The 72,089-nt window shown below is 38.1% G+C and overlaps 4 protein-coding genes across 4 annotated transcripts; all 4 read left to right on the top strand.

Moving 5' to 3' along the window:
- The first annotated feature begins 20,111 nt into the window (after window positions 1-20,111).
- Window positions 20,112-27,581, top strand: LOC105465625 (trace amine-associated receptor 2). The gene is made up of 2 exons (XM_011714155.2): window positions 20,112-20,171; window positions 26,586-27,581. The coding sequence occupies exons 1-2, from the start codon at window positions 20,112-20,114 to the stop codon at window positions 27,579-27,581; spliced, it is 1,056 nt and encodes a 351-aa protein (XP_011712457.2).
- A 403-nt stretch (window positions 27,582-27,984) lies between these two features.
- LOC105465622 (trace amine associated receptor 5) lies at window positions 27,985-56,883 on the top strand. The gene is made up of 4 exons (XM_011714151.2): window positions 27,985-28,032; window positions 35,399-35,576; window positions 36,162-36,258; window positions 55,742-56,883. Exon 4 carries the CDS (start codon window positions 55,789-55,791, stop codon window positions 56,800-56,802), a length of 1,014 nt encoding a protein of 337 aa, XP_011712453.2. The 5' UTR covers window positions 27,985-28,032; window positions 35,399-35,576; window positions 36,162-36,258; window positions 55,742-55,788; the 3' UTR covers window positions 56,803-56,883.
- Window positions 35,484-36,537, top strand: LOC105465624 (trace amine-associated receptor 3). Its single transcript, XM_011714153.3, has one exon. The coding sequence runs from the start codon at window positions 35,484-35,486 to the stop codon at window positions 36,513-36,515; it is 1,032 nt and encodes a 343-aa protein (XP_011712455.2). The 3' UTR covers window positions 36,516-36,537.
- On the top strand, window positions 45,560-46,603 carry LOC105465623 (trace amine-associated receptor 4-like). The gene has a single exon (XM_011714152.1). It carries the CDS (start codon window positions 45,560-45,562, stop codon window positions 46,601-46,603), a length of 1,044 nt encoding a protein of 347 aa, XP_011712454.1.
- Window positions 56,884-72,089: the final 15,206 nt, after the last annotated feature.

Below are 72,089 nucleotides of genomic sequence, written 5' to 3'. Positions count from 1 at the left end.
ATCTGGGAGGATAGGATTGAGACCTAGAAATCTGCAATTTTAATAAGTGACTTGATTTCCTTGAAATGAATGCAGTTCTAAGAACCATTGATTTAGATCTTTAATAAAAAGGAATTCTAAGCTTTTAAGTGTATATAGTAGGTTGAAATCTTAGAGGAATTATGAAGACTACAATATTTAAAACTTCACTCGGAAGCCTCGGCTATGAGCTCCTGTAGGCAGCCTCATTCATCCCCCATCCCTGCCACAGAGCCTGGTACAGGGTTGCTGCTCGATGAACATTTGTTCAAGGAAGGGAGAGAAAAAAGATATATTGACTAGAATGCAACAATTTTAAACCAGCAAGGAAAAAATTTATTTCTAAAGTTAGTTCTTGAGATTTCAGTGTTTTAATATTTTCTCAAACTAATGGTACCTTGATCGTCTAAGTCAGGGATTCCCAAATCCTCTCAGTATGAAGATTGTTGTGGGTTTTGACAAACTTTATACAGGTAATTGTAAAGTGAGAAAATCAAAACAATGTGGTGAGCTTTCCATATCAGAAAACTTACTCAATTTAATAGACTGTTTGTTGTCTAAGATTATGTCCTTGCTAAATTTCCGGGAATAATATGCTCTTTTCATTTATGAAAATATAGTGATAATAGAAGGTATTGAATAAACCTACATTTGTCCCCCTAAGTTTAAAAAAAGTTTATTAATGAAATATCAGAATGCACTATTCCAGCTTTTCAGTTGCCCTAGTGGCAAGAAAGTTGTTTGGGGCAACAAGGTCTTATAGTGGGCTTGAGAAGGACCAGGGAGACTATGGTTAGTGCCAATTATCAAGGAAAGTAAAGGCCCAGGGACCCTAACAACCCACAGTCACAATTCACTAGAGACTGGTGACAAAGACAACAGCCAAACACAAGTAAATTTTTGCCACTAAGAAAAAAGTTGACCTTATTCTGTATTATTCCCTCTTTTAGTGGAGGAGCTTACCTTATTCAATGTGTGCAGTATACTTATAATTTTAATATTTGAAATTACTTATTAAGGGACAAACCAAATGAGTATTTAATTAAGGATTTTCTGTATCAGCCAACCAGGGCTGAGGCATGATGTTAGCTGAATGGTTTTCCTGCAACTTCTGTTATCTTCCAGATAAGAAATTCCTTGCTCTTTGCTCATGTGCCAAATCTATAAACATTTACATAAAATAAGTAGATAGACTAAGGCACGGGTCACTGTCTTGCTTATCTTGCATCAGCTAAAGTTTTCTTTCTCAGGGTTACATTTGACCTTTGCTTAATAGTCTGAGAATTCCCCAGTTGTTTGGTTCCTCAAATAAAGTTTGGTGATAAATGTTTTCCTATCTCCACTAAGTACACCTACTTCCCCACTGACTTCTAGTGTGAAATTATTTCCCATCATGATCAAAGCCAAAGAGCAGACGTGTTAATGATGCCCTCTGGTCTCTATTTACTCTGAAGTTTGACAAATAAGAATAATGTGAGAGAGATGCTGTTTATAGGAGTCTCTTTGGACTGGGGACTCAAGTTTACCAAATCACAGCTTCAAAGTGTCAAACTGTAAATGAATTGAGGTAGGCATTGGTAAACAGCCAATCAACACCTTTAATTACTTCTATAAGCAATCCTCTCAAGGCTACTTTTAACAACCAGAGAGTTTGTAAACAGTGATCTCAGTCTCATATGCTTGAAATGTGTTGATAGCTCTAAGCCCAAATGGCTTAAAGGTTTCATCTTGTCTGTGTCTTCTCCTAAGTGTGGGACATTACAGAAAGTTTTGGGATTAAGGAAGAACATACAGATCATCAACTGGTCTTTCTTCCGTGGTTTATATTACTAGGAACAATAAAATAAAACAACAAAACACAATGAAACACCACAGTACAATGTGTTTTACAACCATATTAGACTAGAGGTGGAGTTACCACAATGCTCTATTAGAACATGTGCAGCCAGATCACAGATTAGCTCTATGTTAAAAAAAAAAAAGGAAAGAAAAGAAATGAAAAATGGCAATCATTACCTGGGTAATTAAATCATTTGAATTGTCTTCTTCATCACTCCTATTACCACCAACAAACAAAGGAAGCCAGAATCATTACTTATGATATACCTGGAAATATACTGGCCTGAGTTTGTTTTCAAACACTTGTGATGACTGGCTGCCTAGCAATGTTTCACAAGAGAAAGTGTTTTACTAAACCTCTTTAACTATCAGTTTTCTCATTTCTAGAGAAATATAAGTAATATTTATATTCATATTTAATACATAGCTTTCAAGGTTCAAATAATACATAATTTTCAGGGTTCTTGTGAAGAGGTATTCATTAATTAAATTATTTATTTATTCCTATAGCTAGTATTTATTGTGCATGTATTATATGCCTATAAGTGTGTTAGCTAGATGCTAAGGATTCAGATGTGAACAAGACCAGTATGTTCTCCAACCCTCTGGAATTTCCATGGGAATTAAATGAAGTTCTCATTCCCACAAAATGGAAATTATTTGTATCACTTATTTTTTTCAGTCACTTATGATAAGCTTTGCTAAATGAAGTAAGATATTTGTCATGTGCTTGAATAATGTACAGCATATAGTTCATAGCACATTGTCAATAAATTCGATTTATAATTATTGTTTACAATTCACTTCGTCATTGTACCTGGTTCATAGGTGCAGAGATAGAATTAAAACCTATATCCCTAACTGCCAATTCTGAGCCCAGATCACAGCATTCTACATCATCCTATATCATTATATGATGTATTATAGGAAACTCTGAAGCTTACTGTTGTGATCACATTATTACTGACATCTAGTTTCCTTCTTTGACTGTCCAACCCACATAAAATATACTGGTGTTTTCTCATCAATTGGTCTTCTCCTTTGCACATGTGCTGAACTAAACCAAATCATCTCACTACTCACCCTTCTCTTCCCATGTTCTCTGTTGAATCACTCTCCTTGCAATCGCTCAGGCTGAAAACCTGGGGGTAATCCTTCACTTCTCCTCACCTTTACTCCCCATCCACCAGTCAAGGATGGGCAATGCATCTTCATGCAAGTCTTAACTTTCCCTTCTATGGCCTCTGGATTAATCCCTAAACTGGTTTTCATTCCTCAAGTCTTCACCCTTCTAGTTCATTCTCCCCACAGTAGCCACTGACTCATCTAAAACCTGAATTTGACCTTGTCTTTTTGCTGTTGAACCTCCTTAAATGGTTATATATTAGTTTCTGAGTTACACTGTAATGTCCACATTTCTCAGCTGGCATGAAAGATTTTCTGTCATCTGTCTGACCTAGCTTTGTCTCTGTATCTCCTGCCCCTTTCTTAGCAATGTATTATATTTCAGCCGTATCAAGTCACCTAAATTTCCTGAAAACCCCAATGCCTTTTCAGAACTCCTAGGCTAGGCCATTCTGTTCCAACTGTTCAGAATACTCTTCACCAAATAATTTACTTACTTGTTCCTGAGGCTTTACCTCAAGTGCAACTGTTTTCTAAAGCTTTCCTGATGTCATCCCATTCAGGCTGGGGAGGGTGTATCCTTCGCTGTTACCTAAAAGCAATTTAGGCATAGTTTTATTATTGTACATAACATATTGCATGGTGATGATTTCTCCTTGCAAAAAAAACAGGTTTTTGTTGTTGTTATTGTTTTTGTTTTTAAGACAGAGTCTTGATCTGTTGTCAGGCTGGAGTGCGGTGGTGCCATCTCGGCCTACTGCAATCTCCGCCTCCCGGGTTCAACCGATTCCCCTGTCTCAGCCTCCCAAGTAGCTGGGCCTGCAGGCACACACCACACGCCCGGCTAATTTTTTGTGTTTTAGTAGAGACGGAGTTTCACCGTGTTGACCAGGATGATCTCGATCTGCTGACCTCGTGATCTGCCCAGCTCGGCCTTCCAAAGTGCTGGGATTATAAGCATGAGCCACCGCGCCCGGCCAAAAAAAAAAAAAAGTAGTTTTTAATAAATAGATTCAAATAAGTTACAGACTAAATGTAAAGTATGAATATTAGATATGAAACTCACAATGAGCATCCTTGCAGCCTACACTCAGTTTAGGAAAAATCATGTTTTTTAAATAAATTTTTTTATTGATTTTTAGGTCTGCATATTCTCGATGTTAACTTGTTGTCAATTATATTTGGTACAAATGTCTTTCCCAATGAGTAGCTTATTTTTTCAGTCATTTATTATGACCTTTGCTAAATGTAATTTTTTCATCCTAAGGAGGTCAAATTTATCAATCTTTTCCTTCAAGTTTCATGCTTTTTGTGACTTAGGTAATCTTTCCTACCATGAGATCATAAGGAAATTTCCCTATATTGTCTTCTAAGAGTTTTATAGTTATACCTTTCACATTTAGGTTTTTAACTTACCTTAATTCTGGAATTGATTCTTGTGTATGGTGTGAGATAGGGCCTAATTTCCCTTATTATTTCTGTATAACTAATTGTCCTAGCACCTTTTATTGAAAAGTCTAACTTTTCCCCTTTAACCTGTTGTTGGTACTATAATAAATTAGATTTATGTACACATACACATACGTGTGTGTAGATTTTTATATTGCCAACATGTGTGTTGGCAATATAATTTATTAGAGTTTATAATTAATATAAGTTATTATACACACCTGGTGGGAGAGTGTTTAGGTTCCTTAAAGGATCCATTTATCAATTTATTTATTGCTTTACAAATACCTCTAACTTAAGCTTTGAAATAAGGCTAAGAAAAATTCCTGCCAGGCGCAGTGGCTCACGCCTGCATTCCCAGCACTTTGGGAGGCCGAGGCGGGCCAATCACGAGACCAGGAGTTCGAGACCGTCCTGGCTAACACAGTGAAACCCTGTCTCTACTAAAAATAAATAATAATAATAATAATAATAATAATAATAATTAGCTGGGCCTGGTGGCGGGCACCTGTAGTCCCAGCTATTTGGGAGGCTGAGGCAGGAGAATAGTGTGAACCCAGGAAGAGGAGCTTGAAGTGAGCCGAGATCACACCACTGCACTCCAGCCTGGGTGACAGAGGGAGACTCCGTCTCAAAAAAAATGAAAAATTCCTTCACTCTATTTTCTCTTCTTTTCCTCTTCTTTGTTTATTTCTTCATCTGAAGAATTTAGCTTTGTGTAACTTTTTGTAACTCCTTATAAATTTGGGGGACAACTCGTCAAATAACATACATACACACATATACCCTCTGAGATTTTGATAGAGAGTGCATTAAATCTATAGATGACTTTGGAGAAAATTCACATCTTTACCACAGTGATTCTTTTAATCCTTCTTTAGGTGTTTGTTTATGTCTTTTGATAAAATTTTAAAATTTTTCCATAAACAACTGGCACATGTGTCTTTAAAGGTACTTTTTCTATTTTTTGATTATGTTGTAAAGATAATTTGTATTTTACAAATTACGATTTTGAGTCCTTTCTTGTCACTAGACAGAAAAGCAATATATTTCTGTATTTTAATTTTTTAAAAACTTTTATTTTAGGTTGGGGGGTACACATGAAGGTTTGTTACATGTATTTTAATATTCCTAACTGGCAACCTTGCTAATCTCTCATATTAACTCTAAAAATGCATACGCATACTTGGATATTTTATATAGACAGTCATATCATTTGTCAATCATAACAATTTTTGTTTCATTTTTCTAATCTTTGTAAATTTTCTTCCAGCTTTACTACACTGGCTAGGGTCTCCAGCAAAAGCAAGAAATTGAAATGGCTTTAGAGCAAGCTTGTTCAACTTGCAGCCCAGGATGGCTTTGAATGTGGCCCAATACAAACGTAAACTTTCTTAAAACACGATGAGATTTTTTTTTATTGCGTTCTTGTTTTTTTCAGCTCATCGGTATCATTAGTGTTAGTGTATTTTACGTGTTGCCCAAAACAATTATTCTTCCAATGTGGCCCAGAAAAGCCAAAAGATTTGGAAACCCCTGCTTTAGAGGGTTCTCGAGACTTATTTCTCATCTTCAAGGAAATACTTTTAATGCTTCATCATTACATAACATATTTGCTAAAATGCTTTTTATTTGTTTTTATAGATAACCTTCATCAGGTAAATTGCCATGTTTTCCTAGTTTGCCAAGAGGGTTTTTTAAAATCATAAATAGGTTTGAATTTTGCCATGTGTCTGTTGAGATAAGTAAATGATTGTTCTCTCTTAATTTGATATTGTGATAGATTAAGTAATGTCTTTATGTCAAAAAATCAAACTATGCTTATGTCCCTGGGGTAGACCAATGTAGGTATAATTTATCTTTTTTTTTTTCAAGTAACTTGGAACTCTATTACTGTTGCATGTATAGGTAAGATTATGAGTAAGATTAAACTTTAATTTTTCTGTCTTGTACATTCTTGTCAGGATTTGTACCTAGTTAATGCTATCTTCATAAAATCAATTGGCAAGTTAACCATTCTCAGTGTCCTGAATAGTTGGTGTAAGATGGGAATTATTTGTTCCTTGAATATTCAGTAGAGCTTGCCATTGAAACCATCTGGACATGACATGGAGTTTTCTTCATAGGAATACTTAAAACGACTAATTCCTTTGTAATGGTCAAGGACTACTTACTTTGACATAATGTGCAGGTACCTGAAAAACTAATGTCCTTAATATTGTGCACAAAGAATAATAGAGTTGATGGAAAATAGGATTAATGGCAGATCGCCCAAGTACTGTGTAGCACTGTAGCACTGGAACCAGGGACCTAATAAAAGCAATGAGAAGCCTTACAAAAACACTAGCAGACTGAATATCTGTGGGCATTTGCACTCAGCTTCATAGTCAATATCTTGGAGCCTAGAGCTCACACTTGTTCCTTTAAATTGTGGGTCCGCGTGTGCACTTAATTTCAATAGAGATCAATTTAGTTAAAAACATTAAAACTGAAAACTTAGCCTAGGGAGTGCCATTCATTATCAATCAAAAAAATTTTTCGTCGCTGGGGGAAATGACTTCACAGCTTTTCCATCTCAATTCTCAGCTTCACCAGACAGCTTAATGCTGTAGAAACTCTGGCAATTTTCATGGCCACCAAAGCAGCAACTGCTTGAACTTCAGGAAGACTCATAAGGTCTCCATATACTGTCAAGGCATTTTTTTCAATTGTGAGGTTTAGCATAATCACTTGAAAACATGAATGTGTTGGGGAAAATCATATAAGAACCAACAAATCATTCTGAATTATATTGAGATCATCCTCCTACATATCAATTAGATATGAACACGTTTTTCTTATAGAAATACATGCTGTTGAACCACAGACTGTCTTCCATTTCTTCTTGAGTCAGTTTGCGCAAAATTCATTTTCCCCCAGGATTTGTCAGTTTCACATAGGTTATCAAGTGTATCAGCAAAAGTTATTCAACACATTTTCTTATTGCTTTTTAAATATTTGCTAAGTATGTAGATATGCCATCTTTTTAACTTCTGAGATTGTTTATCTTCCCTCACCACAACCTAGCTTTCTTAATCTTCTAAGTTCCAGGCTTTGTTGATCCTTTCTATTGTGTTGTTTTTCTGTGTCAGTCATTGCTCCAACTCTTCTTTCCTCTTGTTTCTTTGGGTTCTACACTGTTCTTTTTCTAACTTCTTAATTTGAATGGTTATTGAGCTAATTTTAAGTCTTTTTTTCTTTTCTAACATGAGCAATTTGAGGGAAAAATTATCCCTCTAAGTTCTGCTTTGGCTGCCTTTTTCAAGCCTTAATAAATTATTCATTTTCCAGTTCAAACTAAAATCTAATTTAATGTTTGGTTCTTTCTTTAGTTAATGAATTGTTTAGAAGTATATGTTTTTTAATATCCACAGATAGGGAATATTTCTAGTTACCTTTTTGTTGACCTATTTTTACCTTCTTGCTTCATGCTCAGAGAATGTGATATAAATGATTTTAGTTGAGACTTTAGTTTATATTTCAACATTTTTATCAATTTTGTGAATGTTTTGTTTACACCCGAAATGTGTGTTTCCTACAGTTGCTTCATACAATGTTTTACAGATTTTGCTCAGGTGTAGCTTATTTAAAATCTTACTAGGCCAGGCGCTGTGGCTCATGCCTGTAATCTCAGGACTTTGGGAGGCAGAGGTGGGCAGATCACGAGGTCAGGAGATCGAGACCATCCTGGCTAACACGGTGAAACCCCGTCTCTACTAAAAATGCAAAAAAAAAAAATTAGCCGGACGTGGTGGCAGGCGCCTGTAGTCCCAGTTACTCAGGAGGCTGAGGCAGGAGAATGGCGTAAACCCAGAAGCGGAGATTGCAGTGAGCCAAAATCATGCCACTGCACTCCAGCCTGGGTGACAGAGCGAGATTCTGTCTCAAAAAAAAAAAAAAAAATTAAGGCCGGGAGCAGTGGCTCATGCCTGTAATCCCAGCACTTTAGGAGGCTGAGATGGGCGGATTACAAGGTCAGGAGATCGAGACCATCCTGGCTAATACGGTGAAACCCTATCTCTACTAAAAATACAAAAAATTAGCCGGGTATGGTGGTGGGTGCCTGTGGTCCCAGCTGCTCTGGAGACTGAGGCAGGAGAATGACGTGAACCCGGGAGGCGGAGCTTGCAGTGAGCCGAGATCCCGCCACTGCACACTCCAGCCTGGGCGACGAGGGAGACTCCGTCTCAAAAAAAAAAAAAAAATCCTACTAATGTTTGCCAGTTCCAGGCAATATTGATGAATAGGAACAGTTCAGGTCTGTGGCTCCCAGAGAGACCAATGCAGAAGGCGGGTGATTTCTGCATTTTCAACTGAGGTACCTGGTTCATCTCATTGGGACTGGTTAGACAGCAGGTGCAACCCCCAGAGGGTGAACTGAAGCAGGGTGGGGTGTCGCCTTACTCAGGAAGCACAAGGGGTGGGGGAACTCCTCCCCCCAGCCAAGGGAAGCTGTGAGGGAGGGTGCCATGAGGGACAGTGCTATCTGGCCCAGATCCTATGCTTTTCCCATGGTTTTTGCAACCTGCAGACCAGGAGATTTCCTCGGGTGCCTACATCACAAGGGCCCTGGGTTTCAAGTACAAACTGGGCGGCCGATGGGGCAGACACCAAGCTAGTTGCAGGAGGGTTTTTTTTGTTTTGTTTTGTTTTTGGATCCCAGTGGCACCTGGAACACCAGCTAGACAGAACTGTGCACTCCCATGAATGGGGGGCTGAAGCCAGAAGCCAGGGAGTCAAGTGGTCTTGCTCAGAGGGTCCCACCCCCATGGAGGCCAGAAAGCTAAGATCCACTGGCTTGAAATTCTTGCTGGCAGCACAGCAGTCTGAAGTCAACCTGGGACACTCGAACTTGGTGTGGGGAGGGGCTTCTGCCATTACTGAGGCTTAAGTAGGCAGTTTTCCCCTCACAGTGTAAACAAAGCCACTGGAAAGTTTGCACTGGGCTGAGCCCACCACAGCACTGCAAAACCGCTGCAGCCAGCCTACCTCTCTAGATTGTTCCTCTCTGGGCAGGATATCTCTGACAGAAAGGCAGCAACCCCAGTCACAGGCTTACAGATAAAACTCTGATCTCCCTGGGACAGAGCACCTGGGGGAAGGGGCAGCTGTGGGAACAGCTTCAGCAGACTTAAACGTTCCTACCTGCCAGTTCTGAAGAATCTCCCAGCACAGCACTTGAGCTTTGCTAAGGGACAGACTGCTTCCTCAAGTGGGTCCCAGAACCCGGTGCTTCCTGACTGAGATACAGAAGAGCTCTGGCTGGCATCTGGTGAGTGCCCCTCTGGGACAAAGCTTCCAGAGAAAGGAGCAGGCAGCAATGTTTGCTGTTCTGCAGCAGCTGCTGGTGATACCCAGGCAAAAGGGTCTGGAGTGGACTTCCAGCAAGCTCAAGCAGACTTGCAGAAAAGAGGCCTGACTATTACAAGAAAAACTAACAAACAGAAAGCAATAACATCAACATCAGCAGAAAGGATGCCCAGGCAAAAACCCCATCCAAAGGTGCTCAGCATCAAAAAGATCAAAGGTAGATAAATCCACGAACATGAGGAAAAACCAGCACAAAAAGGCTGAAAATTCAAAAAACTGGAATGCCTCCTCTCCTTCAAAGGATCGCAGCTCCTTACCAGCAAGGGAAAAAAACTAGATGGGGAATGAGTTTGATGAATTGACAGAAGTAGGTTTAGATGGTGGGTAATAACAAACTCCTCCGAGCTAAAGGAGCATGTTCTAACCCAAAGGAAGGAAGCTAAGAACCTTGATAAAAGGTTACAAGAACTGCTAACTAGAATAACCAATTTTGAGAAGAACATAAATGACCTGATGGAGCTATAAAATACAGCATGAGAACTTCATGAAGCATAAACAAGTATTGATAGCTGAATCAATCAAGCAGAAGAAAGGATATCAGAGATTGAAGATCAACTTAATGAAATAAAGCATGAAGACAAGATTAAAGAAAAAAGAAGGAAAAGGAATGAACAAAGTCTCCAAGAAATATGGGACTTTGTGAAAAGACCAAACCTGTGTTGGATTGGTGTACCTGAAAGTGACAGGGAGAATGGAACCAAGTTGGAAAACACACTTCAGGATATTATGCAGGAGAACTTCCCTAACCTAGCAAGACAGGCCTACATTCAAATTCAGGAAATACAGAGAACACCACTAGGACACTCCTTGAGAAGAGCAACCCTGAGACACATAATCGTCAGATTCACCAAGGTTGAAACAAATGAAAAAAATGTTAAGTGCATCAAGAGAGAAAGATTAGGTTACCAACAAAGGGAAGCCCATCAGCAGATTTCTCTGCAGGAACCTTATAAGCCAGAAGAGAGTGGGGGCCAATATTCAACTTTCTTAAAGAAAAGAATGTTCAACCCACAGTTTCATATCCAGTCAAAATAAGCTTCATAAGCAAAGGAGAAATAAAATCCTTTACAGACAAGCAAATGCTGAGGGATTTTGTCACCACCAGGACTGCCGTATGAGAGCTCCTGAAGGAAGCATTAAACATGGAGAGAAAAAGCTGGTACCAGCTACTGCAAAAACATACCAAAATATAAAGACCAACAACACTGTGAAGAAACTGTTTCAACTAATGGGCAAAATAACCAGCTAGCATCATGATAACAGGATCAAATTCAAACATAACAATATTAACCTTAAATGTAAATGGGCTAAATGCCCCCAGTTAAAAGACACAGACTGACAAATTGGATAAAGAGTCAAGAACCATCAATGTGCTGTTTTCAGGAGACACAACTCACATGCAAAGACACACATAGGCTCAGAATAAAAAGATGGAGGAATATTTACCTAGCAAATGGAAAGCAAGCAAAAAAAAAAAAAAAAAAAAAAAAAAAGCAGTGGTTGCAACCCTAATCTCTGATAAAACAGATTTTAAACCAACAAAGAACAAAAAAAGACAATGAAGGGTATAACCTTTTGGAAAAGGGAGCAGTGAAACAAGAAGAGCTAACTATCCTAAATATATATGCACCCAATACAGGAGTACCAGATCCATAAAATAAGTTCTTAGGGACCTACAAAGAGACTTAGACTCCCACACAATAATAGTGGGAGACTCTAACACCCCACCATCAATATTAAACAGATCAACAAGACAGAAAACAAACAAGGATATTCAGGACTTGAACTCAGCTCTGGACCCAGCAGACCTAATACAGAACTCTGCACCACAAATCAACAGAATATACATTCTTCTCAGCACCACATAGCACTTGTTCTAAAATTGACCATGTAACATGAAGTAAAACACTCCTCGGCAAATGTAAAGCAACATAAATCAGAACAGTCTCTCAGACCACAGTGCAATGAAATTAGAACTCAGGATTAAGAGACTCACTCAAAACCATACAACTATGTGAAAACTGAACAACCTGCTCCTGAATGAGTAATGGGTAAATAATGAAATTAAGGCAGAAATAAATAAGTTCTTTAAAACCAATGAGAACAAAGACACAATGCACCAGAATCTCTGGGACACAGCTAAAGCAGTGTTTAGAGGGAAATTTATAGCACTAAATGCCCACAGGAGAAAGTGACAAAGATCTGAAATCGACACCCTAACATCACAATTAAAATAACTAGAGAAGCAAGAGCAAACAAATTCAAAAGCTAGCAGAAGACAAGAAATAACTAAGATCAGAGAAGAACTGAAGGAGATAGAGACACAAAAACCCTTCAAAAAATCAAAGAATCCAGGAGGTGGTTTTTTGAAAAGATTGATAAAATAGATAGACCTCTAGCCAGACTAATAAAAAAGAAAAGAGAGAGGAATCAAATAGACACAATAAAAAATGATAAAGGAGGTATCACCAGTGATCCCAGAGAAATACAAACTACCATCAGAGAATACTATAAACACCTCTATGCAAATAAACTAGAAAATATAGAAGAATTGAATAGATTCCTGGACACACACACCCTACCAAAACTAAATCAGGAAGAAATAGAATCCCAGAGTAGACCAATAACAAGTTCTGAAATTGAGGCAGTAATTAATAGCCTACCAACCGAAAAAAGCCCAAGTCCAGACAGATTCACAGTGAATTCTAACAGAGGTAGAAAGAGGAGCTGGTACGATTCTTTCTGAATCAATTAAAAAAGAAGGACTCCTCCCTAACACATTTTATGAGGCCAGCATCATCCTGATATTGAAACATGGCAGAGACACAACAAAAAAAGAAAATTTCAGGCCAATATCTCTGATGAACATCCATATGAAAATCCTTTAAAAAATATTGGCAAACCGAATCCGGCAGCCCATCAAAAAGCTTATCCATTACAATCAGGTAGGCTTCATCCCTGGGATAAAAGGATGAATCAACATATGCAAATCAATAAACTTAATCCATCACATAAACAGAACCTATGACAAAAATCACATGATTATCTCAATAGATGTAAAGGACTTTGATAAAGTTCAACACCCCTTCATGCTAAGAACACTCAAGAAACTAGGTATTGATGGAACATATCTCAAAATACTAAGAGCTATGTATGACAAACCCATAGCTGATATCATATTGAGTGGGCAAAAATTGGAAGTATTTACTTTGAAAACTGGCACAAGACAAGGATGCCCTCTGTCACCACTCCTAGTCAACATAGTACTGGAAGTTTGGGCTAGGGCAATCAGGCAAGAGAAAGAAATAAAGGGTATTCAAATAGGAAAAGAGGAAGTCACATTGTCTCTACTTGCAGATGACATGATTGTACATTTAGAAAACTCCATAGTCTCAGTCCAAAACTCCTGAAGCTGATAAGCAACTTTAGCAAAGTCTCAAGATACAAAATCAATGTGCAAAAATCATAAGCATTCCTGTACACCAATAACAGACAAACAGAGAACCAAATCATGTCTGAACTCCCATTCACAATTGCTACCAAGGGAATAAAGTACCTAGGAATCCAACTTACAAGGGATGTGAAGGACCTCTTCAAGGAGAACTACAAACTACTGCTCCAGGAAATAAGAGAGGACGTAAGCAAATGGAAAAACATTCCATGCTCCTGGATAGGAAGAATCAATATCGTCAAATTGGCCATATTCCCAAAATAATTTGTAAATTCAATGCTATTCCCATCAAGCTAACACTGACTTTCTTTACACAATTAGAAAAAAACTACTTTAAATTTCGTATGGAACCAAAAAAGAGCCCACAGAGCCATGACAATCCTAAGCAAAAAGAACAAAGCTGGAGACATCATGCTACCTAACTTCAAACTATACTCCAAGGCTACAGTAACCAAAACAGCATGGTACTGGTACCAAAACAGATATATAGACTAATGGAACAGAACCGAGTCCTCAGAAATAACAACACATCTACAAATAATCTGATATTTGACAAACCTAACAAAAACAAGCAATCGGGTAAGGATTTCCTATTTAGTAAGTGGTGTTGGGATAACAGGCTAGCCATATGCAGAAAACTGAAACTGGACACCTTCCTTACACCTTATTCAAGAAGTAACTCAAGATGGATTAAATATTTAAACATAAAATGTAAAACCATAAAACCCTTGAAGAAAACTTGGGCAATACCATTCAGGACATAGGCACAAGGAAAGACTTCATGACTAAAGCATCAAAAGCAATGGTAACAAAAGCCAAAATTGATGAATGGGATCTAGTTAAACTAAAGAGCTTCTGTACAGCAAAAGAGACTATCATCAGAGTGAACAGGCAACCTACAGAATGGGAGAAAAATTTTGCAATCTATCCATCTGACAAAGGACTAATATCCAAAGTCTACAAGGAACTTAAACAAATTTACAAAAAAAAAATCATCAAAAAGTGGGAAAGACTATGAACAGACACTTCTCGAAAGCAGAAATTTATGTGGTCAACAGATATATGAAATAAAGCTCATCATCACTGGTCATTAGAGAAGTGCAAATCCAAACCACAATGAGATACCATCTCTCGCCAGCTAGAATGCTGATCATTAAAAAGTCAGGAAGCATCAGATGCTGGAGAGGATGTGGAGAAATAGGAACACTTTTATACTGTTTTTGGGAGTATAAATTAGTTCAACCATTGTGGAGGACAGTGTGGCGATTCCTCAAGGATCTAGAACTAGAAATACCATTTGACCCAGCAATCCCATTACTGGTTATATACACAAAGGATTATAAATCATTCTACTATAAAGACACATGCACCCATATGTTTATTGCAGCACTATTCACAATAGCAAAAACCTGGAACCAACCCAAATGCCCATCAGTGATAGACAGGATAAAGAAAATGTGACATATATACACCATGGAATACTATGTAGCCATAAAAAAGAATGAGTTCATGTCTTTGCAGGGACATGGATGAAGCTGGAAGCTATCATTCTCAGCAAACTAATACAGGAACAGAAAACCAAACACCACATGTTTTCACTCAGAAGTGGGAGTTGAATAATGAGAACACATGGATACATGGAGGGGAACGTCACACACCAGGGCCTGTCAGGGGGTGAGGTCAAGGGGAGGGATAGCATTAGGAGAAATACCTAATGTAGATGATGTGTTGATGGGTGCAGCAAACCACCATGGCACATGTATATTCATGTAACAAACCTGCTCATTCTGCACATGTATCCCAGAACTTAAAGTATGATAATAAAAAAATCTTACTAATATCTAATCCACTTATTCTATTAATTTTGCTAGATGTATATCAAAACATCTCCCACAAATATAGATTTTGTCTGTTTTCTCTTGTAGATGTCACTTTTACCTAATATTTGGAAACTTTGTTATTAAATCTAGAAATATATCTTCTTGGTAAATGAAACTCTTTTTTACTATTTATCCTTTTAATTTGTAATGTTCTTGGCCTTAACATATTTGTTATCTGATATTAATATGAGTATAGATGCTTTCTTTGGTTTACATTTTTCTGGTATATGCTCTTTAAATCTTTTACTTCCAAATTTTCTTTATTCTTATGTTTTAGATCTATGCTTAAGACAACTTACAGTGAGATATTTCTTCTTCTATCAAATCTGATTTTTTTGTATCGATGAGAGGAGTTGTAGGAATTGAGGTCAGATAGATATCTGAGGGCCAGATCATTCAGGATTTTATGCCAAAGTAAGAGCCTTATCTCCATTTTTAAGAAGGGAAGCCATTGGTGAGTTTTGAGGGTAATCATGTCATGCATATCTTTCTTCCTCCAGGTCTTCCTTATTTCTTTTCTTGCATCTTTCCCCCCTTTCCTCTTTCCTTCCTTCTTTTTCTTCTTTGATTCCTTTCTTCCCTTTTCCCATATATTTTCCTCATTTTTGTGGTATAATTTTTTTTAATTTAAAATCTACTTTATTAGTGTATATTTGGAGTAGGGGAGGACACAGACAAAAATGAAGTGGGAACAGCGTATAGTAATGCAGCATAAACTGTGTTACTGAAGTCTCAAGGAGCGTACCCAAAAAACCTCAATGAGGAGCATCTGAGTGGCTACAAAAGCTTTCACAATGACTGCTTTAATAATTCAGAGAAGTTAACAAGTCTTTATCAGACCTAGGTAATACTAACTCCACTTATTTCAGACTTAAATGGTTAATACACATTTTAAAATATCTTTAATGTGGATTGGATTTCAGAAACAGTAGGAAACATTTCAAGCCAAGTATCAGTGATTTGACTGGAGGATAAACTGTGATGTTTGTTTTCTATATATCGTCATAAGATACAATGAGAAAAGTTAATTTTTTTTTTGACTGAAATAAAGACTGGCAGAAAGGAAATCCCCAAAGGTTCTGAACTAAGATATCATCTCTGAAAGACTTTTTAAATGTCATAAGAGGTATGAATTTTTTTAAAAGCAGTTTCATCATTTTATAATTATTCCTCAATCAACATCATTCTAGAGGTCTTAAACAGTGCGATATATTAAGAACAAAGAATTGAAGACTTAAAGTATTGGAAAGGGAGAAATAAAATAATCATGATTTGCAGATGATATGATTGACCACATGGAAACCAAAAGAAGCTACAGATAAAATTTTTTTAATGATGGAAGAACTCTGCAAGTTGCCTGGATACAGTGTGGACCAACATACAAAAATCCTATTGAATGTCTGCAAATAGAACATGCCTTTTTAAAAAGTCATAAATAAAAATTATGAGGTATCTAGAAATAAAGCTGTCAAGAGATGTACATGTACAAGACCTACTTGTAGACTATTAAGAAAGTTTACTGAAGAGTATTCCATAAGACCAAATAAATGTGAAGCTAGTTCAAGTTTATGGAGAGGAAGACTTAATACTGAAGAGATGTTAATGCTATCCACTCAAGATTTAAACATAGGTTTTATGAAACTTAGAAGGCTAATTAATATAGGTGCTTAAAACACAAAAATAACCGTGACACTTCAGAAGAATGAGGAGGAAAGGAAGAGAAGAAGAGGAGGAAGACAAGGAGAACAAAAAGAAGAAAAAAAGAAGAAGTCTTGGTCTATTAATTTAAAAAGTCAGCATGAAGCTATGGTAACTAAGACAATATGGTTTGTGCAACAATATACAAGTTAGTAACTTAAATTAGATGGAGAGCTCAAAAGAAAGCTACGGACTTTGATATATGACATATCTGCAGGGATGATCCATGGAGAAAGGAAGGTCTACTCAATTAGTGGAATTGCAAATAATGGTTTACATGAAAAAATTAAATTCTGTCTTTACTTCATACCACATGTAATTCCAGATAAATTAAAAAGTTAAATGTTAAAAGTAAAAGTTTGAAATTTTCAGTAGAAAATATAGATGATTATTTCTCTGACTTTGAAGTAGTGAAAGAATTCTTAAATTAAAAACACACAAAAAAACATGAAAGATTGAAAAATTGAGCTATATGAAACAACTTTTGGTTATCAAAAAATGCCTGAAAGGCAAAGGCAAGCTATCCACTGGGAGAATATATTTGATACCTATGTAACTAATAAAAGTTTATTATTAAGTATATAAAAAGAATTTTTTTGTTGTTGTTTTTAGACAGAGTCTCACTCTGTCACCTAGGCTGGAGTGCAGTGGCGTGATCATGGCTCACTGCAGTCTCAACCTCCCCAGGTTCAAGTGATCCTCCTCCCTTTACCTTCACAGCTGCTAGGGTTGTAGGCATGCACCACCATGCCAAGCTAATTTAAAAAATTTTTTTCGTAGAGACAAGCTCTCACTGTGCTGCCCAGGTTGGTTTCCAACTCTTTGGCCCAAGTGATGCTCCTGCCTCAGCCTTCCAAAAGTGCTGGGATTATAGGCATGAGCCACTGTACTCAGCCATAAAAGGAATTTCTATAAATCCAAAAGGAAAGAAAAATTGGCCAAAAAAAAAAAAAAAAAAAGGCGGGATTCCACAGAAGGATAAACAAATGACAGTAAATACATTTTCTACCTCTCTGGTAATCAGGAAAATGCGAATCAAGACTGCAATAAAATACTGTGTTTTACTTGTTAAATTACTGTCACAAATTTAACTTTGAGAATACTATGTATTGGATATAGGTCAATAGAATTTCTACATGTTGATTGTGAGGATATAAATCAGGATAGCCATTTGGAAACACAATTTGGTTTTGTCTTGTGAGAATGAGTATTCATATTCTTTCTGACTTTGCAATTACTTTCTCATGCATATTTCCCAGGAAATTTCTTGAATATACATGCTCCAGGAGATTTGCATTAGAATTTTCAAAATAGCACTGTTCATTGTAGCTAAAAAACTAAAAGAAAATGCAAATAACAATTGTTAGAAAAGATTTGTTAGATGGCAGTGAAATGAAAGAAGTGCAGCTACAAGTAGTATAAAGTTAAATGAAAAAATAAGAGCAAAACAAATTCCAAAAGACAGTAAAACACATTCCAAAAGGCAACATGATATCCATTTTATAAAGAGTTCGAAAAACAAGCCAAACAATGTTTTGATTTATTTATATACATATACACGACACAACTATTAAATGAATACCAAAAATGATAAGCACAAAAGTTAAGAGAGTAGCTACCTGAGGTGATAGGCAGAAAGTACCATAGAGATGTATACAAGCTATTGTTAATCTAGTTCACAGTCATGTATGTTCATTTTGTTAGAAACAAACACATAAGGAAAGCAAGATGTAATTGGCATAATTATTGTAATTAATTCAAATTCTTTGTACCTGAGTTTCATTAAAAAATGTGAACTTATCTTCATGATCTACCCCTTTTCTTTAGCGTAAGGTACAAAATAAGATCATATTTCTTTGTAATATTCAAATTAATTTGCATTTTTCCCATTTCCCTTGGGGGCTTGTCTTTTGGTTATATTCTCTGGGGACTGAATCCAAAGACTGTTTTCTCAGGCTGCCAGCAGGTGTCACTGTCGAAAATAGATGGTCACCCTGTCTGATGATGCCATTCCGACTGCCATGATGTGGAGACACCAGGTTGTGGGGGGAAGCTGTGGTTTCTAAGGGCTTAGAAAAAACCAAGAGGAATGAGCTGATAATCATTACATTTGCATCACTGCAGAGCTGTTATTCTTAAATCTTGTGTTCAGGATTGGAGACACTGGTTCTGAAGACTTTTCTTAGGCTCAGCTGTATATTGTTTGTTTCCGGGCTTTGATTTTAACTTCTCATCCCTGGTTCTCCTCCTGCCATTTGTCATGGTCTGTCCCGAGCTAATTTTTTCAATTTTTTGTAGAGATGAGGTCTCATTATGTTGTCCAGGCTGGTTTTGAACTCCTGGGCTTGACAAGTCTCATTCTCTTTGCTCCACATAAGTTCCTTTGCGTGTTAAAAATACACATTAAGTTCTAACCTTCCTCTCTTGCTTGTCTCCCATCTACATAATTAAAAGAGAACACTTAAGTAATTCTTTACAGAACCCAGGAAATTTGTTCAAAATGACTTTTGGTCTCTCCCAGAAGAAATAAAAGTTACTGGCAACTTTTTAGTAGCAATGTGTTTTGCTATTTCTATGCTTTTGGCTAATAGGTATAAAGATTTCTTTTAAAAATACTTTCATATACATGATCTCATCTTATTGATAATATAAGTCATTATTTTATCTCATCTCATTCACAATGTAACTATGAATATACTTCGAGATGAAAAGAGATATTTTGTTGTTGTTCCTCTTTCACCTCTTCAAGAAGAGCTACTAGCCAGGCGTGGTGGGGCATGTACCTGTAGTCCCAGCTACTTGGCAGGCTGAGGCTGGAGGATCGCTTGAGCTCAGAAGTTCAAGGCTGTAGTGAGCTGTGATCATGCCTGTGCATTGCAGCTTGGGTGTCAGAACAAGACTTTGTCTCTAGAAAAGAAGAAGAAGAAAAAAAAACTACTAAGGGAGGTTCAGCCAGGACTAGCTATATATTTTCACAAGGTCCAGTACAAAATGAAAATGTAGAGCCCCTTGTTAGAAAGTTATTAAGAATTTCAAGAGATCACATCAGAGCATTAAGTTAAGCATGACTTCTTCAAAACTCAGTTCCTTGTATGACTGCACAATCTGCACGCCCATGCAGTAGCCCTAGGCAGAGCTGACCCAGATCACACAGAGCACTGTAATTTTTATTCAAGCAGGACCCTGGTTTCTTCTAATGACCAGGGTTATATTTCATCTACATCTGGGGTATCTTGCCTCCCATGGCTGTCCCATCAGAGCAACATGAACTTTCACATTCCAAAAGAACACAGACAAAAAAGGTAGGCCCTTAAACATGAGTAGATTTAAACCAGTAGCATCTGAGACGATTTTGGTATAATCATGTGAATTATTTACAAAGATAATAATTATGCTAAATTCCTCCAGATCTAAAAGTGTTGATGAGTTCTTTTAATCACATTTATACAAAGAAAAAATGAGGAAAGCGATGGGTAAGCCCTCAGTGACTAGCATGTGAGACAAAATATGGACTGTGACTGTCAGATCTTTCTGAAATGATAGAGGACAAATGTCCATTTTTCTGCTTGAACCAGAGATCCCATCCATGTGTGGTTGAGATCAGGCTCCTTAGAACCCTGCATAACTCAAGGGCTCAGAATTGTTTTATGTAATAGCAGACTTAGAGTCTTAAATGCTGTAGGTGATAACAACTTAGGTAAGCGGAGACTCCTGGGAGGATGGAGGAGTGGTTTAAGCACATTGAGCTGTTAAACTTTTGAATGACAAGGATTTTGTTTTCGGTTTTTTTTTTTTTTCACTTTCACATTTAATACCCTTAAGACGAATTGTTAAGTTATAAATCAGCACAACTCACATAGTTTAGGTCTTCTGGTTCCATACAAACATTAACAGGAGTTAGAGAAGAAACAAAGAAAACAGTTCGTTCAGTAAGGAGTTAACAATGGAATCTTCTGCAGTGAGACAGGTATGTGGAAGATGAGGGATTATGAAACAAAGATCTGTGTTTTCTCTTCCTTGAGGTTTCCTTAAGGAGTAAATTTCCATCCTAATAATGCTGTCGATTGCTGGTGCATTGGGTCTTTCTTTTTGAATTTTGGTCATGTGTAGAGAGAATGTGAAGGCATGTGGAAGATTGTGGAAGGTGCAGGACTTAATATGAATCTGTAATAAAAGGCAGTCATTTTAATATGTGAACGAAATAACACGCTGCCTTCTGGCAGTGTAACAAGTTTCCTGGGAAGAATATTTAGAACCCTGGAAAAGGTTACCTCCTTATAAGTGGCTGAGCAAATGATCTATCACTGTCTTAACTATTAAGTGTTTATAACTGTCTTAAGTATTAAGTATTAAGACAGTTACCTGGCCTTTTTCCTTACAATCCCATTTCCTCTCTTTCTTAGGAGAAATCTTTTCTGGTCAAATGTGTCCTTGAACGTGGTGATTATTTACAACAATGAAGGAAGGAAAAAAGGAAGGAAGGAGGGAGGGAAAGAAAGTAGCTTTTGATAGCATGCTATATATCAGGCATTGTGCTAAGGCTATTCGTATTACATATTATACCATCCATTTAATATGTTAAGATTCATTAACTTTAAATATTTGATAGAAATTGAACAATCAAAAGAAATCAACAGCTTAGGTAAGGGCAAAATAATTCAAGGAAATGAGAAATAATGATTAGCTGGCAGAAAGACATAGTGAAGTCCATTAAGTCTTAGAAGTGGTTACTAGGCAGGGCATGGTGGCTCACGCCTGTAATTCCAGAACTTTGGGAGGCCGAGGTGGGCGGATCATGAGGTCAGGAGATCGAGACCATCCTGGCTAACATGGTGAAACCCCGTCTCTACTAAAAATACAAAAATTAGCCAGGCATGGTGGCGCATGCCTGTAGTCCCAGCTACTCAGGAGGCTGAGGCAGGAGAATCACTTGAACCCGGGAAATGGAGGTTGCAGTGAGCCGAGATCATGCCACTGCACTCCAGCCTGAGCTACAGAGGGAGACTCCGTCTCAAAAAAAAAAAAAAAAAAAAAAAAAAAAAAAAAAAAAAAAAGTGGTGGTTACTAAAGCAGAGGAATATTTATTTACTAATGAAGCAGTAATCAAATCTAAAGACTAGGCAAAAAGAAAAGACATCACATAAGAAAACTCAGAAAATTCTGCTTCCTCCTCCCTACCCCTTAAAAAATAATAACAAATAATAAAAAATTTAGAAAAAATAGAACACTCCTTATATTGTGCTCATGGTTCTGTAGTTTGATCACTTTCTCAGGGAATATAGAAAACACTTTTATTTTAACAATTTAGTAGAATAAAGTTTATTTATTCATAAGCGGAATGGGCAAACAATTCATTATGTTACAAATCTTTATTTCTTTGTGTCTGAGCTTCTTTCAGAAACATAGCAGCAATGACAACAAGATCTGACTTTCCATTTAACTCTACGGCAATCCATGTATCTATAGATGCTTACATTAACAAGTTTAAAAAATAGAAAAAATGACCCTTGAAAACTATAACCTTTAAAATACTGCTTTTACATTTATCTTTCCTTAGACAACAAATGTGAAAGATATGGTTTTTGAAAGGTTCAAACTGATGATAAATGTCACATGAAGGAACTACGTCAAATAAATTATGACGGATGTGATATTTAAATGGAATTAAAATTATTATTTGATGAATTCATCAAATAATCATTTGATACACCCCTCCATACTTTGTGGCATGTGTATGAGGAATTCAAGTGTGAATGTACACATCATATTATGTGTTTCAAAGAACTTTAGTACTTAGAGCTAATTATCTAATTAAAATTTCTGACGGTTAAAAGGAAAATTAGTCAAGCTCTGCAGCCTATGACTTTAGACTTAGAAGGATTCAGCATGATTTTAACAAAAGTGGGATGGCAAGATGATTAATAATATCAAAGTGATTAAGCCAGGGACACAAAGAAGTTTGCAGGCAATTAAATCTTTTTTTTTTTTTTTTTTTTTTGAGACGGAGTCTCGCTCTGTCGCCCAGGCTGGAGTGCAGTGGCCAGATCTCAGCTCACTGCAAGCTCCGCCTCCCGGGTTCCCGCCATTCTCCTGCCTCAGCCTCCCGAGTAGCTGGGACCACAGGCGCCGCCACCTCGCCCGGCTAATTTTTTGTGTGTGTTTTTAGTAGAGACGGGGTTTCGCCGTGTTAGCCAGGATGGTCTCGATCTCCTGACCTTGTGATCCGCCCGTCTCGGCCTCCCAAAGTGCTGGGATTACAGGCTTGAGCCACCGCGCCCGGCCCTGGCAATTAAATCTTAAAATGTACTGTTGTTGGAACAGAAAATCAAGCACCACATGTTCTCACTCATAAGTGGGAGCTGAACAGTGAGAACACATGGACACAGGGAGGGGAACATCACACACTGGGGCCTGTCAGGGGGTGGGGGGCAAGAGGAGGGAGAGCATTAGGACAAATACCTAATGTATGCGGGTCTTAAAACCTAGATGATGGGTTGATAGGTGCAGCAAACCACCATGGCACATGTATACCTATGCAATAGACCTGCACATTCTGTACATGTATCCCAGAACTTAAAGTAAAAGAAAAAGAAAACAAAGTATTGTTGTGAAATTGCCTTTAGCACAAGAATGTTGAATGTGTTTTAAAAGGACATTATTTGTTGTTGTTTTTGTTCTTTTTTTTTTTTTTTTTTTTTTTTTTGCATTACTTTCTAAGAAGTAAAGTGATTTAAAAATAAACCAACAAATTTTGCTTTGGATTTCCTATGCTTTTTAATGAGCATACTGAAGATGGTCAGAAATCCTTTTTTCTTTTTGATAATACTGCATTTTCTCTCAGTATTTTCTTCTGTGGTGATGCCTAACTGGTCAGTAGGTGGCTAACAAGAAATGACAACTAAAAACCTTAGTACCAAGAAGGAGGGAAATCTCTCACCTCTCTTTTGTTTTTCTTGCTATCTTTTTTTTTTTTCTGTGACAATGTTAGGAAGAGCAAAATGCTATATGCGCATGTTAGAAACCACTACTTTTTAATGTGGCTGTTTTTTAATTTTTATTTTTATGTTTTTTAACTTTTATTTTAGGTTCAGGGGGTACATGTGAAGGTTTGTTACATAGGCAAACTCGTGTCATGAGGGTTTGGTGTACAGATTATTTCATCACCCCTATATTAAGCCCAGTACCCAATAGTTATCTTTTCTGCTCTTCTCCCTCCTCCCCTCCTCCTCCCCACTCCGGCCCCAAGTAGACCCCGTGTCTGTCGTTTCCTTCTTCGTGTTCACAAGTTCTCATCATTTAGCTTCCACCTATAAGTGAGAGCATGCAGTATTTGGTTAGAAACCCCCATTTCAGCTGCTAAAAATGAATATAGTTTAATAATTGGTTGTACACATTTTAGACAGATCTGGATAAAACTGTTCTGATGAAACTCTTTGATGGATAAGTCAGCTGTTTCTGTAAACAGCATTTAGGGTGTAGGCAGAGACCTAAAATGCAGTTTGGTAGTGTTTCTATTTTGTGGTATGCAATCACCCAGGTAGCGGGTATAAAGACCTTTAGTTCTATTGCTCAAATACGTCCCATCATGTATCAGGCCGTTAGTTCTCTGCAAGTGGGGACAAGGCCCCCGAGGAGGAAGAATAACGAGGAGAAAACTGCCTTGGAGTCGCCACTTGGCATCAGTTGGAGGAAGCTTTTAATTTCAAATCTGTACTCACTCTCTTGTAACTAAATTAATTACTTTAATTAAAAAAAATCATTACCCAAATTTAAGAACAAAGTGGGAAATCCCTTTTGACTAATGCTGGCTAAGAACACTGGCTTGAGGTACAACAGTGGAACTAGCAACACTTTCTTCTCTCACTCTCTTCTCCCCGCCACCCTGTATTTTCTCTGCGGTGTTTTAGGGGTCCTGAGAATTCCTTTTAGAAGGTCACGGAACACATACAGCCTAGTGTCTTTTCTTCATCCTACCTTCTGTGTAGAACAGGCTTTTTCTCTTCTGTTCAAACCCTACTCACCTATTGAGACCCAGATCAAAGTCATATCCTTGCTGGAACATTCCTGTGTAGCCCAGCCTGAAACGATCTTGTCCATTTTTGATCTTTGATTGTACATTTTGCCTAGATCTCTTTTTGGTCAGGTAATTGCCGCTGTTGCTTTCACCTGTGGTGCAGAATCACGTAGGTTTTAAGTGTTGATGTGCTTTGTCTCTTCAGCTGCATTCTAGAATCTCTGCTGCAGGGTTTGTCTTCATGCTTTCTTCTTCCCTTCCTTGTGTCTTGCATATTGTGGCCATTCAAGAAAAATGTCTTACTCTATTTGTGATGTGCTCTTATATCATAGAGGCCGAGAATTTATTGGTTTATCTCTTGGAAACTCGTAAGGTCTGATATGTGTGAGGTCACTGAAGGCCAAAGGCATTTCCACAATATTAAGATTTATGCTTTATAGACAGCTCTTTTTTCCCTAACATCCTTTTTCAAAAGAAAATTATTCTAACTCATAAACAAGTTATATTTCAAATATGTATGGAAAGAATAACATGCAGATTTTAATATGTAAAATGAGCATTCTGGGCCAACACAAGGAGGGCATGTGCTTAATTTTCTTGCAGTGGAGACGGCTTGCTTTCTAAAAGCTCTCTAGCCCTCTGCTCATAGCCTTGTGTGTGGCCTACGCATGGCAACTTGTCAGGCTGTCATTGCACAGGGCTCTGAGGAGGTGCAGTTGCTCTTCACAAAGAACTGAGGGTAGTCCAGCTTTGGTCTCCGCCCACCTCTGACTTAGCTGCTCTGGCTGATGCAATGCTTGTTAAGACCTCATGATTTGCCTTATAGATTGACTCTACCAGATAATTAGGGGTCATTAAATAATTCTTCCCCCTTAAAACAGCATTGGTATGAATAAAACAAAACAAAGCACAGTGAAAATAATAGAACACAAGATTGAAATTGTTTTCAAATAATAACCTCCTGATCCCACAGGTAATAGATCACAATCAAATCAAATCTCATTATATATTTCCAACTCCTTGGAGGAAGAAGTACACGTATTGTCTAATAGATATCCATTCTTCCTACAGACGTAAGAGTTAGCTCAATAATTTGATTTTTCTTCTTTTAAATTTCAAAGCCTGGCATAAAGTAAGAGCTTCCTAAATGTTGATAGTATAGAGGAAAGTATGGAGTAAATAATGATTTTTTTTTTTTTTTTTTTTTTTGAGATGTAGTCTCTCTCTGTCTCCCAAGCTGGAGTGCAGTAGTGTAATCTCATCTCACTGCAACCTCCACCTCTTGGGTTCCAGCAATTCTGCTGCCTCAGCCTCTTGAGTAGATGGGATTACAGGCACGTGCCACCATGCCTGGCTAACTTTTGTATTTTTAGTAGAGATGGTGTTTCACCATGTTGGCCCGGCTGGTCTCAAACTCCTGACCTTCGGTGATCTCCCCGCCTCGGCCTCCCAAAGTGCTGGGATTACAGGCATGAGTCACCACACCTGGTCAATAACCATCTTTTAAGCCAATCAGGTTACAATTCTACAAAATTACAAATAAAGGTTAAAATAAGTAAATGGGAAAGATCATGAGTAATATTGCAGCATAAATCATCTTCCTTGATTCTTCTCTGCCTTTCTTGAGTTTTTCTATGAAAGCATATATAAAACATAGAATGTTTATATTCTGACAAAATTCTATCTGTTCCTTTTTTTGAAGGAAACATTCAATTGCTCTGAATATGGAAATAGATCTTGCCCAGAAAATGAAAGGTCTCTGGGTGTCCGAGTGGCCATGTATTCATTTATGGCAGGAGCCATATTCATCACAATATTTGGCAATCTTGCCATGATAATTTCTATTTCCTACTTCAAGCAGCTTCACACACCAACCAACTTCCTCATCCTCTCCATGGCCATCACTGATTTCCTCCTGGGATTTACCATCATGCCATATAGTATGATCAGATCAGTGGAGAACTGCTGGTATTTTGGGCTTACATTTTGCAAGATTCATTATAGTTTTGACCTGATGCTTAGCATAACATCCATTTTTCATCTTTGCTCAGTGGCCATTGATAGATTTTATGCTATCTGTTACCCATTACATTATTCCACCAAAATAACTATTCCAGTCATTAAAAGATTGCTACTTCTATGCTGGTCGGTCCCTGGAGCATTTGCCTTTGGGGTGGTCTTCTCAGAGGCCTATGCAGATGGAATAGAGGGTTATGACATCTTGGTTGCCTGTTCCAGTTCCTGCCCAGTGATGTTCAACAAACTATGGGGGACCACCTTGTTTATGACAGGTTTCTTCACTCCTGGGTCTATGATGGTGGGGATTTATGGCAAAATTTTTGCAGTATCCAGAAAACATGCTCATGCCATCAATAGCTTGCCAGAAAATCAAAATAATCAAGTGAAGAAAGACAAAAAAGCTGCCAAAACTTTAGGAATAGTGATGGGAGTTTTCTTATTATGTTGGTTTCCTTGTTTCTTCACAATTTTATTGGATCCCTTTTTGAACTTCTCTACTCCTGTAATTTTGTTTGATGCCTTGACGTGGTTTGGTTATTTTAACTCCACATGTAATCCGTTAATATATGGTTTCTTCTATCCCTGGTTTCGCAGAGCACTGAAGTACATTTTGCTAGGTAAAGTTTTCAGCTCACATTTCCATAATACTAATTTGTGTATACAAAAAGAAAATGAGTAAACTTATTCTGCATGAATAAATTGGAGCAATAAACTCGAATTTAGAAGAATGAAGTTGTTTAAAATGTGTGTTTTTGTGCATGTGTGTATTATTTTAGCTACCATAGAAAGCTCTTGGTTTCTAAGATGAGAATAAAAAAATGGAAGCTTCTCTTTGAGCCCAAAATCCCTCCAATAGTTTTCAGAATTCTTTACACATCCACTACTTCCTGGTAGAGAAAAAAGAAAGAAAATTAGAAAAGTAAAGAGAACATGGGGGAAAGCCAGAGATGGAGCAAAGAGGACACACAAAAGCTTTTATACTGTTCAAAAAGGGTCAAAACATAGGCTGAGCTTGGGAACTGCTTGTCCCCCACTCCACCACAGACACTTCGTGTGATATTCCCATTTCATTTTTGTTCCTCAGTATCTTATCAGATGTACTTTGGAACGTCAGCAACTAAAAATGATAGGTGAGTAAATATGGAAATAACAATTTCAAAAACCCATATTCTTCCAGGAGTCAGTTATGTGTTAGCTGAGGGTTAAGCCTTTGCTAGATTCTGCTGTTGTGAGAACAAACGTTTCTTAACTAAAAGAAGAAATGGCAAACTGAGTAACTGGGGCCACAGACTTCAGGCAGGTTTTCATTCAGGAGCCATCCTAATCACAGCAGCTAGTTAGTTTCCATGTTACATGCAGTAGAACTCTGTTCAGTGTCTTCCTTTCCTCCATAGGCTCATCCACATTTTGTATTGCTATTTGGTGTTCTGATGTTTCAATAAATGTGAAATACCTACTTAAGTTTGTTTTGAGTCCATCTTTCCTTTTTGCTTGATATTTATACACATACTTTTTAATAACACAAGAATGAGAGGGAGAGATAAAGAAGAAAATTATTAACTTCAGGCTGAGACTCATTAAAAACTGATGGGCTGTGACCAGTGATGTGTTGGTATAAGTTCAACACTGGGCTCTAAAAAAAAGTCCTAATTTGTAGAGTTTGAGGATTTCCATGGTATATACATTTAAAAACCCTTTCCTTATAAGTGATTTTAACCTATAAGTGTAATGTCCTGAAAAGTTAACAAACTCTTCTTGAAAATAATCATAGGTGGCTCCAGTAAACCACTGGCTGCAAACAACATTTTTAATGAAAAGCAAATTAGAATAGAAGAAAATAGAAAATAGATAATATCAAAATACATCACTTGCACTGAGGCTAAGTATAGCTTCATGAAGTTTTATTTTCAGATGTATCTCTGTGAATGTGTGTGTGTGTGTGTGTGTGTGTGTGTGTGTGTGTTTGTATATGGTAGTGAACTGTGTTTCACTGAAATATTCCTTGTTTAATTTCTTCATTTACATTATAGCAATGAAAATTGTGAGTTTTCAAGAAGAGAGTAGTTGTATCCAGGTGCAGTTATGAAAGCAAATCTGTCAGTACCTTTTCAATGTCCTTTTACGTTTCAAAATGTAATCACCTTGCTGTGTTCTAGTGAGGATGACAGAGCGATCCCCCATCCTGCATACTTGCTGCCTTCTACCGTTCACTCTGCCTTCATTTTCCAGGATTAGTAAAGTCATCTTCCTCAACACCCAGAATTTTATAGGAAGTTACAAATGCGAAAACTGAGCCTGGGGGATTTAGTGGTTTACCCTGGATTATGCAACTAGTTATAAGTGCAGGACTAGAGCCCAGCTTTCTTGACTTATTCTGTGTTCTTTGTTTACTGAACTTTTTTATTTTTTCAGATTTGTGACATTTTAACTGGATTTTTTTTAAAACAAAGATTTTCAAAATTCAAACTTGTACAAATCACTGAAGTAAAAATAAAAATTCTCTCCCATCCCAGTATTTTCTCATTACATTTAGGAATCAAAGTATAAACAGAAACCTTTTATGATTCAGACAATTATTCCCCCCTTGGATATTAGCCAGCATTTAATTGAGCCCATACATCTGTGTATTTTCAATATATGGAAATGTCTATACTTAATCTTCCTAGAATGATCATGAAATCAGATATAAAGTAGTCTTTCATTTGGAAAAAAAAAATAAAACAAACTGGGCCATTAAAAACACACAGGGATGCCTATAATCCCAGCACTTTGGGAGGCCCAGGTGGGCGGATCATGAGGTCAAGAGATGGAGACCATCCTGGCCAACATAGTGAAACCCTGTCCCTACTAAAAATACAAAAATTAACTGGACGTGGTGACGTGCATCTGTAGTCCCAGCTACTTGGGCGGCTGAGGCAGGAGAATCGCTTGAACCCAGGTGGCGGAGATTGCCATGAGCTGAGATCGCACCACTGCCCTCCAGCCTGGTGACAGAGTAAGACTCTGTCTCAAAAAAAAATAAAAACAAACAAACAAACAAACAAACAAAAAACCCAGGGTATTTCAGTATCTCTTGAGAAAGTTAAAAGAGTAATCCCACCGGGACTCCACAGTTACTGCCTATCTGGAAGCTCCTGGATCTGAGTTCTCTACTCCAGTTCTCCTGAGAGCAGAAGCAAACTTATATAGGAATCAGATATCTTAATCCTCTACACTGAACTTTCCGGAATTTCCTGATATCGCACCTGTGAAGCCACAGGAAGAGGGTCATTGATTCACAACTAACATATCAGGAAAGGGAAGGTACTGGGTCAATAAAAAGAATTGGAAATGTTCTATTCTTTTTAAATTATTGCTGGTTTATTCTCTTCTTCAAAATAAGTGAATAGTGACAGTTGCATTTTATAAAGAATCAGAAATTGTTGAAATGGGTTGCAATTGAGAAGATAGTTTTTAACTAAAAAATAATCATAATTTTCTGGTGAAAGAAAGGTCTTAATTTTTCCATAAAAATTCATTTGACAAGGTTGGTAAATTTTTATATAGTGGCATATAAAATACTTTTGCAAAGTACAAGAACTATGCAAGACATGATTCAGTAAATGTAGTTAGGTATTTCAACAATGCTAAAATGCACTTTCCTCTCTGCCATTATATATCAATAGTTTTAGACTTCAGTCTTAAATTCCAAGAGCCCTAGGGCTGTCAGAATTTAAAGGAGAATTATTTATGACATTATCCAAATTTGTGTTCAAATGAGAAACCTTTAAAAATCTGCTTCTTTGTACATATAATCTGAGTTAATACATTGAAGAAGTGGAACACTAATAGCTCATATCTTCCTTTGCTTATCTTTCTTACCTGTTTTTCCAACAAGGAAAAATGAAATTATAATTTATATTGATTTATATGTTTGTACATACATACATAGGTGGCAATGGCAATTGTAAGTTCTTTGCCCAGATAGGTAGGTTCTAGAAGAGGAGAACATGTTTTATGGCAGTAGTGACACCTTTATTTGGTGCCAGGTAGAGCACATGCACAAATGCTTGCCTCTATGGTCAGAACCACGATTACAGTCTGCTACAGGTTATATGGTATTCATCCTGGAAGGCTGTGAAAATTAGATTCCTAACTTGGTATTGCTGTTAAGTCATCTCTGCCTCCTACTAAAATGAATGTGTCCAGACAATCAAAGATTCTCTTCAACAAGCATTAACTCCATGATATATTGCATTGCAAATCTGACTTTTTCCAAATGTATGTGGCTGGAGATATGCTAACCTTAGTCAGTGCTTAAAACTAAAACTTAAGGAGGAAAAGGAAAAGGTCCCAGCGGGAAATTATTTGTAATTATTAATATTTGAACATTTGTAACTTAAAAACTGAGAATTTCATAGAGGCTATGTGATTCAACATAATAGATGACATAAAAGTCTAAAAAAGCTAAAGGAGCTAGCATAATTTTTATGAAGAAAAGCAGGGAGGAAGGTAGGAACAATGTTAATGACCGCAAAGATCTGCATGTCAACTTCAAATGTATAAACGTATTATGAAACAGTAAAAGTTTATTTGCAAATCAGTTATTTGGAAATTAGAATACAGTTTTCCAAAAGAATATTGTTAGTTTGTTAAAGCTGGTTATTGTGAGCCTCACTGTGTTCTTACTACACAGATGCCCACTGTGGAATGTTAAGATAACGATGAGGCTAGAAACTGCACCACATAATACATATTTGTAAATATTTCATTTATGGCCTTCTCCAGTTCTGAAAGTATATGAATTTTCCTTGTGTATATAGGAAGTTGCACATAGTGAAAGATTTGATCGCGTGTTGAAACATCTTATAGAATCCTCCCAATACTTAAGACACGAAACAGTTACTTATACGTAAGACCTATGTGAGGTTGCTTAAATGTCGTGACTGATCAATAAGGTCATAGGGGCAACTGGGTTGTGGCTGAGTCTCCTGTGTAATCATAAACATTAACTGCATATGTATTCATGGATTTAAATACTGTATGAGTTTAACTGCAAGTCTGTGTTTTGCAAGAGTATTTCCTTTTATCTTTGAGAGTATGTGAGTTTTAGCTGGAAGAAAATCCCCAATTCCTCTAAGTGGTAGATAAGGTGCGAACATCACATATGGGACTGAAAAGAGCCAAGACAATCCCATCTTCACACCTCAGTGGGACACTGAGGGGTGTCATGCCACTGGCAGCAGCACCTCCCAACTGCATTTAGCTGAAATACTTCCACTTTTGTTTTCTTCTACTAACACTGTCTATCTCTGTCCAGAGTCAAAATCTCTGGTTTTCTCATGCTACAGGATCAGTAAATTATGTCTACACAAAATCTCTCAGCTCCTTCTGTCTAAATGCTACTTTGGGAGGGGTTATTTTATAAGAACACCATCAACAATTCAATTCCAGAAGAAATTTCCGTGAAGTGTACTCCTGAAACGAGTCCATTCATTTATAGGGATGATTTAAGCACATTGAATTAATTGCTTTCATTGAAACAATGCAGATATTTTTAAAGCAGTAATGATTTACAATTTATGTGTAGGTTTATTCGTTGAAACATATGTCTCTAGTGTATACTAGAAGCCTTAACTTAGATACTGAGAATCCAGTGGTGATGGATAGACAAGTTACTTGTCTCATGGTGGTGAGTTCATATATTTTTTAACACAGATATAAATTCAACAATTATTTCTCAAGTGCTATCACTAATGTGCTCAAACGGGGCCCAGGCTAGATGTTCACAACATTTCCTTGGTGAAAACCAAAGAATAAAGAGAGGCAGTGAGTGGAGGACTATCTATAATGGAGAGAAAAGTATCCTCAATATAATTTTTAACAAGAGAAAAGCACACATGTTTATTTAATATAAATTTTACATGACACAGGATACTTCAATAATGAATACTGTCTCAAAACAGTAAAAACTGTGCATTTTTATGAACAGTCATGCAAAAGTATGACAAAAAGATATGATATAATAGTAATAAACTGGGGGCTAACTTAACAAGGCCTGTTTGTTCAGATTCTTCCTGGTATCTCTGTGTGACATTCTTTTCCCCCGAGTATAGGACACAAGAGGGTCTTATGACCTATTTTAGGAGAAGACCAGATCATTCTTTTAGGGTCTGCTTTAGGGAAGAAGTGGGAGAAGGCCAGAGTAAACTTACTTCCACTATTTCCTCAAATGCCAAGGTGCCATGTTTTGGGGTACCCTATCCTGAACCTGATCAACTTTTCCTTTAAAATTTTTTGAAATTACGATGGATACATAATAGTTGTACATATTAATAGGGTACGTGTGATATTTTGATACAGGAATTCAATGTGTAATGGTCAAACCAGAGTAACTGGAGTAACCATCATCTCAAGCATTTATTATTTCTTTTGTGTTAGGATTATTCCAATTCTACTCTTTTAGTCATTTTAAAATATATAGTAAGTTATTATCAACTATAATCACCCAATGTGCTACTTAATACTAGATTATATTCACTCTATCTAACTATATTTTTGTACCCAATAACCATTCCCTCCTTATCCCCCCTCCCCACTATCCTTTCCAGCCTCTGATAACCATCATGCTGCTCCCTATCTCCATGAGTTCAATGCTTTTTTTTTTTTCTCCCTAAATAAGTGAGAACGTGAGACATTTGTCTCTCTATGCCTGGCTATTACAGCTAACATATTGTCCTCCAGTTCCACTCATGCTGTTGCAGATGACAAGATTTCATTCTTTTTTATGGCTAAATATTAACTAATATTGATCAGGCATGTCCCAGAACTGAAAGTACTATTCATTGAATCTCTGTATTGAACCCCAAACTTTATTTCATATCTCTCTTTCATCTTGTTTCTCTGCTCTTCTGTTTCTTATTTGTTTACAAGAAGATGATTTAAAATGAACCACCTTTCTGTTACCAGTGATTCCACACTTTCAGAGCTGGAAAAGCCTGCAAGGCTCCTCATCTACCCCAGCACACCTCCCATCACTGAGAGTTCACAGCTGGCTGATGGCAGAAGCTGGACTAGGAGAACTCTCAATGCAAGCCTCTTTTGCTACCTCCTCTTTGGAAGTCGTTGATGTAAACCTTTAACTTAGAGAAACGAGGGAGTCACATGCAACAGTCAGCTCTATAAAAGGTCCTCCTAAGACTTTCCAAGGAGACACCTTCCTGTGACTTGGCAATAAGAAATGTCTCTAACCAGCAAAATTCAGGTTCTTTTGTCACCAGGAAGTTCCTTTTCTTCCCTGTCAGTCGGGAAGAATGACAGAATCAAAAGGAAGGAAGGGAACTAATAGCACCTTGAGATGAGGAAGGGGTCAGTTTTTGCTCTTTCTCGGAGGTTATTTTTGTGCTCTTTCTTAGGATTCTAAAGGAAAAACTAAACTGAATCTGCCTAACTAGATGCATTTGTTAAATGTACACTACAGTTGAATCTTTATATAACTTGGGAGAATTCAGCATAGGCCCAGGGTGTCTCCTCTGTCTGATTCACTCAAGATTGAACCTACTTTTCTGTGACCCACTAAGCAGACTCCATGCTTTGTTATAGGCACAGTGTCAAGCTTCTTTTGAGGTTGCCAGGGAGTGGCTTTTCAAGGTGATGTGTATTCCAAAGCAAATAGCAAAGCAAGTGTGACAATTCATTGGAAGTTTTTATTTATGCGATGTGTCCACCCTCCTTTAATCAGCCCACTATGACCAAAAGGAGTCATGTGAGACTTGAGTAACTGGGTCTGTGAGTGTGGAATTTGTGATTTTTATTGGTCTCTCAGGGATGGAACATATGACATGGCTTCACTAGTTAGAATCTCAGAGATGCTATAAGACTTAAGAAGTACAGGGAAGGAGCATGAAGACTAGAGGACAGGAGAGGCAGAAGGAAGGACGGGAAGAGAGTAGCAAACAGAGAAGCTATGAAGCACTGACCCAGGTGCATGGTTTAATCCATAGGCACATGGCTTGCAACAGCCATGTTTCATGGTACTGCATGTTTTGGCAGCAATATGCCATTTATAACTCTTAAAACATTTGCACACTGTTTACAAATGAAGATTGCAAATTATCAAAAGAATGCCTAAAGAAAAACTTTGGCATTTCACTTGGTTTTTGTGTATTGAGTATTTTTTATGATGCAAGAGATGTTAGCAGCCACATTCAAAACAGTTTCTAGGAATGTGTCTGTTCAAAGTGAAAGCTGACCAAAAATTCTTGAAAATCTCCCAATTCTTTACCAGGAATAAAACAGTCAATAGATAAACCTATGTTGGATACATGGATGGATAGATGGATGAAATAGAATTAAATAGGATAACACAAGAAAAAATACACAATTGAAAAATTTCATTTTTATAATGCAGCAAGTAACTCAGAAAGCAAACACAGTTGATATAATTTAAAATATTTAAATAAATTGCAATTGAAGTGAATAAATAATAGATAACTTTGAACACTCTTGTACTATTAGGAGCTGAAATTTACTGGAATCATTTTAAGAAGAGAAGAAACAGTGACTCATCCTTCTGGAAAGAAATTTCAAGTGGTAAAGCACCATGGATCTGATTTACATTCCCGAAGACCTATCCAGTTGTCCAAAATTTGTAAATAAATCCTGTCCTCCCACCAACCGCTCTTTTCATGTCCGGGTGATAATGTATTCGGTTATGACTGGAGCCATGATTATCACTATTTTTGGAAACTTGGTTATAATAGTTTCTATATCGCATTTCAAACAGCTTCACTCTCCCACAAACTTTCTGATCCTCTCCATGGCAACCACGGACTTTCTGCTGGGTTCTGTCATTATGCCATACAGCATGGTGCGATCAGTGGAGAGCTGCTGGTACTTTGGAGATGGCTTTTGTAAATTCCACACGAGCTTTGACATGATGCTCAGCCTGACCTCCATTTTCCACCTCTGTTCCATTGCTATTGACCGATTTTATGCTGTGTGTTACCCTTTATATTACACAACCAGAATGACGAGCTCCACCATAAAGCGACTGCTGGCATTTTGCTGGTCAGTTCCTGCTCTTTTTTCTTTTGGTTTAGTTCTATCCGAGGCCAATGTTTCCGGTATGCAGAGCTATAAGATACTTGTCGCTTGCTTCAATTTCTGTGCCCTTACTTTCAATAAATTTTGGGGGACAATATTGTTCACTACATGTTTCTTTACCCCTGGCTCCATCATGGTTGGTATTTACGGCAAAATCTTTATCGTTTCCAAACAGCATGCTCGTGTCATCAGCCATGTGCCTGAAAGCACAAAGGGGGCAGTGAAAAAACACCTATCCAAGAAAAAGGACAGGAAAGCAGCGAAGACCCTGGGTATAGTAATGGGGGTGTTTCTGGCTTGCTGGTTGCCTTGTTTCCTTGCTGTTCTGATTGACCCATACCTAGACTACTCCACTCCCATACTAATACTGGATCTTTTAGTGTGGCTTGGGTACTTCAACTCTACTTGCAACCCTCTTATTCATGGCTTTTTTTATCCATGGTTTCAGAAAGCACTCAAGTACATAGTGTCAGGAAAAATATTTAGTTCCCATTCAGAAACTGCAAATTTGTTTCCTGAAGCACATTAATAAAAAGCTGTTGTGAAAGTGAATAGAATATTGCAAATGAGATTGTTATTATTTTGACTTGCGACATATACCTTACATCCCCAGAACACTACAAACATGATACTATTAAATTTCAGTAATTGAGGTAAGTGTTCTATCACCTACACAAGAGGTACATTCACTATCTTTGACCGGTAAATCTATTATTCAATTATTTGTTAATTGTTAACTCACTTCCAATCCACACTTACCTCTAACTGGTGGGGAAAATGTACAAAAGAAATATAAAACATAGTTCAGAATAGGTTGGCCTAGATTTACATACATGAGACAATTAAAAAGCAATATAAGAATTTTTTATAAAGTGTTGGCTTTGGTTACTATCTGATACCATTCTAGGAATTCAGGAAAAGGAAGATCATTGCAGCCTGTGGGTCCATGAAGGAAGTGTGCCTTAAGGTCGGCTTTTATTATCAACTAGTGGCCTGCCTTATCATATGTCTTGGGAGAATCATTAACCATCATTTTATAAATTATTCAGTTATTTTCTGATACCTTTAGGCTCACTACAAAGAGTTTTCCATAGGTGAGGCAGATTGATTATGAATCAACATATGCAATTTGAGCTTTTGCTTTTGCAATTATTTACTTTGTGGTTTACATTTGAAATGACTTTCTGGTTCCTGTTTCTCTAGCATCTTAATCTGCTTGGTATGTCTTCATGATTGGCCAGCAATCACAAGGTCTCTCCTTGTCCTTGTTTCAACCACTTTCTCCAAAAGTCTTCCTTAGGGTGCCCCCAAACAAATTTCATCACACCATAATACCTACAATCTATATCAGATCATTACCTTTGGTGAACATTTTTTCAGTGACTTTTCTGTGAAGCATTAAGAGATCAACAGAACCTTCATGAGTTGGGAAATACATGAGCACATATGTCAGTCATGTCCACAATCCCCTCATACCTGGGATTATGTTGTAGGAGGGAGAAGAGGAAAAGGAGAAGGAGACTAGAATATTCCCTTTTCTTCCTTTTTTTTAAAAAAAAATTTAAGTTTTTTTGTACGTTTGTTTTTGAGACAGGGTCTCACTCTGTCACCCAGGCTGGAGTCCAGTGGCACAATCTCAGCTCACTGCAACCTCCACCACCTGGGCTCAAGCAATCCTCCCACCTCAGCCTCCCAAGTAGCTGAGATTACAAGTGTGTGCCATCACATCCGGCTAGCTTTTGTAGTTATAGTAGAGACAGGGTTTCGCCATGTTGTCCAGGCTGGTCTTGAACTCATAGGCTCAAGCAATCTGCCCTCCTCAGCCTCCAAAAGTGCTGGGATTACAGGCATGATCCACCCCCAGTGCACCCAGCCGAATGTTCCTCTTTTCCTGACCAAGGTCAGCCTTAGGTCAAACTTTGAAATAGGATATTTTAATTTTGTCTTTTTCCTGTCTCTTTTCTAAGTTGTTTTCTCCCAATACCCAAATACTCTTTGTCCTAGATCCAATCATGGAAAATTATCCAGGCTCAACTTCCATCTCAAAGGGCATTGTAAGTCAGTAAGGGCTACCTCCCTGTCACCATTGTTACAGTTTTTATTCCCTCTACTTGTTAGGCAAATAGTAAATGTGCCTAATAAATGCATAATTGATAGCCGTAAAATATTCTCATTTTTACCAAAGGATATTTAACTTTGCATAATTACCAACGGATAATCCAGTCTAAAGGCTGATCTAGATTTGAATAATTTTGGCTCTATCTAGGAAGGGACATTAGGGTGAGAAGCACCGCCAAGCGCCTTCTTTCTGACAGTCTCACAGGACAGTAGACATCACCCAGCCATGCCTCTCCCTTCGCAGGTGAGGACATTAAAATTAACTTTCTCCACTTCTGTAGTGATAGATTGTTTATACCCGGTGGTCCTTCTACTTTTGGCTTCTTTTCAGTTCCTGTTTTAAAAATTCGTATTTGTTTCTCCACTTATTTATTTATTTAATTTGGAGGGATATTTATTTAAACTTTTATTTTAGAATCAGGAGATGCATGATCAGGTTTGTTACCTAGGTATATTGCATGATGTTGATGTTTGGAGTATGGATGAATCCGTCATCCAGGTAGTGAGTACAGTGAACTGTAGGTAGTTTTATTCAAAACTTCCTTCCCTCCTTGTCCTCTCTTGTATTCCCCAGTGTCTACCTTTACCATTTTTATGACTATATGTACCCAGTGTTTAGCTCCTACTTATAAGTGAGAACAGGCGGTATTTGGTTTTCTGTTACTGTATGAGTTCGCTTAGGATAATGGTTTCCAGCTACATACACGTTGCTGCAAAGGGCATGATTCCATTCTTTTGATGGCTGTATAGTCTTCCATGGTGTGTATATACCACATTTTCTTTATCCAGTCAACTGTTGTTGGGAACCTGGGTTGATTGCATGCCTTTGCTATTGTGAATAGTGCTGAGATGAACATACGGGTGCATGAGTCTTTTTGAAAAATAATTTCAATGTTTATCTAAGATTCAGGGGGTACATGTGTAGGTTTGTTACATAGGTATATTGTGTGATGCTGAAGTTTGGGATATAAATAATCCCATTAGCCAGGTAGTGTCTACTTCTTTACTCTAAAAACTTTGGTGTATATGTTTATCTCTTTGTGTGTGTGTGTGCGTGTGTGTATGTGTGTGTGTGCGCGTGTGTGTGTATGTATGTGTGTGTGCCCATGTACTACTCTGGAAGCAGCATTAGATGATTTAAAGAGGGGAGGGAGCAGTATAGGGACAGATGGCTTCAGTATTGGGACATTGGCACACGGCTGTTAGAATGAGAACTGTCTGTAGGTATAAATATACCTAGATAGACCTGGGATAATCTTTTTGGATAGACTTAGCTAAGTAGCTGCATGAAACCTATAGCTGTAAGGTTATATGGGATCTGTGTATATTCATTAAGATAGACATTGAGTACTCATTAAAGAATAGAAATATTCATTTGGAAATTCATCTGTAATGTGCCTTGCCTCCCACCCCTGTCTTCTTCTCTCCAGTTTCACAGCTTTCCAATAGATTCTGCACAGTTATCTGTCATTGACACTTTTCTCTTAAGTATTTTAAACAGTTTCTATGCTAGATCCTTTCATAGGCCCCAAGCCTTCTCCACCCAGTCTGGGTAGGGGGTTGGCCTGTACAAACTGGATTAAGGCGTTCTCCTGCTCAAGGTTTCAGATGACAGTTCACCATTGGGAAGCAGCCGCAGGAGATCAGCTGGTGGAAGGAGGGTGAAGTCGGGTACTTATCCCAGGCAACCTTTCTGCCACATTGCCCTGGGGCTGGTTGTGTTCCTCTAGGAAAGGCCATTTGGAGTCCCTCTCCATGCAGTCATCCTCTCAAATTTCCCGTAACTGCTTCCTTCCCCTGACACTTCTGATCTAGCTGAGGTGGTGGTTCCCTGCTATTGCTACCCCTGGCTATGAGACTGCTTTTTTCTAGTTCCCTTAAACACTGCCCACACCACACCCTAGTAAATGGTCCTTTATTAAGCTCTCCTCAATCAGCCAGGTTGACTGTGCCATCTGTTTCCTGTTGGAGCTGACGAAGGTAGCTTTTCATTGCTCTGAGATAAAGTTTTGAAATTCTTCCCAAAGGCATCACATTTTGCACGTACTCAACTTGGTCTTCTTTTTCCTTGCACATCGAATGTCTCCTCCCAGCTGCATACTCCTCTGAAGGAATCATTGCCCCCTCAGTTAGTCATTCACCCTCTTTGCCCTATGTGGAGGCTATTCACCATCCTCTTCCATTTGGCTAATTTCTTTTTTAATTTTTAAGATCAGTTTGAGTTTTCTGTGTTCTTTTTGTGTGTAGAAAAGATATGTCAGCCTGGCACGGTGACTCATGCCTGTAATCCCAGCACTTTGGGAGGCTGAGGCAGGCGGATGACCTGAGGTCAAGAGATCAAGACCATCTTGGCCAACATCGTGAAACCCTGTCTCTACTAAAAATACAGAAATTAGCTGTGTGGTGGCGCACTCCTGTAGTCCCAGCTACTCAGGAGGCTAAGGCAGGAGAATTGCTTGAACCCGGGAGGTGGAGGTTGCAGTGAGCCGAGATCGAGCCACTGCACTCCAGCCTGGCAACCGAGAGAGACTCCATCTCAAAAAAAAAAAAAAAAAAAAAAAAAAAAAAAAAAGAGAGAGAGAAAAAGAAAAGAAAAGATATGTCAAAGTAATTTTGGCTTTTATAACCAATATTTCATTTAGAAAATAATATTGAAAAGCCTAGATCTTCCTTAAAATTTTACTTAATATGTAACTTTTATTTAGCTTCTAATTTATAAACTTTATTTAATTTATAACTTATAAACAGAAGTTATTCTGTATATACATTTAGCAACTTTTAACAGCTTTCAAATGGCAGTTACAGACTAGTGAATTTAATTCCCTTAGTATTTTATCTGAATTTATTAAATAAGTTCTATTATTGATGATTTAGTTATCAGACACATAAAAACTTCCATAATAGTTAAATTGTAAACTTAATTACTTACTTACAAATACAGTGAATTTGAAGATCCTAAAATTATAATACCTTTTACATTAAACTTCTCTTGTGCCTTTCAACTTAAAAATTATGTCTAAATCAATTATTTAATAATATATTTTAAGTGGTAATCACAAAGTTATTTTAAGTATTTTAACATGCTAAATTCTCTTAAACATTACCAATATTATAAATGACAAATATATAAAGATCATTTCCAAAATGAATACCAGCGATATCGATTTCCCTTGTCATTTCTTTTTTTTTTTTTGAGAGAAAATGTATTAACTATACGCACATAATACATTCATGCAAATGCACATATCCTAAGATTTACAATGGGAAAAACTGGCTTTGATTGACCATTGTTTGTACTAAATAAGAATACTAATTTTGCATCATTAGATTTGTCCCAAATAATTGCTGACAATTTTCTTTTCTTTTCTTTCTTTCTTTTTTTTTTTTTTTTTTTTGAGATAGGGTCTTACTCTGTCACACAGGCTAGAACGCAGTGGCACAATCATGGCTCACTACAACCTTGACCTCCGTGGGCTCAAGAAAAGATATAAATGAGTCAAACTTTTACTAGAGATTAAAGAATTCACAGGATGAATGCATTATCTAGCATTTGGTAATAAGTGGACGGAGCATGAGTTGTATTTCAACTACATTTTCTCCTTCCTCTCTCCCACCCTTCTTTCCTTCCTCTCTTCCTTCCTTCATTCCCTCTTTTTCATTCTTTCTACCTTTGTTCTTGTGTGAGGCTAGTCCTTGTTGTCCCTCTGAGGTCATAGCAATGTTTGCACAGAACCGAAGCTCCCTCCCAGAGCCATTTCTCTGGTGACTTAGTCTAATCTCTTGCTGGCAGCACACTGAAGGTTGTGAAAAGACACACTGCTCAAAAGCAGGACATAGGACACTGCCCCTAGAGGCATATTTTAGGCATAAATACTGGTAACAGCACAGCCTGCTAGGAGCCTACCTACCATAGTGTGGCCCCAGGTTCCTAGGAAATGAGCAGGGCAGACAGCGAGAGAACACAGTGCAAATTTGCTTGGTAAGAAACCAGATAACTCACCTTTCAATGATATTAATTTTACCAGCCTAATTAGCCAAATTTTGGCAAGCCAAAGGAGAATATATTAGGACAGAAAAAAATCAGATAGGTTTATTTTCTTCATTGCTATTTTTGCATGTTGAAAGATACCCCTCTTAAAATACTGACCCATAAAAATAAATCTGGCTCATTTTCTTAAATCGTTGAGATTTGAAAGAAACAATGATGCGAAGACCCACAGCAAATCTTTCTTAAGTCTAACTTACAAATAATTTCCCTTACCTATGCTACTATTGTATGGATGAGATACATCAAAGTAAGACAAAATTACTATTTTTGTGAAAGTGGCTGCAGAAGTAGATTGTTTGGGCTATGTAACCAGTAAGAGAAAAATCATGCCTGATAAAGCAGGTATGATATGTCCTCTCCTAATTTTTTCCATTTATTTACAATGCATTGTTGAACTAGTTGAGCTATATTTCCCCCTTTTTATTTGATGGAAATATGTATATACTAATATACTTTTAGAGTTCTAGTACTGGAGAAAAAAATTATTGCATAAAATCCCCTTTTCCTTGAAATTCCAACAATTGTTTACATTTGCAAAATTATTATTTCAGAGTTCTTGTATAATGTTTCATTAGTCTATCATCTTCTCCCTTAAAGAACTACATTTGAACTAAAAAACTATGCAATTCTTGCTCTTCTCTCCAGAATTGTCAACGGACGTTTCTTTCTGCCTCCTAGAAGAAATAACTAATAATTTCCATGGGTGGTTGTTTGCAATGTTATAATTAATTTAGCCCTTTGTTGCTGATGCTTGGGGAAATGCTATCAGTAAAAAAGAGAAAAAGGCACAATCATATCCAATGATAAAAGTGAGATGTCATAAAGGGCTTAACTTTATTTTATTTTGTTAAAAAAATGCTGTATCTATCTTTTCCGAAGGTGAATCTCCAAATAAAATGAATCTCTATTCTGTTAAGTTTTAAATAATAAACAAAACTCCAACTTGATTTAATTGTATAATCATTTCCCTTTAGCAAACAAGCAAGCCAGCAGTCATATTTGCATGTGGTTACTTGTTTTCATAACTTTTCGCCAAGACCTTAAGATAGGAGTTTGAAATTATTCTTATCTTTGACATTACCTTAACAACTCACCCATGTAATAATTTTTAAAATATATGTGTGTCTTACTCTATCTTCTTGTCTTAATCTAACACTTAAATGTTTAACCATTTCCTTAATGTATGTAACTGTAATATATGAGAGAATACTGTTAATTTCTAGAAGTTGTTTGATGCCATGTTTTTTAAATAAATAAATAAATAAATAAATAAATTCACTTTACAAACTGAGGAGGTTAACTTATATTCTTTCAGTGAATAGATTTTCAAACATGGAACTTAAAACTTTAAAACCTATATAATGAAATGTAAAATTTTGTATGGGAAATGCTCTATTTATGAATATATAGTCGCAAATGCTGAAGTGACTTTGTAGTTAGCTTTCTTACAGATTGATTTTTTAAAGAATTTTAAAAGAATTGAGGAAAAGTTTTTAAATTACACATGCAGGGGAGATAAACAGCAGGCTAAATTTAACTTATTAAATAAAGTATTAGATATTAAGATTGGATTATTTGCAGCCTTTTAGAGCTTTGGAACCAACGTGACTAGTAAACAATTGATTTTGTGTATTCTGATTGCTAGTCTGCACTTTATAAAGGAGCTGAACACATCTTTGTTCTTCTTACATTTTATTTCCCTATGGCTTGGTGTTTCAAGTGAAACTTAATCGTTTGGTATGTGATTGGTATTTTTTTTAAAAACCCTAAAACAATTTAAGAAATCAAGTTACTATACCCAGAGCAAATAAAACATGTCATAATGGTAACATTTCAAATAATACACAGATATTGGAGATAATTGCTAAGCTATTATAGCAAATAGTGAAAATAGTATTTTTAAAGGTGCTTGTATTTTTATTAATGTCTTTCTCAATTAAATCTGGTGAGGACGTGCTTGTGGGTTCATTTTCCCAACGGACAATTTAGTTTGAGGCTATTCTCAGGCCAAAGTCCATTTCAACTGGCCTTAGATCGCATTGGTCACCAGAATTACACATCCAGCTCCAGCACTGGAAAAACAAATCAAACCATGTCATACTCTGGGTGAGTCAGTCTCATCATTTTCACATTATAAGGGCAACAGTATTAATTATACAAAATGATAGATTAAGCAGTGAACACTCACACATATCACGTTTGTTACAAATATAAGACAAAAACGGGGGGAGAGGACCTCAACTTGAATTCGGATTCATGAATATAGCTGCTAAATGAAAGGAGATAAGCCACAGATTATAGAATATTTTATTTGTGTGTTTTTCCTTTATATTTTTAATTGTTCAAGTATAATTTTGTTATCCTCAGTATATTTTTAATTTGCCATAATATAGCTCAAAACTCTAAAAACTATGTTGTTCTCCACGCTGGAGATAGAAATGTTTCCTTAATTGAATAGTATGTCATAAGTGGCAGGATGGAAAGCACTGGCAAATGCCCACACATAAAGCTAAAAAGAAGCATCAGCCTAATCTTCAGATCATAATTATTGATTAAGCTAAACATTAAAAAATAGTTCCATAGTTCTTCATAATCTTTGAGGAGCTTTTATTGTTTAAAAATTGTCCAATATAAGTGGGACAGGAAAAACTCAATCTGCCTACGGATTTGGAATCCTGAGTTAAGGTTAATATTAGGGCAACTGGAATGTGCATTCACCTGCATTACTGAGATGACGATGACCTAATAGCAATCCAGTTTTCTTTAGCCCCTTCCTATTCTAGGGGTGGTTCTTGGACTAACAACACTGGCATCTGCTGAGAGCTTAGATGCAAACTCTCAGCCCTCCCCCAGAATCAGAATCTGTGTTTTAAAAAGATGCCTCTGTAATCCCAGCACTTTGGGAGGCCGAGACGGGCGGATCACGAGGTCAGGAGATCGAGACCATCCTGGCTAACACGGTGAAACCCCGTCTCTACTAAAAAATACAGAAAACTAGCCGGGCGGGGTGGCAGGCGCCTGTAGTCCCAGCTACTGGGGAGGCTGAGGCAGGAGAATGGCGTGAACCCAGGGAGGCGGAGCTTGCAGTGAGTTGAGATCCGGCCACTGCACTCCAGCCTGGGCGACAGAGCGAGACTCCGTCTCAAAAAAAAAAAAAAAAAAAAAAAAAAAAAAAAAAAAAAAAAAAAAAAAAATGCCTAACTTTGTATGCATGCAAAGTTTTAGGAAGCAGTGCTCCTGGTCAGTAGGGAATTCATACTTGGATTGTACATGCAGGCTTAATTTGGCTTCTGAAAAAAAGCTGTGCTGCTGGTGATTTGTATTGTTGTACTGTGTCTTTCTCACACAGAACTGAGAGGAACACAGCCCTTTTGAACAAGATTCATAGTACCCATAAGACAAAGACGATGAATTTGTCTGACCCTCAGAACCCCCCAGCGGTACAATTTTGCTTTAGCTCAGTTAACCATTCGTGCCCTAGAAATGTGAGGCCAGTGCTGAGTGTCTGGGCCATGTACCTGGTCATGATCGGGGCTATAGTGATGACTATGCTGGGCAACATGATCGTAATCATTTCCATCGCTCACTTCAAGCAGCTCCACTCCCCGACCAACTTCTTGATCCTCTCCATGGCCACCACTGACTTTTTGCTGAGCTGTGTGGTCATGCCCTTCAGTATGATCAGATCCATCGAGTCCTGCTGGTATTTTGGAAACCTCTTTTGCAAAGTCCACAGCTGCTGCGACATCATGCTCTGCACCACCTCCATTTTTCACCTCTGCTTCATCTCAGTTGACCGTTACTATGCTGTTTGTGACCCATTGCAATATGTCACCAGAATTACCATCCCTGTCATAGAACTCTTTCTACTCATCAGTTGGTCCATTCCCATGCTTTTTGCCTTTGGCCTGGTATTCTCAAAACTAAACATAATTGGTGTAGAAGAGTTTGTTGCAGTCATTGATTGCACAGGTTTGTGTGTGTTAATATTTAATAAGCTCTGGGGTGTACTGGCCTCCTTTATAGCTTTCTTTCTCCCTGGGACAACCATGGTGGGAATTTACATACACATTTTTACAGTAGCCAGGAAGCATGCTAAGCAAATTGGCACAGGTTCTAGGACTAAACAGGCTGGGTCAGAAAGCAAAAAAAAGACATCCTCTAAAACAGAAAGCAAGGCCACCAGGACCTTAGGAATAGTCATGGGAGTGTTTGTGTTGTGCTGGCTGCCCTTCTTTGTCTTGACGATCATAGATCCTTTCATTAATTTTACAACCCATGAAGATCTGTACAATGTCTTCCTCTGGCTAGGCTATTTCAACTCAGCTTTCAATCCCATTATATATGGCATGTTTTATCCTTGGTTTCGCAAGGCATTGAGGATGATTGTCACAGGCATGATCTTCCACGCTGACTCTTCCACCCTAAGCCTGTTTCCTGCCCTTGCTTAGATTGTGTTCCTCATTCAATAGGACTCTTTTCTGGTGGGGAATCTGGGATGCCCCTTCTCTACACAAGTAGGGGCATGAATTGACTAGATAAGGAGGTCCTTCCAGTTGGTGTAATGAATATCTAGGTAGGAGTCATAGATCTAGCCTTCCAAGTATACTAAAGCTACCAAAGTGGTCCATTTCTGGGCTTTGGGGAAAGACAACTCCAATAAAAAGAATCTCTCCCAAGTCTTGCTGACTCCTGAGATTCCAAATTAGGGATCTGGAATTTGAGTCTTTTGGCTTAAATCATATAGAGATTTTCTCACTTTAACTTGAAAACATCAGATGCAAAAGCAAAGTTGGTTTCCATAATCATTGACAGCCTTGTATGTCTGAGTTATCTAAATCTTTCTTGAGATTGTCATTGCTTGTTAGGGGAGTGGGAGAGAGCCTGGGCATACAGCAAGTCTGAGTTATGGAGGATGCTTGTGACACGGAAGGGGAGAAGGATGCAGACAGTTGTAGTTACTTCCAATTGTAATAATTTTGGCTTAAACCCCTTTTCAGAAAGAATTGATGTGAGATTTGCAATATTTGATAAAATCGGACTGTCTTACTAAATGAGATAAATGAATAAAGAGTTTAGGAAAATATGCTTTCTTTCTCGCAATATACACTTTTGATCCATGTATGTATGCAGCCTGTGTGTACACATAGTGGGGATGCATCCATGTCTTGCATAAGTGTGTACACAACATATTCATTATCCTCCCAGATTGAACTTTACATGGGTGTCCACAAACATTAGCTCAATTGTTTCTCAGAATAGCTCCACATGCTCTTCTTAGGCTAAATCAAGGAGAGTGAAGCAGCCTTTTTCATTCCTAAACCAATCTCCTCTTCCCAGGACTCATCTAAGTTGAGCAGAGTAGCCATTATCTCAGGGGGAATGGTAACTTCCATGATACTTGCTCTCTGTATTAAAAACCACTCGTTTCAATGAACATTTATTGAGCACCTACTATGTGCCAAGTGTTGCTCTGATTGCTTGCGGTTCAGAGATAAATAAAACTCAAACCCTGGCCTCACGAGAATTTTGACTTCATAGGAGAGACCATAGCTGCTCAGTTACACTACAGGGTAATATGTGTTATGACAGAGCCAGGCACAATGAAGCCAAGAGAGCATGGCAGAAGAAAATTTAGCCTGGCATAGGGTTGTGGAGAGACTGCCTGCATTTTTGACCAAAGGACTGTAGCAGCAGGTTTCGTAAGGGAACCAGCGCCTCTGTTAGAGTCAAGGGAAAGCTGGGGAAGTGGAGTCAGAGCATCAGAGAAGGGGTCACTAAGCCAACTTCCTGAAGATCAGCATGAGGAAGCAAGTTTAAGCAAGTACTTTCACCCACTGAAGTGAAATTGCAAAGATAGGGCATGTGCAAAGTCTGTGGTAAGCTGTTGCCGCTGGGTAGCTACTGTTCTGCGTCCTTACCCAGGAATTCAGTGGTAGACCTGACACCACTGTTGCTCAGCAATGTCAGCAGAGAGGAAAAAGAGCCGGGTGCAGAGTGGAGCTAGGCCAAGGGTAACTTATAAATAAGAAGTTTAACTGGCTCAAGGTTCTGCAGGCTGTACAGGAAGAATGGCTGGGGAGGCCTCAGGGAACTTACAATTATGGCAGAAGGCAAAGGTAAAGCAGGCACATCTTACAGGGCTGAAGGGGGAGGAAGAGGCAGGAGGGAGGTGCTACACACTTGTAAACAACCTGATCGTGTGATAACTCACACACTATCAAAAGAATAGCACCAAAGGGAAAATCTACCCCCACGATCCAATCACCTCCCACCAGTCCCCATCTCCAACACTGAGGATTACAATTTGACATGAGATTTATATGGGGACACAGACCCAAATCATATCAGACAGATTTTGAGGAATCAAGAATTATTCTGTCCTATGTGCTCTCAAAGGCAGGCAAAGACTGTCCGTAGACAACATGCTATAGCAAGACAATCTCTGAACCTGAATGAGGATTGCCAGTTTGAGCTTGTACTAAGAACACTTCCATCTGGCTTCATAATTTCAGGTTAACATAATTAACACAGTCTCATTACAATTGATTTTGTTAAAGTTGGCAGTAATTTGAAAACAAATTTGGTTTCTAGAATTTGATGGCAACACTCCAGACCATAAATGAGAATTAAGTAACAATCTCTAAATATTCCGTGAAACATTTTCAAATCCTTATGAAAAAAAATTTCTCAAATATGCATAGGTGTATTCAAAATAAGAAGGAGCTAGGCGATCTAGATAATTTTTAGTCTAGAGTACTACTCTGGTAGATTTCATGCACGGCTAATAGTATAAAGACTATATTGTCACCGGCTAAGAGACCTGGGACAAAGTTTAATATCTGAGCACAACCATGACCCATTTTTTTTCCTTGGAGTAAAAATATAGATTTTTTCCCCTTTGGTAAAAGTTATGCATGCTTATTACAAAGAATATAAAATGAAACTTCAAGTACTCCAGAAAAGTACAATAAGGGAAGTCATTCCAAAACCAACCAGAGACTCACTGTCAACTCTCTCCTTGTATACATGGACCCACAGGGATCGATTTTGCTAATTTTGTTTTCTGTCTTTTGGTATCTGTTGATTTTATTCAGGAAAATGTCATGAATATATTGGTCAATAGCAATAGAACTATATCATTAATTTTAATGACTGCAAAAGATCTTATTGCATGAATTGTACTATAGTTACTATCGTTTGTTTAATCCATCCCCTACTGGAGAACATTCAGGTTGTTTCCATTTTTTACTACTATTAATAATGCTTCACAGAATATCCTTTAGCATGCAAAGTTTATCTTGTGTGATCATCTCCCTGGGACATATTCCTTGAATTGGTACTGTTGGTTCCAAGGATTCATTGTAACTGTAAGATATATGTTACTTCCACTTCCACCCCTTGTTCCAAAAGGATTTAAGAATGGCTTACATGAATGTATACAAGAAAAAGAGACTTGACTAGATTATTTTTTTAAGTATGTTTATAAAAAAATGAAAACAGAACAAAGTGGGAAATGAGACTAGGAAAGGCAGTATGAGGACACTGGAACCAAGAATGGTTCAAGGCTGTAAGACTCAGTCAAATGCAGCTGGAGATTAATTCCAGCCTCTTGACCCCTGGGCCTATGCTCTTCTTGTGAGTCTCATGATCATCCTCTCTGTGCTTCCTCCCTGCTCTTCTGAAACCACTTCCTGGATCCCATTACTCTTGTGCTACCTCTGGGGGCCACAGGCCCTTCTGTCCAATAAAATCTCTCCTAGAGCAGCAACATAACTTCTTTTAATTTTACTGTAAATTGACACATAATTGTACATATGAATGGGGTACATGCATACACTGTGTAATGACCAAATTAAGATATTTAGCATATTCATCACTTCAAACATTTATCATTCCTTTGTGGTGAGAACATTCAAAGTCCTCTCTTCTAGTTGTTTTGAACATACTATACAATATTGTTAACGATAGTCACCCCACTGTGAAACAGAACACCGGAACTTATTTCTCCTAACTGCAACATAGTACCTATTTACCAATTTCTCCTTACCATCCACTCCTCCCTACCCTCCCCAGCCTCTGGTAACCACTATTCTATTCTGTACTTCCAGTAGATCAGCTTTTTTGGATTCCACCATGAGTAAGACTGTAATATTTGTCTTTCTTTGACTGGCTTGTTTCACTTAACGTAATGGCCTCCAGGTTTATCCATGTTGCTACAAATAGTAGAATTTCATTCTTTTTATGGCTGTTTAGTATTCAATTGTGTGTCTATACCTTTTTTAAAATCCATTCATCCATATATGAACACTTAGTTTGATTCCACAGTTTGGCTATTGTGAATAGTGCTGCAATAAATATGGGAGTACAGATATCTCTTCGACATACTGATTTAATTTCCTTTGGATAAATATCCAGTAGTGTCGTTGCTAGATCAGATAGCAGTTCTATTTTTAATTTTATGAGGTACCTTCATACTGTTATCCATAATGGCTATATTAATTTATATTCACATCAACAGTATATAAATATTCCCATTTCTCCACATCCGTACCAGCATTTTTTATTTTTTGCATTTTTTATAATAGCTATGCTAATTGGGACAAAGTGATATCTCACTGTGATTTTGATATGCATGTCCCTGATGATTAGTCAGCAGTCCCCAGCCTTTTTGTCACCAGGGACCAGTTTTGTGGCAGGCAATTTTTCCACAAATGGGGTTGTGGAGACGATGGTTTCAAGATGAAACTACTCCACCTCAAATTATCAGGCATTAGTTAGATTCTCATAAGGAGCGCGTAACCTTGATCGCTTGCATGCACAGTTGACAATAGGATTTGTGCTCCTTTGAGAATCTAATGCTGCTGCTGATCTGAGAGGAGGCAGAGCTCAGGTGGTAATGCTCGCTTGCCACTGCTCACCTCCTGCTGGGCGGCCCAGTTCCTAACAGACCACGAACGAGTACCATTACTGGTGCCATTATAAGATACATGTTACTTCCACCTCCATTTCTTGTTCCAAAACAATTTTGGAACCCTGGTCCATGGCCCAGGGATTAGGAACTGATACAAGTCTGTGGCCCAGGAGTTGAGGACCTCTGAATTAGTGATGCCGAGCATTTTTTAATATATCTATTGGCCATTTGTGTGTCTTCGATGTTTTTCTTTAGAAATGCCTGCTTCAATCTTTTGCCCATTTCTTAATCGGATTATTTGCTTTTTCTGCTATTGAGCCACTTAAGTTCCTTACCTCTTTTCAGATGTAGAGTTTGCAAGTATTTTCTCCTATTCTGCAGGTCGTCGCTTCACTCCGTTGCTTGCTCTCTTTGTTGCACAGGAGCTTTTTAGTTTGATCCAATCTCATTTGTCTACGTTTGCTTTTGTTGTCTGTGCTTTTGAGTTCTTACCTAAAAAAATTTTGGTCAGGCCAATGTCATCAAGTGTTTCCCCTATGTTGTAGCTTCAGGTCTTACATATATTAATTCATTCTTAGTTGATTTTTGCATATCGTGACATATAGGGGTCTAATTCCACTTTTCTGCATGTGGATGTTTCATTTTCCCAGTACCATTTATTGAAAGGATCTTCCTTTTCCCAATGTGTGTTCTTAACTGTCAAAAATCAGTTAGCTGTAAGTACATAGATAAAATCAGTTGGCTGTAAGTACATAGATTTACTTCTGTGTTCTGTATTATTTTGCACTGGTACATGCATCTATTTTTATGCCAATAGCATACTATTTGGGTTATAATAGCTTTGTAATATACTTTGAAGTCAGGTAATATGATGTCTCCAGCTTTGTTCTGTTTGCTCAAGATTGCTTTGGTTATTCACGGTCTTTTGTGGTTCCATATTAATTTTAGGATTATTTTTCTATTTATGTCAGAAATGTTACTATATTTTAATAAGGTTGTATTGAATTTGTAAATTACTTTGGGTAGTATGAACATTTTAATGATATTAATTATTCTAATTCGTGAACATAGAATATCTTTCCACTTATCTGTGTCCTCTGAAATTTCCTTCAGCAATGTTTTATAGTTTTCACTGCAGATACCTTTCACCTCTTTTTTTTTTTTTTTTTTTTTTTTTTGAGACGGAGTCTTGCTCTGTCGCCCAGGCTGGAGTGCAGTGGCTGGATCTTGGCTCACTGCAAGCTCCGCCTCCCGGGTTTACGCCATTCTCCTGCCTCAGCCTCCCATGTAGCTGAGACTACAGGCGCCCGCTACCTCGCCCGGCTAGTTTTTTGTATTTTTTAGTAGAGACGGGGTTTCACTGTGTTAGCCAGGATGGTCTTGATCTCCTGACCTCGTGATCCGCCCGTCTCGGCCTCCCAAAGTGCTGGGATTACAGGCTTGAGCCACCGCGCCCGGCCTTCCTTTCACCTCTTTGGTTAAATGTATTCTTAGGTATTTCATTTTTTGTAGCTATTGTAAGTAGGATTGCTTTCTTGATTTTCTTTTTCAGATGGTTTGCTATTAGTATATAGAAACACTGATTTTTATGTGTTGATTTTGTATCCTGCAACTTTACTGAATTTATTTATTAGTTCTAACAGTTTTTTGGTGGAGTCTTTCAGGTTTTATATATATATATATAGATCATGTAATAACAGTACAACTTCTAAATTGGGTTGCTCCCCATGTCTCATAACAGATTTAGTACCTGAGTATTAGGAGAAAAGCTGCTGATAAAAGTCACACAATGTGAGTGATCTATTCATACCATTCCTACAATGTTAGTTTGTTCAGGGACTAATCAATTACATTCAATTTGTTTTTCTTGTGACTAACAAGAACCTTAATATAATAATAACTAATAATAACACACCCAGGAACTGTGATAGGTATCAGGCTGTATTGGTGAATAAGACATAGTACATCCTCTCATGAAGGTTATACTGGATGGGGGACCAGAAGTAAACGCTAATCTGTAACCCAGTGTCTCAAGGGTGCTGTAAAAGAAGAAAGTACAGAGTATTTACAAAGCATGTGAGTGGGACACATAGTATGGTCTTTGGGAACTGGGCACTGGTTATTTCAACATGTGAGTGTAGTGCAGAGGAGGCTACACAGGACGCAGTGGGGAGATTTAAAAGAAATCAAAACGTTCCTCTATTCAAGACCTTTAGCAGCTTGCTGCAACATTACTGAATCCCCAAGGTAAGCGAGAAACTTTAGAAGATCCCGAATCCAATTACTTTTGCCTGTGATTGTTATGTAATGGAATGTATTTCTAAAAGTCAGTGGAAGAAGGGATAAGACCCCTAACTTGGGAAGGTTAAGAGTTTTATGCACTAGATATCCACTGAAACTCCTGTCTGCCCAACTCAACTTTCTACATGCCAGAGGCTGCACTTTATGAATTTTAACTCATTAATATTCACAACAAAATTGTGACATAGATAATGTATTATATTCAATTAATAGATGAGAAAACTGGACACAGTGGCGTTAAGTAATCTGAGACATAGAGATCATACTAGAAACAGTCTATAAAATTCTGCATTTTCAAATACAATTGTGGTACATATTACATTTTAGTGGGTTTGATGTAATGTATCCCAGAACCAAAAACCTTTCTCTGTTTCTTCTTCAGTCCTATTCCAGCTACAAGACATTTGTTTGTATTTTTCACAGGTTCTTGGTCAAATTAAATATAAAGTCATAGGACTCCTTAGCCAATTATATGTGCATTATGACTTTTAAGCTAAAGGGGTTTCAAGGTACATAGTAATGCAATATTCTTTCTTGGTCTGATTAAGTTCTAGAGCCAGAAATTTATTTCCACACCTATGAAGCTGGGATAAGGCAAGATTCCAGTGGTCACCAGGCCAAAGGAGCTTTGCCTTGGAAAATACTGGGTTTAGCTATGGATTTGTAGAGAAAGGAGAGGTGCATACTAACCTCTTTCCTTCTTTATAACCTGACCCACCTCCTCTTCCAGGCCCCTCTGGCAGATGTAATTTAGTGTCATCTCTAGAATTCTGTCATTTTTACAACTTTAGTTTGACTGATACTGTGAAGTGGTTTCTCTGTAACCGTAAAGAGGCATACCAGCTTCTAAGATATCAAGAGGCAGAGAGCAGAATATGACTCAACATGTTATTTTCCTTGATAACATCCCTGTGAAATCAAGTTACACAGGTATAATTGTACATAATCTTACCAATGGGGGAAGCAGAGGGAGAGGTTAGGTGACGGCACAGGAAAGGATGAAACAGTAATTTAACTATTCTTTTTCCAGGTAAACTGTTTCATCTACCATGCTTTCTTTCACCACCACAAAATACAGTGCTCAAAAAACACATAATAATGAATCCTGTGTGGAAGTCACAAACCACCCCTTGATGAACCAAAAAACTCATGATCAATTATTCTCAGCGATTTCTCATGTTGAGAGAACTATACACAAATAACCCTAAGGCAGAAGAGAAATAAAGAAGTCACTAAAAATGAAATTAGAGAATATATAGCAGCCATCAGCAGGCAAGAATACCTTCAAAACATCCCAGAACTGAAGAACTAAAAAAGAATATATACATCCAGTGTCTTTAAATTTTATCTATAATTAATTGTCAGGGTAAGTGATTCTGTACTGAGGAGGAACCTTAAACAACTGAGACTTGCGAATAGTGCAAACTAGGTCCCATGGTGCCTCTTCACAGCTTATTTATATCATAGCACATGAAGGAGTAGTTTCTATTGAGAGTATAAAATCATTAACTGATTGCACATCTGTCATTGTGGCCAACAGAAGAGTACTCTAACATTCCCTATGTCCACCTGCTCCAAGAAACATTTCTTCCCAGGAAGGGATTCTGATTCCTACCTGTGTAAGTAGCTTAGAAACCCTGAATTCAATATATTAGGACTTGGTTAATAGTTCACAGACTTACGATGTTAAACAGATAAAATCATTTTGCCTATCAAATAGTTCTACCAAGATGTGTAAACGCTTTGTGCTATCATCATAAAATGTGCAGCATTTAAAACTAAACTAGAGCAATTTTCTACCCTTTTAATTATTAGTATTTGCATGCTGAATTCTTCTCTTGGGAACAGTTGACATGTAGCTAAAAAGCTTAATCTGCTGATTTTATTGTCAATGTATGTAATTCTTACAGAGGGAAACTAGAACTTACACTTTTTCCAAGGAATAATTTAACAAGAATTAATTGGTCACTTGATTCAGATCATTGCTTTAAATTTCACTTTACATTTGACAAAAAGTACCTTATCAAAATGCAAGAGACACTCTCTATTATTTAATACTACCTACTGATATAATCAAGGTTTCTTTGAGGAAACATTCAGTTTACATCCTTCTTTTCTTTCTTTAAGAATACTATCTGCACTCGTTTTAAACTACCTAGTCATATAAACTAGGGCTAGCAGAAATAACTCTCATGAAACTTTGAATACCATGCTGCATTTGATTTTTCAGGGCACAGTTGATTCAGTACCCAGGGACATGCACTAGGTTCCAAATTGTACTTTAGTTTCCTCCTCTTCATTTCACTTTGTGAGTATGTAGCAGACAGATTTTTTTTTTTTTTTTTTTTTTTTTTTTTTTTTTTTTGCCCCCCAGTGGAGAAGGTGGCCAGTTGTCAGACAGAGGAAGAGTAGAAACCATAAATGAGAGCTGTCTTTATCCAAGGTGCTGAAGAGCACCCTGCGGCGTTCTGCTACCAGGTGAATGGGTCTTGCCCCAGGACAGTACATACTCTGGGCATCCAGTTGGTCATCTACCTGGCATGTGCAGCAGGCATGCTGATTATCGTGCTAGGGAATTTATTTGTAGCATTTGCTGTGTCCTACTTCAAAGCGCTTCACACACCCACCAACTTCTTGCTGCTCTCCCTGGCCCTGGCTGACATGTTTCTGGGTCTGCTCGTGCTGCCCCTCAGCACCATTCGCTCAGTGGAGAGCTGCTGGTTCTTCGGGGACTTCCTCTGCCGCCTGCACACTTTCCTGGACACCCTCTTCTGCCTCACCTCCATCTTCCATCTATGTTTCATTTCCATTGACCGCCACTGTGCCATCTGTGACCCCCTGCTCTATCCCTCCAAGTTCACAGTGAGGGTGGCCCTCAGGTACATCCTAGCAGGATGGGGGGTGCCCGCAACATACACTTCCTTCTTCCTCTACACAGATGTGGTAGAGACAAGGCTCAGCCAGTGGCTGGAAGAGATGCCTTGTGTGGGCAGTTGCCAGCTGCTGCTCAATAAATTTTGGGGCTGGTTAAACTTCCCTTTGTTCTTTGTCCCCTGCCTCATTATGATCAGCTTGTATGTGAAGATCTTTGTGGTAGCTACCAGGCAGGCCCAGCAGATTACTACATTGAGCAATAGCCTGGCTGGGGCTGCCAAGCATGAGAGAAAAGCTGCCAAGACCCTGGGCATTGCTGTGGGCATATACCTCTTGTGCTGGCTGCCCTTCACCATAGACACGATGGTCGACAGCCTCCTTCACTTTATCACACCCCCACTGGTCTTTGACATCTTTATCTGGTTTGCTTACTTCAACTCAGCCTGCAACCCCATCATCTACGTCTTTTCCTACCGGTGGTTTCGGAAGGCACTGAAACTCACACTGAGTCAGAAGCTCTTCTCACCGCAGACACGCACTGTTGATTTGTACCAAGAATGATTCCTTCTACTAAATGCAGGCAAGGAGTAGAACCTCACAGGAAGGATGAGCGGCACTGTGACCGTGGGCTGTGTGGTGTTGGGTTTGTGGGCATGCTTCCAGGACAGCATGGGTTAAGTAGAAGAGAAAGACAAGCTCCTTAATTTGGAAAAGGGTAAGCACTCCCCTCATTCAATGGTATTATAGTACGTTGGAGGAAAAGGAGAGCAATAAATCGTCTTAATATCCACTGGATAAGCCTGAACACTGTGCACGTATTTGATTCCTCATTCATTGCTTCCTTGAAACAACTAAGATGCAACGATGGAATGAACAGAGCACTGAGGTCTGGCTTCCTGAGTTCTCACACTGGTTCTGCCACAAGGAGCAGTCAGGAGAGATATCAACAACCTTTGAATCCTCCCTCCCCCCACCACAGAGTTTCCTCAACTAAAATTAGGTGTTTGTACTATTTCCTTTCTACTAGGTTCTTAAGTGAAAATATGGCATAATCTAACTTCAGGAAACCTGGTTTCATATTTCATAAACATAATCAAGTGTCTAGAATGTCTCTTTCTCAAAGTGTTCATTTTAGAATCCCCATCTCCTAAAATCCCAAGCACTAGGCTGACTTGTCAGCCAGGTTTGTCCATTGTGATAATCACTGAGTAAAAGTATCATATTCTTGAAGGAATGTTTTTCTTATCTTTTTGAATAATTTAAACCTGAACATACTTGGAATATATTAAGTGGTAATTATCCACATCTTTTCATCTTATTATTTCTTCCTTTAAATTTTTCTCACACAAGTTAGACCTGCTATCTTTCCAGGAATACCAGCACATGTTTTTGGTTTTGCTTTTTGTAAAAACAAGCTCCTGTGCCACATGCTTGCTCAGAATTGAACCAAAGGTTTCTCAGCAGCGATTACTAGTAAGGGCCCGAGCACCTTTATGTACAGCCTGCCTGTCTTCTCCTGAATATTTTCCTAAAGCCTCTAATCACCATTCCTTTATATTTATTACTGAGATTTTTTCAAATTAATAATTGCTTATTTGAAAAACTTCTTTATGAATTAATTCAAAGCCTCAAAGCCTCTCAACTACAGATGCACAGATAGGTGTAGCTATAGATACAGATACAGGTGTATCAATCTCAACAGGTAAAATTAGACAATGAAGGAGCAAATGTGTTTCAAGAGCAATTCATATGTCAATAGTCAGATAAGCAGCCATTAAACAAGTACTTAAAACAACCATTCACATCTCAATAATAATCATTAAAGGAGTGACTGGGTGCAGTGGCTCATGCCTGTAATCACAGAATTTTGGGAGGCCGAGGAGGGCAGATCACCTGAGGTCAGGAGTTCGAGACCAGCCTGATCAACATGGAGAAACCCTGTCTCTACTAAAAATACAAAATTAGCTGGGCGTGATGGCACACGCCTGTAATCCCAGCTATTCAGGAGGCTGAGGCAGGAAAATCCCTTGAACCTGGGAGATGGAGGTTGCAGTGAGCCAAGATTGCAACATTGCACTCCAGCCCGGGTAATAAGAGTGAAACTCTGTCTCAAAAATAAATAAATAAATAAATAAATAAATAATCATTAAAGGAGTAAAAATCTTATTTTGTCAATTAAGTTAGCTAAAATGGGTTTATCCCATTTATGTATATATAGATTTATGGAGAGAGAGAGAGGTGCTATTAACCCCAAACTTTCCTCCTTATTTAAAAAAATTGTTGTAAAAATATTTTTCTATATGTATTCTTTAGTGCTTAATTTTTCTTTGGAAGTAATTATAGCTTCTTTTTTGTTAACTCTTAGGCATTATTAAATAAATTACAGATAAATTATAAACTAAAACTTATCCGAGCATATATAGTTTTGAGTTATTAAGAAGCTAGAAATACTGTGCCTTTTGTATAACAATAAATATAATTTGCAACCTATAAGTGAGTCATTACTTTAAAAAGCATTTTTTTTCTCTTACCTTTCTAGAAATAAGCCACCCCATTCCCAACCAACCAGGCATAGCAGTCTCCATCTTGGAAGTAAGAGACCCGGCTGCTTCACAAGGTGGAGCTCTGAACTAGTCACTTAGATAGAAGCAAGAAGTGATTCTGCTTCTTGCATATATTATTGTTTCCTGTTAGGTGGAGAAGGCTGCCTTAGCCAGATAGGCCCCCAATGAAAAGAAGGGAAGGAACTAACAGTTACTGAGAACCTATGATGTTCTGCATCTCACTTAATGCCTATAAACCTATGAGGTGGATATTACTACCCTTACAGGGCACAATAGATGAGGCCCACAAAGATCTGGTAATCTACCTTGGCATCCTTACTTGAAAGCTCTTAACCTATCTTCTTACTTGAAAGCTGTTAACCTGTCTACTATTTCTCTGAAATATTGGGGAAACCTGGACAGCTAATAAATCTGTGAATAGGACTAACACTGAAGAGCAGATAGGAGACTCCAGTTTCCAGTGAATCACAGAAACACCAGGACATGCGTGTCATGATACAATGTTTACATCACCAAAGAACCAGGGGAGAATGAGAACAAGAATTGCACCTTCAGTGGACACCACAAAGGGAAGTGTGAGCTGATGGGTGGAGAGGGGAGGTGCCCGACCCCAGAATTTGAAGCCCAGCTTTTTCATCCTCTTTGTTAGGAGAATAGAATGTAAGAAGCAAATCTGTTGCACCCAGAAAACTGGGTTAGGCCCTTGGACAAACGAAAGCCTGTACCTAATGACATTCTCTTGAGATCTCAGTAGAGTGTCTGTGGTGATAATAACCCTTAGTCACTCTCTCTAGTTGAGTGAGAGTTAACCACATGTAAGGCAAGTGTTATTGATTTTTTGTGCCATGGATGTTTTTGACACTCTGGTAAAGACCACAGACCCCTACTCATGATGAAAACTTCTGAGGGAATAAAGTTTTTTAAAACATGGAATTATAAAGAAAAACAATTATTAGAATATTATTATATAAAAATCTTAAAAATAGTCAAATTTGTAATATAATCATATGTGTGCTTCTTTTTGAAAGCATCAAATAACAAGATCTGCTGGCAGGTGCAATAAAACTACTGTAATTTCAAGGTAGTGAGGAGCATAAATGAAATTTTATTTTATTTATTTATTTATTTATTTATTTATTTATTTATTTATTTATTTATTTTTGAGAGGGAGTCTCGCTCTGCCGCCCAGGCTGGAGTACAGTGGCCGGATCTCAGCTCACTGCAAGCTCCGCCTCCCAGGTTCACGCCATTCTCCTGCCTCAGCCTCCTGAGTAGCTGGGACTACAGGTGCCCGCCACATCGCCCGGCTAGTTTTTTGTATTTTTTAGTAGAGACGGGGTTTCACCGTGTTAGCCAGGATAGTCTTGATCTCCTGACCTCTTGATCCACCTGTCTCGGCCTCCCAAAGTGCTGGGATTACAGGCTTGAGCCACCGCGCCCGGCCTAATGAAATTTTATAATATCCACAACAACTATATTGAGATATAAAACCATTAATTTCTATTAGTGACAAACATGAGAGGTAGTGCTAATACCACTGTGGTTTTGCCTATATTTAAAATGGAAGGAAGTGATAAAATTTCAGATAGAGGTTAGTAAATGTAAAGATAGAATTTTTTCCTATATAAGTTCAGGGACCTCCTGATTTAAGAATCTCCTTTAAATGTGAACACTGGGGCATTCTTTTGAGCATGAAAACTTTGTGATCATATGTGAACAGAAGGCAGTGACAGTCACACTTCACCATTAACTACTGAAAGGCTGGAGCCTAATAAAAACTCATGTTTATCAAGACCATTCTGCTGGAAGATTGCTGAACAAGCACAATCATTTTTTGGTGCTTTTGTGCTTGCTTAGAATTTTTTGGTATTTTAAAAAACTTCTAGCTTCATTAAATGTATCAGCATGGTTGTAAATTTCATGATAGATCTTTCTTGTTTTATATAAATCTGACCATTATATTTTTCTACAAAGATCTCTCAACTTAATTATATTATTTTCTTACAACTTAGTCAAACCACATTATAGCTCATCCCAACTGGCAGCGTGTTTAAGTATGTAATACACTTGAGTGTATGTGTGTATGAGTAGAAATAGCTATGTATATGTGTGAGTATATGTTGTGAGTATGAGTAGAAATATGTGACCTATATGCCATATAGATGGACAAAGGTTCTGAGGAAGGCAATTTCCCTAGCAAGGGCCCCTCTGTATTGCTTCTGATTCACTCTGTTTCATAAAGTTAGTTCTGTAGAGAGCACCGAGAATCAAGAGGTCACACTAACAGTAGCCTACAAAGTGAGAAAGAAGGAGGCCCCTTCTCCTATGCAGAGCTTTACAGGTTGCATACCTTGTCTCTGGAACTCTGATGGCTGCAACATTGCAAATGTAAAGGAAACCTCTGACCATCAAAAAGAAGGGATTCACCATCCTCAGAGCTGGCCCTGGGCACCTATCATATGTCGTCACTAAGAGGTTTGGTTTCTACACTTTCCACCTCTATTTTATGCTCTTTTCTCACTTTAGTTTTCCTCACTCTTTACTTTGTTGGAAGGAGCAAATGTCTCAGACCCACTGATGTTGGGCTTGGTTATGTGACTTGCCTCAATCCATCAACATAGACTGATGTGGCACTTGCTATATTCAAACAAAATTTTAAATGTAATTGCACCTTTCAGTCCAGGTTTTGCACTTCTTCGTTCTTCCCTGAGAACAGATTGTCTCAGTAGGAGCTGCTGCTTTAGCCTGGGTCCTAGAGTAAGAAGACAAGAAGAGCAGACCCATAATTAGCCCACAGCTGGAGCAGAGCTGCAGCCATCCTGCAGCCCTCATGGAACATAAGCAAAAATAAATGTTTATTGTCATAAACCACTGAAAGTCTGTTTGTTGTGCTGGAAAGTTGATGAATGTAGGCAAAATCCCTGTGTTTGTTCCATGCTGCCATCTGTCTATTCCGTTTCTGTCCCGCTAACATTGAAAGTACCTGCCAACATTAAGAGTGACCTTTCTCAATTTCCACATCTTGATCTCACCTAAGTGTATTGTGAGGGGCAACACCAGTGATTCTGGAATAGTTTGAATTCACAGGGCAGGCAATTTTCCTGCATGCCTATTCAATTCTTCCCTCTTAGGGAGGGCTTGGAGATCCACTGTGGACCTGGGTCCTGAACAGAAAGCCCAGGGGCTCTGAAAGCCTTGCGTATGTAGCCTGAGGTCCAGAGCGCATGGCCCTGAATGACTTCTCCCAGGCCTTAAGTTTGAAGAAGTGCAATATTACTTCAAATACTTCAAATGTGATTTTTGTCAGCCTCTCTATGTTTATTGGAAACCTGCTATGTGCAGAATGTGATGCTAAAATCTGTTGAATCCAAAATTCCAGAAACGTCAACACTGCACCAAAAAAACTTTCAGTCCAAACAAATGGAAATAACTATAAGTAAGAATAAACAAAGCAGTGTAAAATCAGTTCTCAACAGAGGTGGAACAAAGAGCTACCGTGATCACAGGAGGGAGTTGTGGCTTCTTTCTAGAGGGGCCAGTATTCAAAAGCAAGGGCTAAGGAGTCAGACAGGCCTGGCCAATTTCAAATTGAAGCCTTTTCATTTCCTGTGTCTTGGGTGAGTTACTTACCTCTCCTTAGCCTCAGTTTTGTCATCTGTAAAATGAAAATAATAACACCTATCTCATTGTGTTGTGAAAATGAGATGAGATAATCATGTGAATAAACCAATTGTCATAGTACTTGGCACATAGTAAGTTCTCCATAAATTGTCACAATCACAAAGACTTGATTTAAAAAGAAGTGAAATTTGAACTGGGTTTTAGAGATAGGTCACTTCCCATAGGCATAAAAGGTAGAAAAATATATTTTGAAGTTAAACCAAAAGAGCAGTATACAAACTAATAGCTACTTTTTAAAAACCACCTTTACTAAACTTGAATTCTTATTCAGAAAATCTCTGCAAAGGGGTAAAGTTCAGGTAGGTTAAGAATGTTGTTCGAAATTCATACAGTCAGCAAGGAAAAGAGCTGAGACTTAAACCATCTGTGCTCTCTTGAAGTGTCTATGTGATTTCTGGAACACTACTCTTCCTCTTTTCCAGGAGCAAAAGTTAAAGGACTCAGCTGGGTTGAGTATTGCTGGACATGGGTAAGGTTGAGACAATACAGATGATATTTTTTGCTTTTTATTTCCTTTTTAAAATAAGTTCTTTGGTTTATAAACATTATAACTCATTGCATATGTGTGTAATTTAGGAAATGCCCAAAAGCACAGAGAAGAAAATAATTTTTTTCTAACTCCCACTTTCTAGAGAAAACTGCTGTCAACATTTTATACGTTCTAGTCCTTCCACTCAAAGCATGCTGTTTTGAAATACAGTTCTTTGATTGTATTTCTCTATATTTATTTTTCTGTGGGTTTGTAATAATTTGTGAAGCTGATATTCATTTTCTGATTTCCAGGAGAGGGTTATAGTGAGAGACCGAATTAAGGATTCCAGATATGTCAGCATGGTAGGGATGGAAATGGGACAGACCTGAACACCATCCTCGCTAAAAGATGAATCATATCAAAAGGCACTGTGCTATTTTCCTATTGCTACAGTAATGAATCACCACAAATATAGTGGTTTAAAACAAAAAAAAATTATTATATAGTTCTGGAGGTCAGAAATCTGAACTGGGTTTTATAGGGCTAAAATTAAGATGTCAGCAGGGCTGTGTTCCTTTAGAGGCTCCGAGGAGACTCTGTTCCACATCTTTTCCAGCTTCTAGGGCTGCCTGCATTCCTTGGCTTGTGGCTGCATCACTCTGACCTCTGTTTCCATTATTGCATCTCATCTGACCCTGGCCCTCTTACCTCGCTCTTTCCCTCATAAGAACTCTTACATTACATCGAGTCCATATTAATAATCCAGGGTAATCTTCACATCTCAAGATCTTTAACTAAATTGCACCAACAAAGGTTCTTTGACCAAGCAAGGTAACATATTAACAGGTTCTGGCGATTAGGATATGGGCATATTTGGGGAAGGGGGCATGGTGCTGCCTACCACAGGCCCCTAGGATGTTCTTCCCTTCTACTTAATCCAAGACCTTATATCTTCACTATCAATTACTTTGAATGCTGTACTATCAAAGCCACACATTCCCACATGCTTCTGACTTAAAAATGACTGCATTCTCTTGGCTTCCAGCTACACACCCTAATTCAATTCTGGCTTGAAAAAATGTGGCTTTAGCCTGAAAGCACAGCACAGCTACTAAATGACACTAAAGAAAGCACAACTTAAGCAGGAAGACATTTCAGTGGTTGGGTGTGTTAAGGGCAGCTTTCTAGATAACACAACCATCCTAAGGAACAATCAGTAGCTTAGATGAGTTTGACTCAAGTCCTCATGCAGTTAAGTGATGGGAAAGGAGAATTTATTTCATTGACCTGTTGCTCCCGCAACTCAATCCAAGGACTATTTCTGTGTGTTCTTTTATTTCAGGCCAAAAAGACATTAAGAGAAAAAAAACTCCCCAGGTCTCAGCACTACTCTTTTCTGTGAGTCCCAGGTAGTTCATGTTCTGCTGCTACCGTGGCACTGGTTACCCTGGCCTCTGACACTGAGTTCCACCACGGTCCTCACTACTCTCTTCCTCTTCCCAAGTTTTCAAACTGCTCCACTTTGCACTACAGGAGGCTCTCCTGCAATATGCGGCAGCTCAGTCAGGCAAGCTTAGATCATCTGCTTCCTAACTGACTGTATTTGATGGTAAATGTAGCATGACATTTGAAAGTCTGTGTATTGAAGTCTCTGGGTAGAACCCTGTACAATGCTCTCTGCTACATTCTGACACTTACAGACACTCCTGATCCTAGTCATTTGGTGCATTCCAGACCTGCTCTTCATCCATGCTGTCAGGTGAATTCCTTGCCTGCTTGGAGCTCATTTTCCAATACTGCTTCCCCTGACAGTGCTTGGGGTAATTTTTTCTCTTTTTCTTATTTTTGGTGGTTTCCATATAACCCCGTGATCAAGTCTGTGAATTACAGTCCCAGTGTTGGCTTGACCATCTCTCAAGTAACTTGGCTTATCATCAAAATCGGCTTCTGAGAGCCTTAGCACATCAAACTCCACTGTGGGTACACAGAGAAAGCCCTGCTATGTTGCTCACATGTGCTTTGTATTAGAATTTCTAGGACTGGAAGAAACTTTAGTGGCCATGGATTGGAGTTAACATTATTTCACATTAAGGTCCAATAAGATAAACTGACTTGTCTGAAGTCCCACAAACTATGACTGGCAGAGACAGGACTTGGAACCCAGAAACCTAATGTTTGGCCAGCACACTTTCCATCACCTCAATCTTGCTTTGAAGGAGGATTACACAGTAGGTGAAAGTAGGACCTTTAGAGTTAACAGAGGTGGTTCCAAATCCCAGTCTGCCTCTTACCAAAACTGCTCTGGGCCATGCTGCTTGAATTGTGTAGGCTTCAGAAAGAGTGCAAGCCGGAAAACAGCTTAGAGGTTTCTCTGAAAACGATCAGCAAGCAAAGATATGTTTAATAGTAACATGAAACTCATGAATGGTTCAGATCTCAGTTCTCAAATATTTTCCAATAATTTTTTTTTCTTTCTTTTCTTTCTTTTCTTTTTTTTTTTTTTTTTTTTTTTTTTTTGAGACAGTCTTGCTTTGTCACCCAGGCTGGAGTGCAGTGGCGTGATCACAGCTCACTGCGACCTCAGCCTTCAGGGTTCAAATGACTGTTGTGCCTCAGCCTCCCAAGTAGCTGGGAATACAGGTGTGCACCACCATGCCAGGCTAATTTTTTTGTATTTTTAGTAGACAGGGGGTTTAACTGTTATTGGCCAGGCTGGTCTCTAACTCCTGGCCTCAAGTGATCCATCTGCCTTGACCTCCCAAAGTGCTGGGATTATAGGTGATTATAGATGTGAGCCACCATCCCCAGCCCCCATAAACTCTTTAGGAAGATTTTTTTTTTTTAAATTTCAGAGAGTGAGTCTTTTGAAATAGTTTTCTATGATTGAGTTTTATTGATTGAGTTCTAAGAATGAAAAAGCTTGCTGAACACTAGATGTTAAGAGATTTAGTGGCACATTCAACAAGTCTTCAGATAAGGCCAACCTAGCTATTTTATTCTTTTAAAAATGCATCTAAGGCTGGGCACAGTGGCTCAAATCTGTAATCCCAGCACTTCAGGAGGCCAAAGTGGGAGTATTGCTTGAAGTCGTGTTTGAGACTAACCTGGGCAACAAAATGAGATCCCTTTTCTACAAAAATAAATTTTTTAAAAAATTAGCCAGGCATGGTGGCACATGCCCGTAGCCCCAGCTACATGGGCGTATCACCTGAGCCCAGGAGTTTGGGACTGCAGTTAGCTATGATCATGCCACTGTATCCCAGTCAAGGTCAGAGCAAGACTCTGCCCCGCCCCAAAAAAAGTTTATAAAAAGAATGCATTTTTCCAGGCTTAATACCTAGGTAATGGGTTGATAGGTGCAGCAAACCTCCATGGCACACATTTACCTATGTAAGAAATCTGCACATCCTGCACATGTACCCCAGAACTTAAAAAAAAAAGAATACATTTAATGTATCCTCCCAACGCTGGGGAATCGATTCCTATTTTATGTATTTACTCATTTATTTACTCAACTGACCAAAGTAAAACAACAACAAAGTAGCAAAGAAATAAAACACCAGTACAAGCTATCTGATTTACTCATAGTGATACTTCAGCAAGTATCTGACCTCCTAGAGCTTACATGTCATTAGGAGACAGACAGTTAAAACACAAGAAAATAAACAGATGAATAAGATTGTAACACATTCTGATCTGTACAATTAAGGAAATGAAAGAAAAGCAAGGTAAATAAAAGAATAAAAAATAGATACCAACATTAGCTGAGATGGTGATTTTTCTGAGGGAGTGATGTGAAAGCTGAGACCTACATAAGGAACCAACCCTGTGAAGATCTGAGGACTGAGTGTTCAGCAGATGAAATATCCTGTGCAAATCTCCTGAGTGACCTCGTACAATAGATGGGATAGCTTGTGCACAGCTCCTGAGGCATCCTGTAGGAGGTAGCCAAGGGGCTGGGATTGGATAGATATATCTGGAGCATAACAAGTAAGGGGAGAACAGAATAGGCAGTGGGTAAAGAGTTGTGCAGGGGTAAGACTATGCAAAACCTCATATATCAGAATCACAGAGTTAGAATTTGATTCCAAACACAACAGAAATTAGGCTTTGGGCTTTGAATTATGAATTAATCACACAGCCCACAGAGACCAAGATCTGATGCTGGAATTAGTCAGGAGTCTATAGGACCTTGTGGGCTTTTCTGTGTTTGCTGCTGTGGTTAAAATTAGCCACAGCATCCCCTGCCCTCCATCTCCTAGCCCTGCATTGTGACTCCATTACCCATCTGGTAGAGGGCAGCCTTACTAGTGAAATATTAATTGTTCTTGCATTTAAGTCTTTAATCCATCTTGAGTTAGGTCTTGTATAGGATGTAAGGAAGGGGTCCAGTTTCAGTATTTTTGCATATGGCTAGCACCATTTATTAAATGGGGTATACTTTCCCCGTTGCTTGATTTTTGTCAGGTTTGTTGAAGATCAGATGGTTATAGATGTGTGATTTTATTTCTGAGTTCTCTATTCTGTTCCACTGGTCTATGTGCCAGTTTTGTACCAGTACCATGCTGTTTTGGTTACTGCAGCCTTGTAGTGTAGTTTGAAGTCAGATTGCATGATGCCTGTAGCTTTGTTCTTTTTGCTTAGGATTGTCCTGGCTATACGAGCTTTTTATAAGTTCCATATGAATTTTAAAATAGTTTTTTTTCCTAATTATGTGAAGAATGTCAATGGTAGTTTAATGGAAATAGCATTGAATTTATAAATTGCTTTGGGCAGTATGGCCTTTTTCATGATATTGATTCTTCAGTGGGAGCTGAACAATGAGAATACATGGACACAGGGAGGAGAGCATCACACACTGGGGTCTGTTGGAAGAGGGTAGGGTGGGGGCAGAGAGCATTAGGGAAAATAGCTAATGCATGCCTGACTTAATACCTAGGTGATGGGTTGAGAAGTGCAGCAAACCACCATGGCACATGTTTACCAATGTAACAAACCTGCACATCCTGTACATGTACCTTGAAATGTAAAATAAAATAATATGCCTTTACATGTTTCTACTGATTGCTCCAAGACTATAACAACCAGGCTATTTCAAATTCTGGGGACTCTGTTCCTGGTGCTGACCCACTGTGTGCTCTCCAGCAAGATATCTTTGTCCCAAAATAGGACTGGCTGTCTGGCTCTGCTTGTAACCACTACCTTCTGGAAAATAATGAAAACTCTACTAAAGTGACTGAGTCTCATTCATTCTCATGACTTCTGCATTGTCAACAGGGCATTTACTATTTAATACATATATAGTGCATGTTCATTGGCTGAAAATATAATACTAGATAATACAAAATGAGAAGTTTAAGAAAAAGATGGTATAGAGGTCTTTGAGAAAACCTGTTATTTCTTCCATTCTCTTTTTTTCAGTTCACTTTTTTCTGGATTTATACAGCAAATACTTGTAAGAGAATTTGGTAAGAAGTTTTATTTTCACTTGTTAGATTTCATTTTCCAGATTACTTCATGTGGCAGAAATGCTTATTTCTCACCTAACAATCATTGGGTTAATTTCCTCCATAGCATCAGAATCTTCTCTCCCTTGAGGAAACTGAAGTTGTCAAATAGGGCTTCAGAGAGCCCCATCTTCCTGGGTCTTCCTCCTCCCTATTTCCAGGAACATGTATGATTTGGCTGGAACTCCTGTAGTTACTTTGGAACCATTAGACAAGCATCAGGAAAATCTGTACAGCATCCTTGACTCTAACACACTTGAGTCACCCAGCCGAAGCCAGCAACTATCTCATGTAGACTTAATATTAATTAAAATAAACCCTAATGTGTTTAAAGCATTTTCTGCCAAATCCAAACCCTGAAGGATACATCATTCACACAATGTGATGTCCCATTCAGTAAAACAGTGTTTGGAAGAGGCTCTACCATGCAGCAAATATTGTGCTTACTGTCCTGCATTTTTCAAGACATTAGGTGGACTGTCTGCTTAGTTCTGGCTATTAGGTTAAGGTGTTCGTGTGTTCTTTCAGGCTGAAGTATAGAAGTCTCTTGTTGAAAAGATGGAGCCATGAAATCAAAGCAGCCTGCACTATGTTGAAAACAACTGCTCTTGATAGCTCCTCAGACTCATAGTGGACTTCACATGAGCAGGAAATAAACTTTTGTTGTGTTAAGTCACAGAGTTAGTTGAGGTCGTTTTCACTTCAGCCATGTCTAGTCTATGCCTAAACAATGTATCCATGACCTATAATTGGCCCCAAAGGTTATGGAACCCCCAGCATAGTACACTAAATATTGTGTATATGTGATTGTGTGCATTTTTCTAGAGAACAGAATACATAGATTTCAGCATATTTCATTGTGACTATGATCTAAAAATTACTATGATCTAAAAATTATCAAGAACCACTGACTTACGAGAGAAACTCTAAGTGCTAAATATCTTCTTGTGGATAGCATTTATTTAACTGTACTTCTTTGTAATATCCTTTCTTGTTTCTCCTAAACTCTCATTTCCATGTCGAGGAAAAAAAAATGAGCTTAGAATTCAAACAATTTGGGTTCAAAGTATGGCAAAGATTTTTTGCTAGCTGTATAACTTCTTCTCCTTCTTCTCCTTCTTCTTCTTCTTCTTCCTCTTCTTCTTCTTCTTCTTCTTCTTCTTCTTCTTCTTCTTCTTCTTCTTCTTCTTCTTCTTCTTCTTCTTCTTCTTCTTCTTCTTCTTCTTTTGTTGAGACAAGATCTTACTTTGTTTCTAGATGCGATCACTGCTCACTGCAGCCTCGAACTCCTGGGTTCAAGTGATCCTCCCACCTAAGCCCCCTGAGTGGCTGGGACTACAGGCATTCACCACCATGCCTGGCTAACTTTTTCATTTTTAGTACAGACAAAGTCTCACTGTGTTGCCCAGGCTGGTATCAGACTCCTGAAGTCAAGTGATCCTCCCACCTCTGCTTCCCAAAGTGCTGGGTTTACGGGCGTGAGCAACCACACCTGGCCTACTAGCTGTGTAATTTCATGCAGGTTAATTTGTTTCTCTCTGAGTCCCAATTTCCTCATTTATAAAATGGCCAGAATATAAGATTAATATGGGTTTTGTACCTCTGTTTTTAAACATCAATTGCTAAATAAATATTATTTAACTTTTACCATAGTTCATGTATATTTACTTCATTGTTTATGTTTACGCATTGTCTCCCCATCCTGATTTTTAAGTCCTAGAGGGCTAGAATTGCCTTATGGCTCATTTTTATTTTCTCTAGAGTAGTGCTGTGCAACAGAAATATAATTTAAGCTACACGCATAATTTTACATTTTTCTAGTAGCCACATTTTTAAAAGTAAAAAGAGAAAAGAGAGATTAATCTAAATAATACATTTTATTTAACCCAATACATCTTCAAATTGATAATTTCAACATGTAATCAATATTTTAAAAAGAGACATCTTACATTCTTTTGTTTGTCTTTGAAATCTGATATGTAAATTCTACCTATAGAATATCTCAGCTCAGACTAGCCACATTTCAAGTCCTTAACAACCACATGTTTCTCATGGCTACCATATTGGACAGTGCAGATATAGGGCTTAAAATAGTATCTTGATTGATGGATTGATTGATTGTGACTCTCCTACCCAGATGGTGTGCTTTAGGCAGACTGATCTTATTGGCTATCCTTTTTTGTATGCTTAATTGCATTTGATGTGCCGCTAAATTTATACCTTTCTTGAAAATTTTATTCTGCCTAGAAATTCCTTTTCTATTTTTTTTTTTTCTATTTAAACCAATCCTCCACTGCTTAGCTGGTATTGTATTCTGGATTCTCCATGGAACTGTCTGAGATTTTTCAGCCCACAGCATCCAGTCCTTCCTTCAAAGTCACATAATTTATCCCATTTTACGTACTGTATAATTTATCTTATACATCATAATTGACAAAAAAACATGTTATGAGTGCTTACTCATTATTATACCATGGGTTGGAAAATCACCTCTACCTTTTAGAAACATAAATTGAATGAAGTATATTGTGTGTAAAAGACCAATACAAAAATTAAGAATATATTTGGCAAGAACCAAATCAATGATAGAGATGGTGTTCCTTCAATGTTTTCCTTGGACAACAGCTCTGTTATTCAGTTCCTCACATCAGAAGAGTCCCCATGGTTTAATAAATTTTTAGAATGCATATCTAAACAAAACTGGACAGGTTTTTGCTCAAACAGGGCTTCTCCGAGTCTTTAATATGCCAATGTATAGTGTTGTTCTCCGAGAGCAGAAAACAGTATACAACAGTTCCAAAACATTGTTGAATCAGATATCTTTTTCCTGTTGAATCAGATATATTTTATGTGATGACTGTTTTGTAAAACCTCATTTGAGAAATGTTTCTTCGAAAACAATGAAAATTCTAGGAGTTGAAACTTGAGCAGAGTGGGGAGAATGTCTCCAAACCACAATGGAGGATGCCCAGGAGAAGTAGAGGTGCAGGGTTCAGATGCCAACCTTGGGAGGATTTAAAAGGGTGACTACTTCTTGGTGGTTGTTTAGGTTTTTTTTTTATTCCTTCCTTCCTTCCTTCCTTCCTTCCTTCCTTCCTTCCTTCCTTCCTTCCTTCCTTCCTTCCTCCCTTCCTTCCTTCTTTATTTTTCTTTTTTTTTTTTAATGAAGTTTCGTTCTGTCACCCAGGCTGGAGTGCAGTGGTGTAATCTCGACGCACTGCAATCTCCACCTCCTGGTTCAAGAGATTCTCATGCCTCAGTCTCCCGAGTAGCTGGGACTACAAGTGCGCACCACCACGCCCAGCTAATTTTTGTATTTTTAGTAGAGATGGAGTTTCATCATGTTGGCCAGGCTGTTCTCAATCTTTTGACCTTGTGATCCGTCCACCTTGGCCTCACATAGTGTTGGGATTACAGGCGTGAGCCACCATGCTCAGCCTAGTTGTTTTACTTTCATATTCCCTGAACACTTTGCACTTTCTCAGTTTCTTTGCTCATGCCTGAAAATCCCTTCCCATCTTTTCCCTCCTATAGAAATCCTTCTTAAAATGTAGGGCCCTACTTAAATTTCACTTCTTTAATACATCTCCTTCATTTTCCATCCAGGTCTGAATTCTCCTTTCT

Source organism: Macaca nemestrina, chromosome 5 (assembly GCF_043159975.1).
Source record: "Macaca nemestrina isolate mMacNem1 chromosome 5, mMacNem.hap1, whole genome shotgun sequence".
In the NCBI taxonomy this organism is placed as follows: domain Eukaryota; kingdom Metazoa; phylum Chordata; class Mammalia; order Primates; family Cercopithecidae; genus Macaca; species Macaca nemestrina.
This window is presented reverse-complemented; position numbering and strand designations above follow the sequence as displayed.

What these genes read in the sequence shown, in the direction of transcription:
- LOC105465625 (XM_011714155.2), top strand. Translation starts at nt 20,112, where the DNA reads ATGGCTGTCCCATCAGAGCAACATGAACTTTCACATTCCAAAAGAACA. An exon ending in AAAGAACACAGACAAAAAAG is followed by an intron (nt 20,172 to 26,585) that starts GTAGGCCCTTAA and finishes CTTTTTTTGAAG; the next exon opens with GAAACATTCAATTGCTCTGA.
- LOC105465624 (XM_011714153.3), top strand. Translation starts at nt 35,484, where the DNA reads ATGGATCTGATTTACATTCCCGAAGACCTATCCAGTTGTCCAAAATTT.
- LOC105465623 (XM_011714152.1), top strand. Translation starts at nt 45,560, where the DNA reads ATGAATTTGTCTGACCCTCAGAACCCCCCAGCGGTACAATTTTGCTTT.
- LOC105465622 (XM_011714151.2), top strand. Translation starts at nt 55,789, where the DNA reads ATGAGAGCTGTCTTTATCCAAGGTGCTGAAGAGCACCCTGCGGCGTTC.